This window comes from Nannospalax galili, unplaced genomic scaffold (genome assembly GCF_000622305.1).
Source record: "Nannospalax galili isolate Female #2095 unplaced genomic scaffold, S.galili_v1.0 scaffold245, whole genome shotgun sequence".
Taxonomy (NCBI): domain Eukaryota; kingdom Metazoa; phylum Chordata; class Mammalia; order Rodentia; family Spalacidae; genus Nannospalax; species Nannospalax galili.
The window spans coordinates 1,319,629-1,390,246 of record NW_008353009.1 but is presented as its reverse complement, the minus strand read 5'-3'; the positions used below and the strand labels follow the sequence as shown (position 1 = coordinate 1,390,246).

The following is a 70,618-nucleotide window of genomic DNA, read 5'->3' as shown; positions in this document are numbered from 1 at the left end:
TTTATTTATTTATTTATTTATTTATTTATTTTTGGTCTTTTTGAGACAGGGTCTTCCTGTAGCCCCAGCTGTCCTGGAATTCACTATGTAGACCAGGCTGGCCTTGAACTCACAGAGATCCGCCTGCCTCTGCCTCCCAAGTGCTGGGACTACAGGCATGCGCCACCACGCCTGGCAAGTGTTTTATTTTTAAATATATCTTTGGTCTGCTTTATGTTTAGTGTCTGATTGTTCTTTTTCTTCAGAACTTGTTTGAGAAACATTATTACATTCTTATTTTATTCAATAGAGAAGTATAATTAGTTGATCCTTAACAACTTGATCTCGCTGCTCAACTGCCTGGGCCTACTGAGAGAATTTTCACCTGGGGGAGACTAGGTACTGTCTACCCATTTCCTTCTAAGGTCTCAATGACAAATCGAAGTTGGATTCCACCACAGTTCCTCCTGGCGGTGTTTATTTGGCTGACTTAAAGAGTATGGGTGAGGGGTTACTAACAGGAATGTGGATGACCCCAAGGCAGCTGCACTGGAATGCCTTCACCCAGCATGGATGATGTCTTCCCTACAGCAGCATGGATGGATCCCCTTCCCCTAGTCTTCCCCAGACTATATATGATAGCCTCTCTGTGAGACCCTGAGGCTGTGTGTAATTAGGGAAGAACTGCACACAACTGGCTGGGAGGAGTGATTGGATACTCAGGTGAGGGTCCCATGACCCTCCCTGTCCCTCCTTCTGTGAGGGAATGTCAACAGTCAACAAGCCCAGTTGTGACGATCTTTTGCAAGCAGACACAGTTAAACTTATGAAGATGGTAGACTGTTTGAATCAGAGGACAGTCCTCTACAACACCCTAAATTGCTTGTATGTTTGTGTTTGTGTGAATGTACGCCACAAGCACAGGGCATTGGATCCCCTGGAACTGAAGTTACAGGCGGTTGTGAACCTCCTGTCATGGGAGTCAAATGGGTTCTCTGGAAAAGCAGGAGGTGCTCTTAACCATTAAGCCATCTCTAAGTACCACCCCCACCACCACACCAAAGTCATTTTTAAAAAGGAATCATTGGACCAGATGTGGTGGTACATGCCTTTAGTTCCAGCACTCAGGAGGCTGAGGTAAGTGGATTTCTGGGAGTTCGAGACAAGTCTAGTCTACATAGTGAGCTCCAGGCCAGCCAGGGCTACCTTGGGATACCTTGTCTCAAAAAGACAATCTTTGAACTTTATTCCACTTTATTTTAGATGTGTCTTTTTTTGAGGAGTTGATAACTGACATTGAAACAAGCTAAGAGCCTTTGTCTTTTAAATGGGTGCTTAAGGGGCTGGAGAGATGACTCAGTGGTTAAGAGCATTGACTGCTCTTGTAGAGGACCCAGATTCAATTCCCCATACCCACAGAGCAGCTAACAACCAGTTCCTAGGGATCCAATGCCCTCTTCTGACCTCCTTGGGCTTTGCACGACACGGGTACACTAATGTACATGCAAGCAATACATTCAGACACATAAAAAATACTAATAATTAAATATGTAAAAAATGGGAGCTTGAAATTGTTAATCTTTGTTTTTGAATAATAAACATTTTTAGAAAAATAGTTTTGCTGCTTTGTTTTTGTTTTTGTTTTGTTTTGAGACAGAATCTCTCTGTAGCCCCAGATGACCTGGAACTCTCTATGTAGATCAGACTGGCCTCAATCTGTGATCACAGAGATCTTCCTGCCTCTGCCTCTTGAGTGTTGGGGTTAAAGTTGTGTGTCACCACAATCAGTTATTAGAACTTACAGAAAAATTGTGGGGAGGGTATAGAGCTCACCTGTACTCTGTGTCCAATTCCCCTATTTTTAAAATCTTCCATTGTTTCAGAACATTTGTCACAACCAGTGACCCCATGTGGATATGCTGTTGTTAGCCATAGTCCATATTTTATTCTGATTTCCTCAATTTTTCTCTGTCCCATGATTCTACCAGGCTGCCACATTACAGTTGGTGTGGCCTCTCTGCAGGTACCTCTTCACTGCTACTGTTTCTCAGATTTTCCTTGGTTTTGATGATCTTAATTTTGCGGGCAGGTATTTGGTAGAATTGTCCCTGGTTGGAAAATATCTGATGTTTTTCTCATTATGACACCAGGGTGGGGGTGTTTAGGGTGGAAGACTACAGAGGTTTAAAGACCCTTTTCCATCCAGGCTGGAGAGATGGCTCAGTGGTCAAGAGTACTGCTGCTCTTGCAGAGGAACCATGTTCGATTCCTCGCACCCACATGGTGGCTAACAACCAGCTGTAACTTCAGTTCTAGGGGATCTTACACCCTCTTCTGGTCTCTGCAGGCATTGCATGTGGTGCAATTACATACAGGCAAAACACTCGTACACATAAAATGAAAATAATAATTTAAAAAATTTGTTTAAGCCAGGCGTGGTGGCACATGCCTTTAATCCCAGCACTCAGGAGGCAGAGGCAAGCAGAACTCTGCAAGCAGAGTTCGAGGCCAGCTTGGTCTCCACTAGTGAATCCAGGCCAGCTGTGGCTACAGGGAGACCTTATCTGAAAAAGACCAAAAAAGAAAAAAAAAAAAATTTGTTTAATGATCCTTTCTATCACATTTTATCAAGTGCATACTGTCTACTGTAGGTTGGATCTAGAATGTTCCTGAAAGAAGGCTGTGTGCCCAGGTATGTGCTATTGAGAGGTGCTAGAACCTTTAGGAGGTGGTGCCTAGTGGAGGGAATTTAGGCCATTTGGGGAATGTCTTTGAAGTGGATATTGAGATGCCCCCAACCTTTCCTGTTCTCTGCTTCCCAGCCACCATGCAATAAGAACATGTGAGAACAGGGGTGGGTATATCAGTTAAGACACAACCACAACAATCCAAGAGAGGGGTAAGGAAATCCTAAAATTAGTGCTTCTTTAGTCTAGTTTTGCTTTGCTAGCACAAAAGCAAATTCTCAAATGTAAACTTGAATCATTAACTTTTGAATTGATCACAAGCATAATAATGGTCTATACCCCATCCCAGAAGGATCCTAACACATGCGTGATGTCTTGGAGTGTGTGGCTCATTCCAGTTGTACAACTCAGATTGGCCCTGAGCCCCTGTTGGCTCAGGCTTAGCTGACTGTTGCAGAATCTCACACAGCATACACTCTCAGGCAGGGAGCCAGGCAACTGTATGTAAAATAGAGAGATGATTCTGATGGGCCTGGTATATCCCAGGGGTCCTTGAAGTGGAAGAGGAGGCAGAAGAGGTCTGAGTGATACATATGGGAAACATTAAACATGCTATTGCCAGGCTGGAGTGGTGGCTCAGTCAGTAAGAGCACTTGCTGCTTTTCTAGAGGACCTGAGTTTGGCTCTCAGCATCCACATAAACAAGGGGTCCAACACTCTCTGCTGGCCTCTGTGGGCACCTGCATACACACGCACGCACATACACACACACACACACACACACACACACACACATACATATATACCTAAATAAAAATTTTTAAATGAATACATCCTTAAAAAAAATAACGTGGGGCTGGAGAGATGGATCACTGGTTAAGAACATTGTCTGCTCTTGCAGAGGACCAGGTTCGATTCCCAGAACCCACATGGCAGCTAAAACCATCCATTTGTAACTCCAGTTACACCCTCCTTTGACCTCCACAGCCTGCATGACATGAGTGTACTTGCACACGTGCAGGCAATACAGTCATACACATGAAATAAAAATAATAAATCAAATTTTTTAAAAACATGCTTTTGTAATGCTGGACATGGTAGCACATGCCTTTAGTCCCAGCACTTGGGAAGCAGAGGCAGGTGGATCTCTGCAAGTTCAAGGCCAACCTGGTCTACATAGCAAGTTCTAGGCCAGCTGAGGCTACAGGGAGACCCTGCCTCAAAAAGATCAAACAAACAAACAAAAACCCAACCAAACGAAAGCCCACCATGTTTGTGGTTTGTCCCTGCAGCAATGGAAAACTAACGCAGACTATGTGCTTTGGGTTTCTTCTGCATATTCTGTTCTTTTCTCTGAAATCGAGAAAAGTTTACGTTTTTGTTCTGGAAAATCTATGTAATTTCATACTTTGGCTCAATTCTCTATTCCTTTAAGCATTTCTAGATGCTAATTTTTACTACGAACTATGACAAAGTTCATGTGTTCTTTCTTTCCTTTTCTTTTCTTTTTTTTTTTTTTTTTTTTTTGAGACAGGGTCTCCCTGTAGCCCCAGCTGGCCTGGAACTCACTATGTAGACCAGGCTGGCCTTGAACTCACAGAGATCCACATGCCTCCCAAGTGCTGGGATTAAAGGCATGTGCCACTACACCTAGCCTGAACTTTTCTTTGGATAATATTTATTTAAGTTTTGCTGAGCATCTAAATATTTGGGAATTGTTTTTAAAAGCTTTGGCCATGAGTCTCATCACACTTTCTTTTTTAAGATTTATTTATTTTTATTTTATGTGTGTGTTTTGCTGCGTATGTGTAAGTGTACCATGTGTATGCAATACCATCAGAGGTCAGAAGAGGACATTGAATCCCCTGGAACCGGAGTTAAGGACAGTTGTTAGTGGCCATGTGGGTGCTGGGAACTGAAAGTGGGTCCTCTACGAGAGCAGCCAGTGCTCTTAACTGCTGAGCCATCTCTAACTCCTATTTGGGATTTTAAAAATGTTTTATTTATTTTTATTTGTACAAGTGTTTTAATTCCTCGTATGTTTACTGGTATGCATATAGTACCTGCAAAGGCTGGAACCCCTGAGCTACCTCTCTAGCTCCTATTTTGGAAATTTAAAAAAATTATTTACTTAATTTATGTTACTTTATGTATGCGAGTGCTTTGCCAGCATGCATGTAAGTGCTCCCATGTTGTACAATGTCAGATCTTCCGGAACTGGAGTTACAGACAGTTGTTGGCTGCCAAGTGGGTGCTGGAAACCCAACCCAGCCCAGGTCCTCTGCAAAAACAGCCAGTGTTCTTAGCCCCTAATCCATCTCCACAGCCCATTTTGGGAGATTCTAAGAACAGGCCTTTTTATGTGTATTCCATAGTTTAAATGCCTCATTTTAGTGTGTCTTTTCCTACACATATGTCGGCAAGAAATACTGTTTATGTTTATGGGAAACATCTTTTTTTTGTGTGGGGGGTCTTTTTGAAACAGGATTTCCCTGTAGCCCCAGCTGGCCAGGAGCTCGCTATGTAGACCAGGCTGGCCTTGAACTCACAGAGACCCTCTTGCCTCTGCCTCCTAAATGCTGGGAGTATAGGCATGTGCCACCATGCCTGGCTATTTTTACCTGCATTTTAAAACAAATATATCAACTGAAAATAGAATAGTTGCTCTTTAAAGACATCATTCTATGTGGTGGCAGCACACCTTTAGTCCCAGCACTTGAGAGGCAGAGGCAGGTGGATCTCTGTGAGCTCGAGGCCAGCCTGCTCTACATAGTGAGCTCCAGGGCAGCTGGGACTACAGGGAGACCCTGTCTCAAAAAGACCAAAAACCACATCATTCCAGTATATTCTGAATCCCATCACTCCTATTGAGAAATGAGTTGGTCTTTTAATATTTTCATTATTATTATTATTATTATTTTGTCTTTTTGAGACAAGGTCTCCCTGTAGCTCCAGCTGGCTTGGAACTCACTATGTGGACCAGGCTGGCCTTGAACTCACAAAGATCCGCCTGCCTCTACCTCCCAAGTACTGGGATTAAAGGTGTGTGCCACCACACCTGGCTTTCTTTATTGTTTTTATTTTATGTGTATGAGTGTATTGCCTGCACGTATGTGAGTGCACCCATATCGTGCAATGCCCACGGAGGACAGAAGAGGCTGTCGGATCCCCTGGAAGTGGAGTTACGGGCAGTTGTCAGCTGCCATGTGGGTGCTGGGATTCGAACCCGGGTCTTTTGCAAGAACAACCAGTGTTCTTAACTGCTGAGCCATCTCTCTAGCCCCAAGTTGCCTTTCTTATTGTTGTTTCTTTAATGGCAAATGTCTTTTTGCCTCTCTGGCTGACTTTTTAAAATTTATTTATTTTTATTTTTTGTATATGAGTGTTTCACTTGCATGTATGTAAGTGCACCACATGTATGCAATGCCTAGAGAGATCAGATCCCCTGGAACTGGAGTTGTAGACTGTTAGTTGCCATGTGGGTGCTGGGAATCGAACCTGGGTCCTCTGCAAGAGCAGCTAGTGCTCTTAACTGTTGAGCCATCTCTCCAACCCTTCTCTGACTGATTTTTAAGATTGTGTCCTTTCATTTCCTTCGGTAGTGTAGCCACTGCTAAGGTGCCAATGCTCCTATAAACAACTTTCGTCCGTGCTCCTGTAAACAACCCTACTGAAACTCATTGGTGCACACACACAGACATGAAAGCAGAAGGGCGCCTGGTTGGGAAGAGGATGAGGAGAGGAACAAGAGATGGTAGTGGGCAGTGAATATGCTCGAAATACATTATGTACCTGTATGAAAATATCATAAGGAAATCCATTATTATATATAACTGGCATATGCGAATAAAAGCATTCTTTTAAATAATTTGTATTTATAGCCTTTAGTCCCAGCACTCGGGAGGCAGAGGCAGGTGAATCTCTGCAAGATTGGTCTACACATAGATTAAAAAAAAACTTAAAAAGTGAGGAGTAGCTTTGATCTCAAGAAGGAAAAAATATACACACCAAACCCAAAGAAATTAAAAGGAGATGTACAAAAACAGGAGCAGTTGAGGTGACCCCAGGAGCAGTGCTGAGATACAGAAATCCCTAAAGAAGCATTACTAAATATAACAAGTTCAACGTTGTCTTCGTCTATCTGTTCTGCCATTAGAAAAACAAAAAAACAAAAAACAAAAAAGCACCAGACTGTAATTTATAAAGCACAGAAATTAATTTCTAACGGCTCCGGACGCCCAAGACTAGGGCACTCTTGCTGTGTTTGTTGAGGGCTGACCTGGCTTCCAAGGTGGCACTGTGCTGCCTTATCCTTACCTAAAAAGGAAAAAGGACAGGACAGGTGACTGCTTCTGAAGTCTCCTTTATGTAGGCATCAGTCTATGCAGAAGAGTAGAGCCATCATGATGGAGTCATTGTTCAAAAGGCCCCACATCTCACTTCTGTCACTTTTGGTCATGGTGGCACACTCCTTTAATCCCAGCAGGAGGGAGACAGAAGTGGGTGGATCTCTATAAATTCTAGGCCAGCCAGAACTACATAGTGAGATCCTGCCTCAAAAATCCAAAGGGGAAAAAAATCATCATGAGGGGCTGGAGAGGTAGCTCAGTAGTTAAGAGCCCTGGCTGCTCTTGCAGAGGACTGGAACCTACATGGTGGCTAACAACCATCTGAAACTCCAGTTCCAGGGGATCTAATGCCCTCTTCTGGCCTTGGTTGGCTCCAAACATGCATATGGTGCATTTACATACATGAAGGCAAAACGTTCATACACATCAAATTAAAATAAATAGCTGAGTGTGGTGGCCCATGCCTGTAGTCCCAGCACTTGGGAGGCAGAGGCAGGAGGATCTCTGGGACTTCAAGGCGAGCCTGGTCTACATAGTGAGATCCAGGACCTTGTTTCAAAAGACCAAAAAAAAAAAAAAAAATTAACCATAATAAATAAAATCTTTAAATATATACAATTAAAATTAAAACTCTGAAAGGCATGTTACTATCACAGGTTACTGACCCAGCCTTGGATTTTTGAGACAGGGTCTCACTATGTAACCCAAGTTGGCCTTGAACTCAGGATCCTCCCAGGATCTTAGCTTCCCAGGTGCTAGGATTAGAGGTATGACTCACCATGTCTACCTAAGTTCTCTCTCTCTCTCTCTCTCTCTCTCTCCACATACACATATATATAGATATATAGATATAGCTATCTGAAGCAAGATGAAATCCCATGTCTTTTTTTTTTGGTCTTTTTGAGACAGGGTCTCCCTATAGCTCTAGCTGAACCGGAACTCTCTATGTAGACCAGGTTGGCCTTGAACTAACAGAAAACTGCCTGCCTCTGCCTCCCGAGTGTTGGTATTAAAGACATGCATCACCACACCCAGGGAAATTGTGTCTTTAAGGAAAAAGACAAATAGTGAAATTTCTTGTCATTTATACCTATGTATAAAATGAAAGTTACATATGACAGATAACTGATAAATGTGAGAAGTTTGCTGGAAAGAAAGCAGTTATCTTTCTCCATCCATCCATCCATCCATCCATCCACCCACCTATCCAGCCAGCCAGCCACCCACCTACTTATCCTTCCATCCATCCATCCATCCATCCATCCATCCATCCATCCATCCATGTATCATCTATCTCTCCATAATTTCATCTAGATTGAGCTTTATCAAGATGTTAAAGTGTTGGATGTGTTGGGTGCTTACTGGCTGTAAAACCAGCACTGTTTTAAACCAAAGAAGGCACTTTTCTACACACCCTCTATGAAATCAGACGGTTGCAGCCTTGTTTCAGCTGCTCAAGGGTGCCCTCAAAGGCTCAGGCTTTTTCTGCTCTGCCAGCTCTGGTGTCATCAGGCTAACATCTTCACTGTTACAAGGTGGCTGCCACACCTCCATACACTGTAGTTTTGTACATGACTCATTGGATGAAACAGTGTCATATGGTGTGACTAAAGGAAAAGGAAGCTAGGAGACAACTGAGCTGGGGAAAGATGTGTGTCAAATACAACAGTGCTCTGGTGTGAAGGAAAAGATGAACAGATACTTAATAGGTAAAAAATGGTCTGCCCCATTCTGCCAGCCATGCTTATGCAGACAGCCCAGTGCAGGACTGGATTCATAGCAGATAAACAACAGCATTTGAGGACAGTGACCTTTGAGGGAGATCAGGACTCAAAAGTCACCACCTCAAAGGAAGGTTCCTCACTTCTTACCCTAGAATGGAATGGGCAACATCCTCTGCCCAACAGTACAGGCTTTTGTAAGTCCGTGGCAGGCATTAAGGCCATTTCTAATATGCATTTTTTTTTTTTACTTTGGGGGAGAGGTTAGGGGTACAATAGGGGTTGACACAAGGTCACCCTATGCAGCCCAGGCAGCTTCAAACTCCCAATCCAGTTGCATCAGCCTCCTGAGTGCTGGGATCAGAAGCCTGTGCCACCATGCCTGAACTCCTAGAATGTGAACCTCTGTGGCTGGGAACTAAGATTTGTTTATCTTTGAGTTTGTATCACTTAACAAAGGCTGGGGAAGTGAATGCGATGTTGACTTACAGCTTTGGGGAAGTTCTGGATAGTATGTTTGCTACATAAGAAAAAGGAAGGCTGGGCATGGTGTGGCATGCTTTTAATCCCAGCCCTCGGTAGGCAGAGATAGGCAGATCTCTGTGAGTTCAAGGCCAGCCTGGTCTACATCGTGAGTTCCAGGCCAGCTGAGGCTACAGGGAGACACTGTCTCAAAAAAACCAAGAAAAAAAAAAGTGAAGGAGAGACAGGAGAGGTAGCCCAGCGGTTAAGAGCACTTGCTGCTTGCTCTTCCAGGGGACCTGAGTTTGGTCCCCAGCATCCATACCCGATAGTTCATAACTACCTGTAACTCCAGTTCCAGGAATCTGATGTCCTCTTCTGACCTCTGAGGGTACCTGCACACAGATGCACAAATCTACACAGAGATACACATAAATTAAAAATAAAATCGTAAGCCAGGGATGGTGGTACACACCTTTAATCTCAGCAACTTGGGAGTCAGAGGCAGGAGGAACTCTGTGAGATCCAGGCCAGGCTGATCTACACAGTGAGTTCTAGGCCAGCTGGGGCTGCAGGGAGATCCTGTCTCAAACAAACAATGAAATCTTAGAAAGAAAAGTGAAGGAGACCCAATAATGCAGAAGACCTTCAGGGCTGGTCAGGCAATAAGAGTCAATAACTTGCAAGCACTACTAACTAGTAATAACTAGCAATAACTAGCAGCACTACTTTTACAGATTTTGTAAGAATTAGGGAAAAATATGTTACATGATTATAGAGAAAAGAAAGAGGAGGAAACACAAAAAGAGAGAAACGGGGGGGGGGGGGGGGAGGAGCCAGGGTGCTGGGCACATTGATTTCCTATGGCTGCTATCACTGTCCCAACCTTGGTGGCTTAAAACAACAGAAAACTCAGGACTGGAGAGATGGCTTAGCAGTTAAGAGTGCCTGCTGTGCAAGCATGAGGCCTGGAGTTCAGATCCCAGCACCTACATGAAATGTGGTTGTGGGCCTGTGAATGCTGATAACCGAGCACCGAGACTGGAAGATGGCTGGGGCTTGTTGTAGATCGGCCTAGCTGAGAAAGGTAAGCTCCAGGTTGAGTGAGAGACCCTCCAAGGAACAAAGCAAAGCAAAGAGAAACAGAAGTGGGCACCTGAAGCCTCCTCTGGCCTTTGTGAAGCCACAAGTGCATGTACCACCCCCCCATCATATACACATAAATATATACATATATCTCATGCACACATACACATAATAAATAAAATACCTAGAAATTCCCTCTCACACAGTTCTGGAGGCTAGAAGTTGAAATCAAGGTGTTCATGAGGGCACACTCTACTCCTACCTCTCGCAGTTCCCATGGCCACTAGCATTCCTTGGTTTGTGGCCCCATCCCTGCAATTCTACCTCCAGGGTCACATGGCATCCTCCTCATCTGTCTCTCCCTTATAAGGACATTTATAATAGCATTTAGTGGCATTTAGGATACTATCTCAAATAAATCCTTAATTACACTTCTAAGGAACTTTGTTTCAAAGAAGGTCACATCCACAGCTCCCAGGAATTAAGTCATGGATACCCTTTTTGTGGGGACTGGGTGCATATTTTAGCCTACCACTGTGTAAGAAAGCAAGGAGGTCCTCAGAGAAGACACCGAAACATCAGGCTTTATACTCAAAGGACTACCTACTTTCAGAAGTGTTGTGCATTACTTACTCCTAAGGATCTTAGCTCTAGAGATGCTCCAATGGCCACAACTGACACTGCAGAAATGCTGATGGACCTGGGGCCTCAAACACTGTCCTCTGGAGTCCACTGTGCCATCCCAGCACTGGGGGTAAGGCCATACTTTCCCTGGCTACTCCAGCTGGTGTTGGGGCTTAGAATGTCCTAGTCAGCGTCCCCTCACTGTGACACAACCCCTTGGCAATTACCTTCAGGGGTGGTTTGAATGAAGATGTTCCACATAGGCTCCAAGTATTTGAACACTTGGCCCCAGTTGCTGTTTTTGGAGGTTTAGGAGGTACAGCTTTGCTGGAGGAAGCACATTACAGGGCACAGGCTTTGAGAGTTCATAGTCTGGTCCCACTTCAGTTTGCCCTCTCTGCTTCCTGTGCCTGTTCAAAGATGTGAGGCTCAGCTATCAGCTTAGGTGCCCCGCCCCCGAAACCTCCCATACTTAATTAACTCTTTGGCCTCTGGAACCATAATTCTAAATAAACTCTTCCTTCTGTAACTGGCTTTAGTCATAGTGTTTTATCACAGCAACAGAAAAGTAACTAATACATCTTATGAGGAGGAAAGTTTTATTTTGGCTGATAGTTTCTGAGCTTTCTGCCCATGGTTGTTTGGACCTGGTGCTTTGAGCCCGTGGCAGCACAAGTGTATATGGTACAGGAGCTGCTCACCTCATGGAAACCAGAAAACTGAGACAGAAAGGGGAGGAGTCCCAACAGCCCCTTCAAAAGTATGCCTCCAATGACCTAACTTCTTTCCATAAGCTCCACCTCTTACCTGCCAGTAATGCCACAGGGCCGGGGCCAAGCCTTCAACACACAGACTTCTGGGAGGCACTCAACACCCAAACTATAGCAGAAGATTCATCATGGCACTGTGATGGGCAGCTGGTTGTTGGAGGTCCTGCAGTGAGGTCCATCCCCTTATCTCCATCTCTCTCTTCCACTCTCTTCTGGCCACTGGGGGTGGCCCTCAGTCCCAGGTAGACAGTTCTCCAAACTTTACAAGCTGCCCTTCAAGTTCTCTCACATCTCCCTTAATAAATTTCTGTCATTTCTTTTACATTTTTTAATTGATTTATTTTTTTTATGTGTATGAGTAAACATATGCTTACATGTACTAAAGTGCATCGGTGTGTGTAATGCCCAAGGAGGCCAGTAGAGGGTGTTGGATTCCCCTGAAACCAGAATTATGGACAGTTGTTAACAACCATGTGGGTGCTGGGAACTGAATGTGAGTACTTTGTTAGAGCAGCCAGGTCTCTTAACTGCTGAGTCATCTCTTCAGCCCAATTTCTATCATCTCTAATCTGTTCTTGACATCTGCGTCTCAGCAACCATCACCGCCATAAAAGCTGCTTGAACGTCAGCTCATCATTAAATAAATTTAAGAAGGATATGTCTCATTGCTACTGGAAATGGCAAGCCAATATCACATCCTATAAACAAAGAAGGCTGAAAATATGTCTGTCCTTAGGGACCATCAAAGTGTCATTAAATGCTTGCCTGCTGGAGGACCACAGCCTGAGGTTTGTTCCTGAACAGGAATTCAGCTTGTGACAAAAAGGTGTTAAAGACAGATTAGCACCAAAGGGGTGGGGGTAGGGTGTTCTGAATCTAATCCGAAGAATCAGAGCAGCTTTCTTATCTAGAACTTCCAAGTTAACATTGACCTTGGTCTAGTCAACAGACCTTACACAGGCCAGTGCCACGAGCAGTGACATGAACAGAGCTGAAAGGCAGTAACAGTGAGTTAACACTGTGGTAGGGATGCTTTTGTTTTTTGGTTGTGACTTTTTGGTAGCCCAGGCTAGCCTCAAACTTGGACTTCTCCCATTGTTACCTCCCAGGTGCTGGGATTACAGGGTGTGCAACCATGCTCAGAGGTAAGACTATAATTGAAATATCACTGTCTTTTTTAGCAGCAATTCTTTCTCATCAGGACCAACCTGGAAGCTTCTCAATTTTGTTTTGCATAGAGGCAGGTCTTCTGGAGTCTCCCCTCTTCCAGTTAATTAATTTGTTTTCATTTGTTTATTTTTGTTTTTATGTGTATAAGCATTTTGCCTGAATGTAGGTGTACCTGGGTAGTATAATGCCTGCAGAGGCCAGAAGAAGGTATCAAATTCCCTAGAACTGGAGCTACAGAGAGTTGTTAGCTGCCATGTGGGTGCTGGGAAAGGGTCCTTTGCAAGAGATCCAGCCCCAAATTTGTTGGGTTTTTAAAAAATGGTTTTGATTGATTTTAAAAATTCATTTTTATTTATGTTTAGGAGTGTTTTGCGAGCATGTAGGTGCATGCAGTTGTGTCACACAATGCTTTTGGAGGCCAGAAGAGGGTGTCAGATTCCCTGAAATTGGAGTAACAGAAGTTGTTAACCATCATGTAAGTGGTGGGAACCAAACCCAAGTCCTCTGAAAGAGCAGCCAGTGCTCTTAACCACTGAGCCATCTTTCCAGCCCATGTTGGTTTATTTATTTATTTATTTATTTATTTTTGAAGCACTGTCTTCCTATGTAGCCCAGGCTGGCCTTGAATTCATGACCTTCTTAAGGCCTCTGCTTCCAAGTGCTAGGATTGCACTATGCGCGAGCATGCCTGCTTCTTGCAGTCTTTAAAGAAAGACAAATCTGTAAGTGGAGAAGAAAAAGGGTAGACAGTAGACACAGCCCAGAGGGTTGAGGGATGTAAGTGGGGACAACACAGAGGCTAGAGAGCCAGAGAGTGGTGAGGGCCCTGGCACTCATCTCCGGCGGTTTTAACTGGGATGGGACTCTGGAGTCAAGTTAAAGACAAAAAGACTCTGGAGTCAAGCTAAAGACAAAAAAAAATCACATCACATTATAGAAACAGTTTTGTTTACACATCCGAATTCCTGACCCCCCTATCTGCTTTCTAAGCACATCCCGTGATTCTTGGAATGATAAAGCATTTCCTAAGCCACCAATTTACATTATTTTCATAGCGGCAGCCGTGCATTCTGCTAACCCCTGTTTTTTTTTTGTCTTTTTGAAGCAGGGTCTCCCTGTAGCCCACGCTGTCCTGGAACTCACTGTGTAGAACAGGCTGGCCTTGAACTCATAGAGATCTGCCTGCCTCTGCCTCCCGAGTGCTGGGATTAAGGGTGTGCGCCACCACGTCCGGCGTACTCCTTTGTATTTTTTAAATAGGATCTCACTACATAACTCAAGCTGGTCTCAAACTTGTGATCCTCCTGCCTCTGCCTCCTGAATGATGGGATCACAGGAGTAAGCTGCCATGCCTGGCCACTTGTAGAGTCTTAATTTACAGAACCCTCTGTCTCCTGAGAGTAAGTTGAAAAGCTATTGTGCCCAGGCACCATTTGGAGAATCAGCCTATAGCTCATTGAAAACAGACGTGGTCTTTTCCATGGGTCACTGGGAGAACAGAGAAGAGATTGAGTGTGGATTCTAAGTTTAAGGTCTACCTGAGTTACATGGCTATGCCCTGTCACACACACACACACACACACACACACAAACACACACACACACACACACCAGTATTTTAATAGGTATTTAGTTAAAGCTCTTGATAGCATATAAGGATGTATAGCTCTAACTGGGGGAGGAGAGAAGGGGAAGAGAAGGGAGGCAGGGAAGGAGAAAACGGGAGGAGAGAGACTAGGATGGGGAGGGCAGAGGATTTATTTGACATTTCAGGGGCAAATTGTACTTCAGGCAAGGCTGGATTCAGTTCTGCCTTGGGGACTGTGTCTTACTCCTCTTCCCTTCTAACTTCCCTTTCCCTTCTTGGCCTTCTCAGGTGGCTGCCTACCCCACAGTTGACCAGGACCTCTCCTCACTCTGGTGGAAGGGGCCCTCACCCATCACTCTTTAGAGTGTGTTGCATTTGGGTTGCTTGTCTGCCACTGAAGCAGTCACTGTGGCCATTAACAGAAGGCTCTAATTAGCTAGGTGAGATGCCCACCTCCCTCAGGAGGGTTGGAGCCAGTCTGTCTAGAACCAAGAGGGCTAAGTGTCCTGGAAAAATGAGACTGCAGTTACTGCAGATGAGGGAAGGGATGTCCTTGGCAGGATGTCTTTGGCAGGTAGACTTTCCTTTCCAGTCTCCCCAGATGCCCAAGTTCCTCCTTAGGTGGAGGAGACACTGAGACCTTCTGGGAAAATTCCCAGTATATTTGTACATGGAGTAGACTATAGCCAGGGTCCCTGGGCTCATCCCAGGCTGGGCTTGGGGCAGGGCTGCTGGTTCCTGCAGCATGTAGGACTTTGGCACTTTGCACACTGTCGCACCCCTAATGAGAGGCTGGACTGTCACCGACACACCCTTTTAAATTTATATTGGTATCTGATCTATCAGGTCCATATACCTATTCCTTCAGGAATATTTTGACCTCTTCTTTCATATCAATTTTATATTCAGACAGTTTCATTATGTAGCCCTGGCTGATCTGAAATTCACTGGTAGCCCAGGCTGACCCCGAACTTGGGGCCATCCTTGTGCCTCTCTTCCTGAGTATTGAGATTACAGGCATGCATCACCACTCCTATATTTCAGAGAAAAACCTTTTGTTCCAAGTGCTTTGAAGAATTATATTAAATCCACAAGAAAGGGCTGGGATGTAGCTGATGAGCAGGACATTTATCTGGCATGTATGAGGACTGGGGTGTGAGGACTGGGGATGGATCTCAGTCCTCCAAAGTAAATAAGCAAATGAAAATGTAAATCTACAGATGAACTTGGGCTTCCTTTCTGGTTCTGAATCTCCCAATATGGTAAGTCCGTTGATTAGTATCTCTTGGGTTTCTCATACAAATAACCATACTATTACAATTAATAATAGTGTTGTCTTTTTCCTTTATAATTCTATTCCTTGATTTCTGTTTTTAATCTTTGGGCACCTGCAAGGAAATGAAACTGATATGATGAGTTGACAGCATACTTTGTCCTTGGGTGCTGCTTGCATAGGTTAAGTTCAGTTGTGAACACGCACTTGTCTCTCCACACCCCCCAACACACATCAAACTGCATACTTCTGACTTGTCCGTTTTTCTGATTTTATACTGTTTCAGTAAAAATTAAAAAGAAGGACTATTTCTTCAACATCTTAATTCTTACAACTGTGGGCACTAAGGGTGCCACCGAGCAGGTCTGTGCCTATTTTCAACCCAACTGTACGTTACTGAGAAAAGAAACCCTAACTAAAAATATGCCTATCTGCTGCCATGAACTATGGAGAGGAGGCCTGGGGAGGGGGTTCAGAGATGTGTCAGCCACCACCAGGACAGAATGAGAGGTGAGGTAGAAGCACAAGAAGTGATGTCCACAAAGCAGAAGGAAGAATTTTCAGTCATTGTTATTGTCTAACCAGGGACTAGGTTGCACGTACAGGGATCAGACACCCAGCAAAGTGTAAGGTGTGGACCCAATCAAGTCTGAGGTTTTTAAAGAATTGGGTTTATTTTGCATACTGCTTTTGAGGTTGTGACAAAGACAAAGGCTGGTCTTTTATATGTTAATGATATCCTTAAACACCTGTTAAGCTTGATTCTTTTTAAAAGGAGAGAATGAAAACATTAGAAATCTTTGCCTCCAAAGAAAATTCTAGCAAATATCATAGGTGTGTATCCGACTATCAGAATAAAAGTATAGTTATTTGTCTTCATTCCCAGTCCCTTAAGTTTGCTGAGCCTTGTGAGGTTTCTAGGCATATATCCCACAAGCCTATATAATCTTTTCAAATTACAGAAATAGTGGCCCTGGCACTTATTGATTTGACATCCAGTGGAAGAAAGGAAGTTTTATGAATAGGATTGGTTGGTTCCTGAATAAAATAACAAATTTTGAATGAAGTTTTAAAGATTCTTAAAGATGGAGGATCATTCGTTGGCTTCATAGTTTTACTTTATTTTTACTCTTTCATTCAACCACGCTCCTTCTTTCTAGCAAGTCTCCAGTTTGTTGGCAGATAAAAATACATCTGCAGGCTTGCCCAGAGCTGCACCATCAGCTCCGTAGCCAAGAAGCCTTGTTTTCTTGCACCGCTATAGACAGTCTTCCTCCTCTATTTCACCAGGATCAAAGTCCTATTCGTTGTAGAGGAGTTTTCTCTGAGGAAATCTGGAATTCAGAGTGGAGTCCCCACAGAGTGAATCCTTGAGGGCTGATCCGTAGCCATGGTCCGTGCACCTCGTCCCCTCCACATCCTCGGCAGAGCTGCGCCCCCTCTCCGTGCGTCTTGAAAATACGCCAGCCTAGCCCAGAAATCCGTTACCAGGCTGCTCTGTCCCCAAAGGCCATTCGAAGGCGGAAGAAGACCGGGAAAACCGCTGTGTTGTTGATTCCCCGGCCCAGTGGTCAGCACGCAGCGGGTCAGGTTACAGGCAGGTGAGGCTGGCGGTTTGGAGAGCCTCAGACGCCAGGGCACCCCTGGTCAGACACACCCAGGCAGCCCCCAGTAGTTGCACCACCGGGTTGATAGTCCCCTGGAGCTGGGCGCCCTGCACGATGGCTGTGCGGGTTGTTCTGGGCGAACCTCAACGGTCGTGGGAGAGACAGCGCGACTCCCAAAGTGAGCACGGCCCCTCTTCTAAACTTAGCATCTTTTACTAGACCTCCCCCCTCCCCCCAGGAATGAAGGTAGACAGGAAACAACAAAAAATAAAAATAAAAATAAAAATCCTCAAAGCTTCCCTCCCCGCCAGCATCCCCCTAACCCTCAGCCCCCAACACACACTCCAGTGGAGGCGAGAGGTTGTATAGCTCTTCTACTGGCTTCCTGGAGAAGTCCTTTTCAGACTCCGAATTTGAGAGTGGTGGGGGAAGGCTATGATGGGAAGGGGACGAGGACTGGAGACCGGCCTTGAAGCTGCGTTTGCGTAACATGCACTTAGCTTTCGTCTCCACTGTGCGTTCATCTGGGATGAAGGGGCTCCTGGGGTGCGAGGTCTCGGGGTGGAAGCTTCTTTGGTAGATAGAACAAGCCGTATTTTCTTAGCTTGAGTGGCCCGGATCAGTAAAACGACGTGATCCAAATATGCGGAATTTTTCTATTCTTAGAGGGGGTTCCAGATGTCAGGAAACTTGAGTCTTCTAACCCCCACCCTGATAAGAGTCTGTCGGACCACCCGCCCACATCTGACCACCAAGATTTCACCAAGCCCGGAGAAGAATTCACAAGGTCCAGAGCCAGTTTCAGGCTTGGTTGTCGGAGACAAATCCACTTCGGAGTTGGGGTCCTACTTGTGGGAGGCCCCAACTCATAGGAGGGGTGTCCGGGGACGCGGACCTAGGTTTTGCTCAAGAGTTCATCCTCAAGTGCACGTGATGGGGGCATAAAGACGAGGGTTGATTTAAAAAAAAAAATGTTCTTCCTTTTTTAAAAAGAGGAGGGGGGGGAGAATCAGACGTTAAATTCTTTTGCAAACATTCATGCCTAAGGAAGGGCTGGAACAGGCAGCCCCGGCCGCCGGAACCGGTCGGACAGGTAGAGAGCTTGTTGACACCGTTATGTTGCAGGGCGCATGCTCACTCCCAAGTTTCCTGGTGCCTTTTCTATTCCACCTTATGAAACTTTTTCCGCGGCGTGGTCTCACCCAGGATTTAAGGCATAGGTGCCGCAGAGCCTAGAAGCTGCGAGTCGCCGGGAGTAGAGGGAAGAGGCCAGGGCAGCACGGTGGGGGGGCGCGGGAAGAGGGAGGGAAGGTGGGTTCTGGACACTAGGAGCCGGGGGACCCAGCCGCCACCGCCGCCCCTAGCGGGGAGCATCCGGGAGAGGGGACCCCACCATGCCCAAAGTCTTCCTGGTGAAGAGGAGGAGCCCGGGAGCCTCGGTCCGCAGTTGGGATGAGCTCCCGGATGACAAAAGGGCAGACACCTACATCCCAGGTGAGGCGCGGGCCGGGCCTGGGCGCGGGGCCCCTGGGTGGGGGCAGGGTGGCCGCGGCCCTTATGCACGGGTCAAGGATTGGGGTCCCCATCTCTCCCCGAGTCCGGCCGGGGTCCCCGGGATCTTGCTGGCGGGGAGATCGGGGATCGAGGACGGGAGACCTGGGACGGCCGGCGCTCCCTCCCCCTAGCCAGAGCCTCTAATTGCCCGGCGGCGGGACCGTTGGTTGCAGCGCGGGCCGCGGTGGCCCTGGAAGGAGTTGTGAGCCTCTGGGGGCTCCCCTGCCCTCAAGTCCTGTAGACTGCACGCGAAGGTCCGCTAACCCTTCTGCAGCGAGGTGGGGCGAGGGCACCGCCGCCTCCGCGGGAGCCAGGGAAACTTGGCGCGCGGGCTCCTCCGCTGCGCGGGCTCCCCGGGGCTTCGTGGGCGCCGGGGTTGGGGCTGAGGATCGGTCCCCACAACACCTTGAGTTAGTTCGAGGGGCCGATCGCCGGGCTGACTCGCCAACCCCCGGGGGCGGCGTCGCCCACTTGGCGAGATGCCCGGGTCCGGGGCGGGGCGGCGGCACCGCCCGCAGGTCAAATTGCCGTGGGCGCCCGGGCGTGACGCCGCGTGGGGCTGAGTGTCGGGGCGCGGTCCCCTCCCTCCGCAGTGGGCCTGGGCTGTCTGCTCCACGACCCCAACGAGGACTGCCGCAGCGACGGCGGCAGTAGCAGCGGCGGCTGCAGCAGCAGCACCGGGGAGCCTGGAGGCGCCGAAAGCAGCTCGTCTCCGCCAGCCCCCGACCGTGAAACCCCGGAGCTCCGCGACGCCGAGGGCCCCGATGGACACCTGGCGGCGACGCAACGCCCGGTTGCCAGGTCAAAAATCAAGGTAAGGTGTCGACTCTGCCCCCGCCGCCACCTGCACCACTCCCTGGCGTCGAGCTCCCAGACCGGCGCCCCTCCCAGCTGCGCCCGCCCGCGCACCGGGGCCCCGCCGGCCAGCGCTCCTGCACCTGCCCCTGGGCGGCGGCCAGACTCCGCGCGCCCTGTCTCCCGTGCAGCTGAGCCTGGGCCGGCTTCCCAAGCGGACGCAGTCCTCCGGTCGTGGCCCTGCCTGACGCCGGGAGTGGTTTCTAGAGAGGCTGAGGACCAGGCCCAACTACTTCGGTTCCCCTGCCCAGTCTGTGCGCAAGGCCAGAGTCTTAACCAGCGGGCAGAAAGGTGGGGGACCTGGCATCTTCGAAGTGACTCTCTCTGGGATGCAGTCCCTGGCACCTTGCGGTCCTGAGAGTTTTGCGTCCTTCCTTGAGTTCAGGGACAGTGGTGACAGCTTGGCACATAGTGGACCTGTCTGTCGCAGCCACCCCTGTTCCTAGTGCCCATGTGCAGCGAGTTAGTGGCGAGGTTTACGCAGGGCACTTGAGTTTGCCTTTTCTTTCAAATCTTTAAGAATTAAATTAGTGGATAAAAGATAAAAGTGTTCACTCCCAGGTTTCTTGAATGTATGTGCCCTTCAAGAATTACAGACTTAGCCGAGTGTGGTGGCGCAGGCCTCTAATCCCAGCAGAGGCTGGTGGATCTTTGTATGATGGAGGCTAGCCTGGTCTACATAGCGAGTTCCAGACCAGCTGGGGCTACAGGGAGACCCTGTCTCTAAAAACAAACAAACAGGCCGGGTGTGGTGGCAGCACACCTTTAATCCCAGCACTTGGGAGGCAGAGGCAGGCGGATCTTTGTGAGTTCCAGGCCAGCCTGTTCTACATAGTGAGTTCCAGGACAGCTGGGGCTACAAGGAGACCCTCTCTCAAAAAGACAAAACAAACAAACAAACAAAAATTACAGACTTGTAGGTAACGTGGTATCTGGATGACACCTGTGCTTTGTTGGATAGGACTGTCTTGGTGGTCACCTGTTCAAAGCTGTCCCCTACCCCCCGGGATTAAGGAATCCTGTCCTGATGACTCATAACCAGCCAAAGAGAAGTAGGGGGTGGTGTTTTGTGCATATATTCTTGGTCCCAGCCTGGAAAGCTATCTGTGCCATTTTGTGTAAAGTAGGTGGTAATTCAAAGGTGCTCCAAGGTGCACGCCACTTTAGGGACCCAGGCTCAAGTGAGGTGGGAAAGGGAGGGAGAGCCCAGATGCTATGAGGGGTAGAAAAAGCAGCCTTTACTTTCCCAAGGGCTTGGCCGAAGAGTGAGCTGGACTGCATTTGGTTATGAATTAGGATTTGTGGCTAGAGCTGGAATCCACAGGAAAGACTTCTTTAAAGGATATTGCCAACTGCATCTGCTCTTAGCAGAGTTCTGCTGAGGTTCAAAGTCAGTTAGTCTGAGACTTCTGGGCCAGGTGGGGTTAAGTGGGAGGGAAGGGTTTGCCTGAGGCTGGTAGCGCTTGCCCTTTGGGACTTTCGACATAGTGTCCCACTTGCATATTTAACTTCAGGTTTGAAAGACACTGTAAGGTTGTTTTGGAAGGAGAGTAACTAGTTTGCTCCCACTCCAACCCCCAAGTTGGCATGGAGAGAGATCCAGTCCCTTAACTCTACATTTTGGAAGTTTCCTTGCCCCCAGGCAAAGAGTGCCATTGGAATTTTGGATTAAGGAAGTGAATAAAGCAATCATTTCCACGATAAGGTGGGGCTGTGATGGGGGAAGGGCTTTCAGACCGTTAACCAGCTCTCCACACTTTCCCAGGGAGATTTTATTCACCAAAGGCATTCAAGTTCCTTCTCTTCCCCTCTGCATCAAAATGGAGGCATCTTGATATTAGCATGCTCAAAGCCTCTAGAAATGCTCCAGCTGTGATATTGACAGTTTTCAAATGACTGAGCAAATTGCCTACCTTTTAGCATATTGTATGACTTTTTTATAATGCGTACAGAATGAAGAATTTCCTCTAAGAATTAGTTTCTTGACTGGAAGAGGAAGAAAGCCACTCAAGGATGAGGTCCATTCATGGCATGGCATATTGCTCCCCAAAATAGAACCCAGCCCTCCTTCCTCTGTGTGCTAGACAAGCACTCTGTAACTGAGCTGCATTCCTAGTCTTAAATATCCCTAAATATTGTTTTATTGACTTAGTTTTCATAACTTGAAGACACACTGGGCAGTGGGCTTGTAGGTCCAGAGAAAGGGCAGGTTTGAGCCTGTGCCTTGCACAGAAGAAACAATCTTGCAATCCTACATTAAATGCAAGGCAGTCGAGACATAAAAATGCTCCTATAGACCAGGTATGGTGGTACCTGCCTTTAATCCCATCACTTAGGCAGAGGCAGGTGGACCTCTGTCACTCTGAGGCCAGCCTGGTCTCCATATCGAGTTCTAGGTCAGCCAGGGCTATATAGTGAGATTTTGACTCAACAAACAAAAAGGAAACAAACAAATACTACTCTGGTGTTCCAGAACCTTCTAGCTGTGTGGTTAAGAATCTAAGTACTGGCTTTTGGCAATTCTTAGAACTGTGTGTCCTTGAACAGTGGTTCAGTCCTCTGGGCCTCAGTTTCCTTATCTGTAAAATGCAGATGTTAATGATATCCTCCTAATACAGTGTGAGGATAAATAAGTGAAGGGGCTGACACTGTATGTGCTCCATAATTGTGGCTATTTGGGCTGGAGGGAGACCCACGCTAACTCCGCTATGGGAGAATGAGTGCCACACCAAAGGTACCAGCAAAGATGTAATTGCTGTAAGTGGGAAGGGTTCTTCATACGGACTTGAAGGGTGTGGAAACGGGGGTGACTGGCAGACCTTAGTGGGCTGAGCCTGTGCCTAAGGAAAGGACTCAAAGCTCTGGTGAGTAAAGGGTAAAAAACACACTTGTTAGAGTCGGGGACAGAGTTGGCAGCATGGAGCTGAAAAGGAACCCTAAGGCAGGATGGGGGGAGGTCAAAGGGCCAAGCCAAGAGGAGTGGGGACTCTTATGTGGGCCGAGGAACAGCTTTGGAAGGCTTGTGAGGAGGAAAGCTTCCGTTGGGTAGTCACCAGCTGTGGTCATAGATATGTGTGCTCCTCAAAGCTTCATGAGTTCACAGAACTCATGAAATAAAAGAACCAGCCTTTCAGAGCATTGTGTCCTCTGGGTGTTGTGAGGTGAAAGCATGGATGCATAGTGTTGAGCACTTCTGCACATGTAGAAACTGCCCAATAGGAAGTCAGCGGACAGTCCTAGCAGGTTTTGTTGTGCTGTCTGCAGTAGGGACCTGGGATTCGACAACCTGGTTGTGTTGATGTGGTAAGTGTGTCTGGAAAGAGTTTGGAGGCAGGTTGGGAAAATAAAGTCCATTCTTGCCCATCTGATCTTGATCTGCAGACCTCGGGTGGTTTGTGAAATGATCTCTTTCACACTGAAAATTCTGTAATTTACAAAACAGGTTGTATCAGGGAGATACATCCATCTGGGTCCCTTGGGGGACCCTTTGCAGATCTCCAACTGCAACTGTAGGGTAGAGAAACCCTGAAAATACATATCATCTTTGTACCTTGGAGTCTCCCCCCAAAAAAGAAAATCTTTTTTTTTTTTTTTTTGTCTTTTTGAGACACAGTCTCCCTGTAGCCCTAGCTGGCCAGGAACTCACTATGTAGACTAGGCTGGTCTTGAACTCACAGAGATTCTTCTGCCTCTGCCTCCCAAGTGCTGAGATTAAAGGCGTGTGCTACCACCCCCAGCTCCAAACAAAAATCTTGAGTGAACTCTTGAGTTGACTGTGGTTTATTCCCTACTCACTGCAGCTGGCAGGACCCAGGGACTAGTTGGTGAATGTCCTTTCTAACCCTGTCTTTTTCTTTGTCCTCTCCCGTGAGTTCTTCAAAAGTATTCCACCTTTCACCTGACTCTCTAGGGGGTGGTGACAGTGTGTGGCAGATGTGTGCACTTTTTCCCCTCCCACTTTTAATTATGAAAAGTTTCAAAGGCAGAATAGTACGTATCTGTCACCTAGTCCTGGCAGCCATCAGCCATGCCAGTCCTGCCCATCCACACCCACTTCTATCCCCCACCTTCCCTCATGTGACTTTGAAGCAGTATCAAACCATACCACATAACCACAGGCCGCACATAGAACTGTGGTTCCGTAAGCTTTTAATTCCAGGTGACGTCGACTTGTGTAAATACACTCAATGGTGAAGTTGCCTAACAGGGCCTTTCTCAGAATGGAGCCATCATTAAGCAATGCCTGACTATACATCAATTATAAGTGGTTCAGAATGTGCCCCAATCACACCCACTTGGATTATGTGTTCACATTGTTAAATGTCTCGTAAATTCCTACATTTCCTCTCCAGTTTGTTTAATCAGGTCCTCATAATGTCCACACATTGTGGTTGACATTTGGCATAGCCCTCAGTTGCCTTTTATTTATATATTTTTTTTCCTCCACTTCTTTTTTATGTGCTCACAAGTTAATTGTTGGAGCAGTGGGTCATTTGTTTTGTAGAGGTCCCAATGGTCTGGGTTTTGCTGAATGAGTCACCTTAACATTTTAGTCTCTGTTTATTCCAAATGGATATTAGAGCTAAGGATACACAGCTCAGTGGGGTAACCCTTGCCATGGGCAGCTTTTTAAACCATGTGGGATTAAAAGTGAAGCTCCTCAGTCACTGCTGAATCGGCCAGTTCAGTGTAGAGATTTCCAGTGGTAGAAAGATGTACAGGCCTGTGTGGCTCTGTATGCTCTATCAGTTACTTTATTTTGGTTTGAATGTGTCACGATGTGTGTGTGCGGGGGAGGGTGTCCATCAAGAAGCAGAGCATGTTTGTTATCTTTCTGTGACTGTGGGAGCTGTTGATGCCCATAATTATTTTGAATTATTAGGTGCTGCAAATAGTGGTATTCCAGTTCTGTTCGTTTATTAGCTGAATTTTTCTTTTTCTTTTCTCCCCCTTCCTCCCTCCCTCCCTTCCTTTTTCTTTCCTCCCTTTCTGCCTCTCCCTCTGCCTGCTTCCTTTCCCCCTCCTCCCCCTGGCTCCTACCTGCCTCTGCAGGATCCAATCCAGGCCTTCTGATAGAAGTTCTGTATTTGACAAAGTCCAGCTCAAGGTTAAGGGATTTTGGGAAATGCAGTTTGTAGCTCTCTACCCTCTACAGTAAAGAAAGGCCAGCAAAAGGAGTTGGAGAGTACACCGAGTGCACATTCATAGGATACGCCATGGGAACCTTACAGGGCCCAGTGTTCTCACTTTCAGGGTAAGAAATAAAGAACTCAGAGAGTACACAGACAACCTGATGGGCGGTGTCCAACCCAAGCACCTTTATTTCAGCATTACAGTAGTGCATTGTGGGATTATCTAATAGGCACAATCAATATGTAGCTTTGATATTTGATCCACTGTTGAGTCTTAAATTAAGGAAACTGAAGCTATTCCTCACCACAATATGAGGCAGGCTGTGAGGTTTCATGGCAGGACCCAGTTCCCTGTCTTGAGGACAGTGTAGGCACAGATTTACAGACAACAGGCCACATTCAGAATCTCAGTGTGAGCACCTGTAAGCCATGTGTCCGCAGGTAGGTTGTGTCCTTGAGCCTCAATTACTTTTGGCTTATGTATTTATTATTATTTTTATTTATGTGATATGTGTGTGTTTGTGTGAGTTTAGATGTACCATGTTCATGCAGGTACCTAATGAGGCCAAAAGAGAGCATTGAATCACCTGGAACTAGAATTTTAGGTGGTTGTTGGTGCTGGGACCAGAACTGGGTTCTTTGCAAGAACAGTAAGCACTCTTGACCACTGAGACATCACCACAGCCCCTCTTCTAGCGTATAAGGATACGTTCCTTTCATAGTCTCTATGTGTGAAGAGGTTGTTCATCCTGCCATGTGCAGGAGTTGAGCCTTAGGAACATAGGTCCAGAAGGGGAATTTGGATTTCAAAGGAATTGGAAGAATGTACTTAATATGCTTTGAGCATTCAGGCATAGCTGACACACATAATGGTGGAAATCTTCTCCAGAAGATTGGGACCAGAAAGTAGCTTTGAACTCAGAGTATCCTCCCACAGAAATAGGATCATGAATTTAATGTCTTGGTCTAGTGGAACTATCATCAGAACATAAAGGACTGTTCCCTTTTGGGTTGGTTTTTAGAAATTTGATGGGCAAGGGATCTTAGCAACTTAGAAGTTGTTCTCAGAGCCAGTTCAGTGCCCCCTGCCTCTCTGGATGTTGCTGATGTTTACAGTAACCCTGATACAATGATAGAGTTTTGTTGTTATTGTTGGTGTTGTTTGCCCCAGGGGCCTACTTTTTAGAACTTGAGGGGAATTCAGCTTGGTTTTTAAAATGAAAGCGGGGCTCCTTCAGAGAACAGGACAGAGAGCTAATTTCTAGGCTGATGTCATTTCCCAATCTCTGGAGTAGTTTCTCTGCTTCATTCATAAGGCTTTTGCAAAGTGTTAATTTTGAATTAAGGGTGAGACTTACGAGACATTTCCAGAAGGTAACATGGTGCAAATCGCCCTCCAGGCAGATCCCGAACAGCACCTTACCTGGTGATTAAATGCATTGATCCCTGTATCAAAACACATGAATACTGACCCTATGAGGAATAGAGTCTGCACTTGTTTCCATATTGATTGGGTGATTTTACTCCCTGGGGAGACATAAGAGAGGATGTTGGTGGCTATGGCTTCTGGGATTGTGGAGTTGCAGATGGAGGACTGGGGCTTGTGGCTCACATTGATGGTGAATTCTCTTTTTCTTCTACCAGAGAGAGCAAAATTCAAAAGCAAATTGAGAAACATGGGATTTTTGACCGATTGTGCATGCACACATCAGTATGTGTGGGTGCATGTGTCTGTGTGGCTGTGGGTGCTCTTGCACATGTATACAGGTACATGTGGTACTCAGAGGACAGTCCCAGGTGTCATCCTCAGGAGCACCACTCACCTCCTTGATACAGGCTCTTTCATTGCTCTGGGGCTCACTGATGAGGCTAGACTGACTGAACAGGGGTCCCCTTCTCTGTCTCCCCAGCTCTAGGATTACAAGCATGCACCACTGCACCCAGCATTTTTACAGGCATTCTAGGGATCAAAGTTGGATCCTCAGGCTTGTGAGATGAACACTTAGTGAACTATCTTCCCAAACCTCCAAAATCATTTTATAATTAACATGATTAAGATGTAACTTTGGTCTAAGTTTTGGTTTATGATATACCTTTGGTATTGTAGAACCAAATAACCAAGTCATATTGGGTAATTTTGTTTTGAACAATAAGGAGAGAGAATGTTAAGTGCATACCTGTGTAAACATATTGTAGTGGCCCAGGCAGCAGACAAATGATCTGCAGGAGGGAGACCTGGTCCAGGCATCAATTGTGTCTTCTGTGTCATACAGGCCACCCTGGGAGAGGAGGTCTGGGAATGTGGTAGATCTGGGCTGAGCATGCAGCTCCATGGTAAGAATGTATATTTAATGTGCGCAGGACCTGGGTTTCATCCCCAGTACCAGAATTATCAAATGAAAACACAAGCAATATGACAAAGTTGATATTCTGGAGAGAATTTAATGTATTTATTGGGTTTTTTTTTTTTGTCTTTTTTGAGACCGGATCTCCCAGTAGCCCCAGCTGGCCTCGAACTCACAGAGATCTGCCTGCCTCTGCCTCCAGACTGCTGGGATTAAAGGTGTGTGCCACCACACCTGGCTCTTGTTTACTGTTTTAGTTCATTCATTTCTACTGCCTATTGCACAAGTGACCCAAAATATAGTGGCTGAAATAATGGATATCATAACTTCTATTTCTTGGGATGACTGGGCTCTCTCTCTCTTTTGGCTAGGGTTTTTCTTCTGGAAGTTGTAGCCACATGGATTCTGGGATAGGGGTCTTTTGGGACCAAGAGCAGAGCAGGTTTGTGCCACTCTAGTCCTAGGAGTAAGCAGCTGATGCAGACCTGCGCCATCTCTTTCCTCTGCCAGCTGCTGGACTGATGGTACCCTGTTATTTTTTTTTAGTATTTTATTATTTTTATTTTTATGTGTATGAATGTATTTCTTGCATGTATGTAAGTTCACCCATGTCATACAATGTCTACGGCAGTCAGAAGAGGACATCAAATTCCCCTGAACTGGAGTTATGGATAGTTGTTAGCCACCATGTGGGTGGTGGAAATTGAACCTGGGTCTTCTGCAAGAGCAGTCAGTACTCTTAACCTCTGAACCATCTCTCCAGAACCCCCACCCCCATTATTTTTCAACAAGCCCCTACTAATGGACATAATGATAACATTCAGTTTAAGGCAGCACACATATGAAGTAAGCCTTTGGGGATAAATGTCATGTTGACAGATTTATCCTACAAGTATCCCTTCCCTTCTGAGAAGTGAGAAGCCAGTTATGGGCTGTCATCCTTTGCCTATTGTCTCTGTCCTTAATTCATTAGCTCTTCCCAGTCTCTAGGGTAGACTTGGCCTTCAGAAGCTCAGGACACTTAGTGGGTCTCCTTTGCCTCCCGGGGCTCTTTCTTGCCCTCTGAATATATTCTAGCTCCATTAGGGACCCCCAAGATCCTTAAAGGGACACTGCCCTTCTCCATACTCCATTAGCTGCTTTTCCAAGCTCTGGCTCCTCACACCGAACCAGACACAGATCCCTGTTTCCCAGCACCCTTTCAGAATATTCTTTGCCATTCTCTTCTTCCCCCTTCATCGCTGCTTGACTGTGGAGTTCAGTTCTCTATAACCCTCTTCCTTGGTGTTCTGCATCCTGGGCACATGTCTCTATAGGTACCTGTCACATTCTGGGCTGGCCAGATTGACTTGTCTCCTCCCCCAAAAGTATAGCAGCTTTTGGGGGAAATGTCATGTTAGTGTACTGAGCAGACACTTCAAAGTTAATTCAGACAAAGTAAGCTCTGAGCCAGTGTGGAATGAACTAGAGGAGGAAGCAATCTGGAGACCCCTGTCCTGTCTCCCTGCATCCTGCCACCTGCCCCCAGCTGCCCAGCATCTGACTGTGTTCTGGCCCTGGGCCATGCTTTGGGCACAGGGATGAGAGGCAGACGTGTGAGTGAACTTGTGTTAACTGTCCTCAAGCCCTTGTGTGGAGGAATCCACGTGAACTCTGAGGAGACGTGTTTAATAAGCGCTCTGGAATGAGGCTGAGTGAAGTGTAGTCAACCTTGCATATCCATGAGCTCCACATTTACGAATTCAACCCGTTGCAGATTGAAAATATCTGAAAAGAACATTGCGTCCGTACTGAACATGTACAGATCTTTTTCTTGTCCCTTGTCCTTATTCCCTAAATAGTCTAACAACTTGTCACAGAGGATTTATGTTGGTGCTGGGTATTATAGACATCTGTTTAGATCATCTGTATGTGACTGAGAGTAAATGGGAGGACATGCATAGGTGCAAACTGCAGTGTTTTCTGTCAGAGGCCTGAACATCTGCAGAGTTTAGTATCTAAAGAGGACTCTGGCACTCATCCCTCATGAATGCCACAAGGTAACTGCACTGAACTCAGGACTAGTGCCTAGCCTCACTTCTTTCATCTCCTTTTCCTTCTTTTCCTTCCCCTCCTCTAATCTTCCACACCCCCCCCCTTTTTTTCTTTACTTTATAGTACTACAGATAGTGCCCAGGGCTTTGCTCATGCTAGACAAGCAAGTGATCTGTGGATGAGCTGCATTCCCAGCCCTCAGGCTTCTTCTTATTTATTTTTATTTTATGTGCATGAATGTTTAGCTTGAATGTAAGTCTACCTGTGAATACAATGCCTCACAGACCAGAAGACGGTGTCGGGTCCTTTGGAACTGAAGTTATGGACAGTTAGCTGCCATGTGGCTGCTGGGAACTGAACCCTGGTTCTCTGCAAGAGCAGCCAGAGCTCTTAACCACTGAGCCATCTCTCTAGCCTCTTCAGCCTTCTTTACAAACAATCCTGGCAGAGCAGTTGAACCATCTTCTACAGGGTCTGATGTGGTGGCCTTTGAACACATCAGATCTGGTATCTCACACCACACAGACACAGGTTCAGAGTTTGTCCATGGGGACAACTAATGTGGCTGAGAGAAACCTGGGTGGAGGAATTCAGTTGTGGTCTCACTGATAATAAAGCTGTGGGATCCTGGCCAAGCCACTTTCCTAAATGATGATTTGTTCATGATTTGGGGGTGAGGACCTGGAACATGGCCCAGCCGGGCAGTTTTCATCTGGATGGCATTGGTTAGGGCCCACTCAGGTGGTGGTAAACCCTGAGTTAGGCTGGAAGGTCCAATGATAGCATGGCTAGAACCTTGGTGCCTCTCCAGGGTGCTCTGGCTCTCCCCACCTGGCTAGCTTGAGCTTCCTTGACATGGCAGCTGGCTTTGAGAGAGGCAGTGAACTGCCAGGTTTGCCAAGACCCAGAAATGGCCTTCATTGCTGCTCTTTGTTAGTCCAGGTGGTCATGGGCCCTGCCTAGATTCATGGGGAGAGGAAATCATTTCCATTCCCCGCTGTTGCCTTTTTCAAACTTAAATTCCATTTATTTATTGTGTGGGGGTGTGCTGTATAGTACACAGGTGGAAGTCAGAGGAGAACTTGATGGAATCAGTTCTCTTCTTGAACCACGTTGATCCTGGGGGTTGAACTTTGTTGTCAGGTTTGGCAGCAAGAACCTTGACCCTAATGAACCATCTCATCAATCCCTCATCTCCATCTCTTGATGGATCGATCAGCACACAGGGGCAGGGAGGAAGGTCCTGACTGTGGCTGTCTTTGAGGATCATCAACAGCAGGACACAGACCCTCTTCCTTCTGTTCCTTCATCCTCAGGACTTGGTTGCTCCTCATGGTCCAAGATGGCTGCTGGAGCTCTAGCCAGTGGGAACCTCTCCTCTCCTTTAAGGAACCTTCTTTTTTAGCAGTCAGGTGGTCACGTGGCCATGTCTTGTTAAAGGCTGCTGTAAGACAGTGTGCACAGGTAGGAATCAGGTCTGTTGAAAGGAGAAGGGGAGAATGGCTGGCAGAAGCACTTGATGGTGACTTTTTACACCTTTCCCAAAGCCAAGCCCACTTGCAACTTAGGGGGAGCAGAAGCCACAGTTAGACCCAACCTAGTGAGCAAGGGTGACCAGGTTCCCCAGTGAGCCCCCTTGGACCTCACAGCCTCTCTCTGCTCCCAGTTCACCACAGGCACCTGCAGCGACTCTGTGATTCACAGCTGTGACTTATGTGGCAAGGGCTTCCGCCTGCAGCGCATGCTCAACCGCCACCTCAAGTGCCACAACCAGGTGAAGAGGCACCTGTGCACCTTCTGCGGCAAGGGCTTCAATGACACCTTTGACCTGAAGAGGCATGTCCGCACGCACACAGGTGAGGCTGTACTCTTGCTTTGCTCACTTCCTGTTCCTTTGACACCACCCCCACCCCCCGCCCCCCGGAGATCTACACTGTGAGTGTGGAACAGGATGGTATTTCTGGGAAGGACACAGGATGAGCATTTGGGTCCAGCCCATCTGGGTTCACCTCCTGACTGCAACCTGTCGGCCATGTCACCCTAGGCAGACATGCTACCTCTCATAGCCTGTTTTTGTCCCAGTAAGATATGATGTGCAGGTTCAAGTAAGGCTCAAAGCAGATCACTAGGGGGTAGTATTCAGAGTCTCCACCATAATGCAGACCCTGTAGTCTGGCTGTAGAATGGGTTTCCGAGGGCCCGCTACAAATAGTTTATGCCTCTTTTAGTTTTTTTTATTGTTTGTTTGGTTCTGGTTTTTGCTTTTTTGAGATAAGGTCTTGCCTTATAATCCAGACTAGCCTTGAACTTCCTATCTTCCTCTGTCTCCCAAGTGCTGGGAGTGTATACCACCAAGCCTGGCTCTGTCCTCTTTCTTGGGAGGTAAGCCTGACTTCTAGACATCATGGTCCTACTGAGACATTGGAAAAGCAGAGTTGTCCTGAGCCTCCTGCCGGGGCATGCTTCTGCCTTTGGGCTTCTTCCTCAGTTTCTTGACCTTTTCTTTTCTTTTTCTTTTTCTTTTCTTTTCTTTTTTCTTTTCTTTTCTTTTCCTTTCCTTTCTTTTCCTTTCCTTTCTTTTCTTTTCTTTTCTTTTCTCTTTTCTTTTCTTTTCTTCTTTTCTTTTTTTTTTCTCTCTGTTGCCCCAGCTGTCCTAGAACTGTGTAGACAAGGCTGGCCTTGAACTCACAGAGATCTGCCTGCTTCTGCCTCCCGAGTGCTAGGATTAAAGATCTGCACCACCATGCCTGGCTTTTTTCCTGATTCTTAAAAAAAATTTCTTTTAAATTTTTATACTGGGAATAGAACCTATGGCCTTGTCCATGCGAGACAAGCACCCTGCCTATCTCTGAGCTCTCAGCCCATTTCCTGACTTAGGCATTGTGGATCCGAGACCTCTCTTTCTCCCTGTTCCAGAGAGTCTGGGGGCTGACCTTTTGCCTCACTCCCAACCCTGCTGATTGGTCACAAGCTTCATTAATTTTATCTTAGGCACATCTGGCTTCTAGCCTTCTCCACTTGCGGCCCACAGTCCATACCTTTGGCCCAGTAAGCCCTGGAGGAAAATTGTAAGGATGCCACTTCTCTGCTAAACATTCTCTAACGCTGGCAGAATGGATTAATGCAATCCAGGCTACTCCTCGAGGCCCCTGACTATACGGGTCTTTTTTATTTTTTATTTTTCTTGAGACAGGATCTTGTTGTAGCCCCAGCTGGCCTGGAGCTTACTATGTAGACCAGGCTGGACTTGAACTCACAGAGACCCTCCTGCCTCTACCTCCCCAGTGCTGGGAATAAAGGCATGTGTGCCACCACGCCCAGCTTCCATTTTCTTTTCTAGTCCTTATCGTGTTATTTTTCTTAGGGTACTGGCATTAAGCTGTGTCTCTGGTCTGGCAGGAATCATCCCCACATTAGAAAGTGGATTGACATACAGAGAATACCTGTATTTTTTTAGTATTTTAAGATCTTTTTCTAAAATGAACTTTTCATTGAGGTACATATCAAAAAATATGCACAAATCTCAAGTACAAATCTCAAGTACCTAGACCTAGATCCATGTAACTAGCACCCAGGACAAAAATCATATTTTGGTTCCTAGTGGTCACTACCCTTTCCCCATCACTACCTCCTTCCCTCTAAGGGGAATCACTATCATGACTTCCAATTAATATATTGTTTCTTTTAAAAAAATTTTAACGATTGTGTGTGTGTGTGTGTGTGTGTGTGTGTGTGTGTGTGTGTGTGTGATCAAACTGGTCCTCTGTGAGAGCAGTACATGCTCTTACCCACGGGGCAATCTCTCCAGCCCCTATTGTTTCTTTTTTAATTTATAGAATCTGTACCCCCTTTGAGTGTGGCTATAGGCTTCTTTTTTAACTCAGCCTCCCAGGTTTGGCATTGCCACACCCACCTGCTTACAAGTCTTATTTATTTATTTATTTATTTATTTATTTATTTATTTATTTATTTAAGCTGGACATTGAATCCAGGACCTCAATGCATTCTGGGCAAGTGCTCTATTATTGAGCTATAAACCCAGCCTTGTTTTTAGTTCTTATTTTGAGAAGGCTCTCAGTTGCTCAGGCTGGCTTCAAACTCCCTGGGTAGCCTTGGCCAGCCTTAAACTAGCAATTCTTTTTCTTTAGCTAAGATTATAGACCTGCATTGCCAGGCCCACTGCCCTTCCTCCTCCTCTTCCTCCCCCCCTCCCCTCCTCCTCCTCCTCCTCCTCCTCTTCTTCTTTTTGTCTTAGCCCGAGCTGGCCTGGAACTCACTATGTAGACCAGGCTGGCCTCAAACTCATGAAGATCTGCCTGCCAAGTACTGGGACTAAAGGTGTGCGTCAGCATGGCTGGCTGCCCTTCTCTTTTGTAAATCACAGTGAATCAATAAAAGCCTGACCTCTGCAGTAAGCCAAGAGGAGGGGAGACCACCTAGGAGTGGCAAGGGAGCCTGTATGATGGGAGGATCAGTTAGAGGTAGTGAGGTGGCGTGTCTTGCAGAGGATGGAGGGCTGCTGAGCGACTGCAAAGCTGGGCCTGAGGGACATCAGTTGTTTGTCAGTGAAAGCCAGCAGCATTTCTCAGACTTTTCCTTCTCTCTGAGGAAGTCACTGGAGACATGGCCTGGTTATTTTGCTCCTTTCATGGTATACTCTGCCAGGCCTTTAGGACAAAGTGAAGGGGTTTGGGATGCATGGCAGACTATGGATATCTTCATCTGTTGTGAGCATTGAGCTGATGGAATTTCTTGTCTGTGATACCATTTCTATCAGGGACTGACTGCTCCTCAGAGAAGAGTTTGTAAGTTGAGTTTAGTCACTAATAGTTAAGAACCCACACCTAGGGTTTAGGATGTAGTTCAGATAGAACACTTCCCTAGCATTAATGAGGCCATGAGTTCAATTTCTAGGACTGCCAAAACAAAACCCATGTCCAAGTTAGTGGTCAGACCATTTGAATTAGCTTATCTTCTCATCTTAGTTTTTCTTTTTCTTTTTCTTGTCTTTTTGAGACAGGGACTCCCTGTAGCCCCAGCTGGCCTGGAACTCGATATGTAGACCAGGCTGGTCTTGAACTCACAGAGATAAGCCAGCCTTTGCCTCCAGAGTGCTAGGATTAAAGGCGTGCACCACCATGCCTGGCTTTTTCCTCAGTTTTTCATCTCTAAAATGGGATGATGCCGGGAGGCTAATGAAATAGTTCAACAGGTAAAACACCTGCCACGGAGCCTGACAACCTGGGTTTGCATCCCTGGGACCCACATGGTAAAAGGAGAAAATTGACTCCACACAAGTACAATGTGTGGCACACATGTGCCACCCACCCCCACACAAATAAATAAATAAAGTGAAAGAAACAAAAGAAAATGAGGATGATGCCTTTTAACACCTGTTACCTAAAAGTGATGTTTGTGGGCAAAAATTGCAGTGAAAGTCTTCATACTCAGGATTTAGTAGATAGTGAATTTCAACTGGTAGTAAAAGTTGTAGTAATTGCAGGTATTTCTAGACAGGCAGGCCTTCTGTGAGTGCAGGTAGTTCTAGCTGACAGGGAGAGATGATGAGAGCAGCTGCTCGGATGACAAGGGAGACAGCTGACAGCTAGATGGGAATGCAAGATGTGCCAGTGGGGTGCTCTGGATGGTAGCTTTTCGGCTGGCCTTAAAGAGTAAGCAAGATTCCCATGGCTGGATGGGAGAGAGGGCACTGAGGTTTGGGGAATATCTTTGTTTGGGTTGCCCCTGAGGCAGACCTTGCCTTGAGGATATGGGTGTGGACATTTATTTGGGAGGTTACTCCTGAAGGCATGGGAAGGGAGTCAGGGGGAAGACAACTAGTAAGGACGCGTTCACATGACCAAGTCTCATGGTGGGCACCTGACGATAGTGTCTGCCCAGGAGGTAGACATTAGCAAGTGAGGAGGAAGGCAGCTCCTCAGACAGTGAGGGACCTTTTAGAACCCCCAGATGGTAGCCAGCTACACTGCTGCAAGTCCTCAGCATTGATGCTGTCTTCTCAGACAGCCCCAAGTAGCTGCTGCTGTTAGTACCCCATTCCATAGATGAAGAACATCAGACAGCTCACAAGGGTAGAGTTGAGAATCATGATAGGTTGAAGTTCAAGGTCATTCATCTATAGGATCCCCAGTCCTGCCCCCAGCACATAGGGCCTTCTGGCATTCTCCCTAAGGCAGGGACCTACTAGCCTACCTCATAGCACTTTCTAGAATCCTGCTCACTTCTGGAGAAAGATAAAAGGAAATTCAAACCTGGTACAACCCACACCCTCCAGTGTGAGTTTTGATAGATTGCAGAGGTTGCAGAGGAGCCTGTATGTATGCTCAATGGTGCTGTGATGTGCCATGACGTCCTCTGATCACCCCCCCCACCTCCCTACCACCTGCTCACTAACCCCTACCCCACTCCTCTCACCTCCAATCCCCCGGCAGGCAGAGGTGCTCAGGCCTTCTCCATTTCTTGTTCCTTAAAGGTGACAGTCCTAGCGGCTTGTTATGAGGATGCTGAAAGTGATTTTAGCTGATGAGCTTTTGCAGGTGGCATCACTCTATCGATTTGAGGGAGAGGTGCCACTAGAGGTAGGAAACCTGGGACCACACAAGCCTGAACCACAGACTGGTTGTGTGTGACTATTGAATCCTTGCTATGAAACTGGTTGCAGATAGATATGGCTCAACACACTGGATTTCTGCACTTAATAGAAAAATAATCTCAAATTTTAATGTAGATCTCACATTAAAGTGGTAATATTTTAGATATATTGAGTTAAAATATAGCATTAAAAATAATTTCTTTGAGGCTGGAGAGATGGCTCAGTGATTAAGAACACTGTTCTTCCAGAGGACCCGGATTTGATTCTCAGTACCCTTCCCTTTCCCTCCCCTCCCTCCCTTCCTTTGTATTTTGAGTCAGCTTTGAACTCCTGATCTTCCTGCCTTTTCCTTCCTAGTGCTGGGATAGGTATGTACCACCAGGGCCAGATCTTTTCTACTTTTTTGTTGCTATTGATGTTTAGATAGACTCTTACAATGTATCTCAGGCTACCCTCAAACTCTCCATCCTCCTGTCTCACTCTTCTGAGTACTAGGTGTTTGCTATCTTTCCTAGTTGCTTCTAGAAATTTTTAAATTATAAATTGTTTTCCATCTAAATTTCTATTGGACAGCATTTTGATAAATGAAATCTACAGGTGACTATTTAATGAATTTTAGTCATAACTTTTGCTTCCAATGTTGTCAACAAATAGCCTTGTGGAAATGATTTGGACCTATTTTCCCTGCCCAGACTTGTTTTCTGATGGAGGGATGCCTCTAAGAACTACTGGATCAGAAAGAGGAGCTGAGGGCTCACATAAGCCTTATCTGGTGATAAACATGAGTTGTCCCCTGCTCTGGGCAGGCTGTGGTGCTGGATGCTGGAGGTGGAGGCCAGCCTTGCCATTATCTCCTGGGTTCTGTACAGTAGGGAAATTAGTACAAAGAGCAAATGTTTGAGAGTGCTCAGATGTTTTAGTTCATGTGGTCCAACCTCACTGGCTCCAACAGACCTTTCTTGAATTCAGTGGGAGCTTGGTTTTTGCCTTTAGTTGATTGTGAATATTAGGGTTTTGATATTGACTGTTCTAAATGTTGTGTTTAGGCCAGAAACAAAGAAATAGATACTCAACACAAATACAGCAGACAGTTGAGTGAGGAATATGTTTGCATATAGTCCAAACAGACCAGGCCATAACATTTTAAAGACCCAGGAGCCTCCATTAGAGCATGTAGCCAAAGTATTGATGAGGTGAGTAAAGAGAAGGGGTAGGCAATCCGGGCGAATCTTCCTGCCTTCCCACCCACCACTTATCTCTTCCCATCCCTGCAGCTGCCAAGGGAACAGGGCATCTAAGGAAAGACTCAAAATACAAAGGAAACTTGTTGAAAAAGATTCAAGGAAACCAGAGCCTGAACATGTCTTATATTAATATCCAAACAGATGAAAGAAAAGATTAGGAATCCTTTTTTGGATATGACTTCACCAAGAAAAGAGTAAACCATGAGTTCTCTCATGTCCCTCCGTACCTCAGAGATAGGGGATGGGTGTGAGTCAAATGACTGCTCATTGAAGATAGAAGAAAAACCCAGTGGTGTGGGGAAAGTTCCATAGCATTTTATGGAATATATTAGTAGTTGAGCATGGTGGTACATGCCTGTAATTCCAGCACCAGGGATGTGAAGATAGGATTGTGAGTTCAAGTCTAGCCCGAGCAACTTAGTAAGTTTTAGGCAAGCCTGGGCTACATGTAATACCATGTCTCAAATGTACAAGCAATGATGCGATGACAACAACAAAACTCAAAAATCAACAACAACAACAAAATCAGTGACCAAGTGGCTATTTTTTATCTAAATAGTCAGGTCCAGTTCCCTCGAAGCAGCTCCTTAGCCAATGATTTATGGAGGAAAGACTCTTAAGAGGGACTTGTCAAGAAGTGAGAGGAATTGGGGGAAGAGGAAAGGGCTAGCCTTAGTCCCATCCCAGGGGGCTCTGGGTTGTAGTCGGTGGTGTACTGACCACAGGCTTGTGGGATACCTTTTCCCACTCACTTTAGTCAAACATAGAAGGTTGTATTTCCCCAGGCATTGGGGAGGTCAGTTGACAGTGCCCATTCCTTGGAGAGATACCCAGGAGCTGTAAGCTACAGCACATGTGGCAGCTGGGGCTATGCACTACCCAGGAAGGGGGTCTGGCTGTGGAGCCAGCAATATCTGCTGTGTACCTGGCAGAGGTGATTGCTCTAGTCCGGTGGTGTGGACAGGATCACAGAGGCCAGATATGATGGCCCTTTGACCTGAGATCAAAATATCGGGGGCCAGGTGGAGCTGAGTGCCAGAGGAACAAAGAAATGTATATTCAGTTTACGGCATGGGCCTGGTTCAGAGAATAATCTTTTGGATTTAAGTGTTTTTAGTTGAGCCGACTGAGGGACATTCTAAGAATGGTTGGCTGTGGACAGAAGGATTTGCTTTGGGGAGAGAGATCTGTGTGTTGGAGTGTAAAAGAATGACCAACACTTGCTGGACTCCACACTGCCCACACCCACACTGCACAGTGCTTTCTGGGACCAGCAGCACCGCAGAGGCTGTTGAACGTGCACAATCACACGTTCTGATGCCTCAGTATACCACCTTCATTGTTCAGATACTGAACTTTACTGTCTTTTTCTGCTTTGTAAAATGAATGCCTATTCTGTAGAAGGCTTCAGATGGCATGAAGAGTTGTAATGAAGAAAGTGTAAGCCACCATAAATGGCTGAAGAGGCAAACATGTCAGCAGGGTTTGGCACAGTCTTGGAGAGAGGGTTGGCCCTAGAAGATGATAACCCCAAAGTGTGGTGGTTCATACCTGTAATCCCAGCACTCAGAGGCTGAGGCAGGAGGATTGCTGCAAATTCAAGGTCAGCCCGGGCAACACTGTCTCAAAAAACCACAAACAGGCTGGGGAGATAGCTCAGTTGGTAAGTGCTTCTGGTGCAAGCCTGAGGACCTGACTTCCATCTCCAGAACCCATGTGAAAAACCAGGTGTAGTACAGTCCCGTACACAGGTGCACCAGCACATACAGGTACACACAAACCAACCTGCAGGCACTGGGAATATAGCTCAGTTGATAGAGTGCTTGCCTAGTGTGTTCAAAGCCTGGTTTAATCGCCAGCACTACATACAGTGGGTGTGGTGGCACACTCCTGTAGTTCCAGCACTCAGGAGGTAAAGTCAGGAGGATCAGAAGTTCAAGGTCATCCTTGGCTACATAGGGAGTTCAAGGCCACCAGGGTTACCAGGAAAATAAAAAATAAAAATCCTCACACTTCCATTTGGAGCAAAGGAGGTGCTTGCCCTTCCTGCAGAGTTGTGTTCCACTGAGAGACGCTGAGGAATTCCAACTTGAGGTCAGGGGATTGGGAGGGGCTGCCCACAGGACAGTATGCCCTCTTGCCTTATCTTCCATCAGGGGCTACATTGAGAGGGACCTGGAGGCAAACAAATCCCAGCCTGATTAAAGAAGAGAGGACAATGGAGCCTTTGTTTGGAGCCTAAAGCAAAGGATTGACTGGAGTGGGAAAAATGCAGGTCAGGAGCTGTTTGGAATTGGGCAGCTGGCTGAAGAGACATGCAGTGGGCTCCTAAGCAGCCCCAACTTGCCTGTTTTTATTTTAACTTAGTTTTTAGCTATAAAAAGATAAAATATTCATATTGGGAAAACTGAAAATAAAAATTTAAAAGCAAACCTCTCTTACCTGCTGAGCCCTCGTTCACTTCTGCAAGCTCAACGCCATTTGTTTCTTCTTCCAGAGGTTTCTAAGGCTTCTTGTGTGTGAAGTAGCTCTTGGGGCTTGCTCCATTGCACAGTGGACACACCTTATTTCTCTTTAGTAGCTGCCCGTTTAATAGGAATCATGACAAAGATTTCCATCATGGAGGCACAGCCTTTTTCTGATTCCTTTATAGATACTTCCATTTTCAGGGTTTTTGTTTTTTGTTTTTGTTTTTACAGGGTCGTACTATGTAGTTCTGGCTAGCTTAGAGCTCTCTATGTAGACCAGGCTGGCCTCAAACTCACAAAGCTCTCCCTACTTCTGGGATTAAAGGCATGTACCACCAAGTCCATCCCCCTTTCTGTTTTTTTAAAATTCCAGAAAGTACTACTATGAAATATTTTTTTATTATTATTATCCTTATTTTATGAGTATTTTGCCTGCATGTATGTAAGTGTACCACATATGTGCAATGCCTGAAAAGGCCAGAAGAGGGTGTTGGATAGTTACCGCTGGTTGTTAGCTGCCATGTTGGTGTTAGGAATTGAACCTGGGTGCTCTGGAAGAATAGCAAGTGCTCTTAATTACTGATCCATCTCTCCAGCCTCTATTAGGAATTTTCTTGTGTCCATTGCCTACCTGTGCAAGTCTTTCTGTAGTGTAACTTCCCACAAGTGGGCATTCCTAATTGCCTTCCCGGGAAGATGCCCTCCGTGTCCACTCCCACAAGGAGACCCATATAAAAGCTTCTTGCTGGAGTTCACGATTGGATCAAATTCAGGGAGCACTTGAGCTAGATAGAGCAAGGAAAGCAAGCAGAAAGTTCCCTCCAGCTACAAAGAATTACCCTGGAGATGTGTGATATGCGACTAGACAGTAAAGGCCTAGGATGAAGAACTCCAAGGGCTGACAGTGAGACAAGTCTCTCCCAGTCACCTAGGGGTCACATTTAACAACGAAAAAATTATTTTGTTGTGAAATAAATAATGCATACAAAAGTATACACAAAGTTTAAAAAGTGTATAATTTAAAGACAAATACTGAATACTAAGGGACTCACTCGCTGATTTATGCATGGCTTGTTTCCATTGTGTTGAGCTCAACTGTAAGCACTGAAGTCATATCCCATTGAGTACTTAGTATTTACCAGGTCCTGTGATGGAGATACCTCAGTTAATCCTCAGATTAGCACTAAGCAAGGGTATAAATACTTTCTGCATGTTTTGGGTGAGGACACTGAGCTGTGGAGGGGTTAACAGACTGACCATGTACTCCGTTAATGAGTGGCAGATGTATGATGCCTGCCTTTTTAGTGGTCTTGGACTTTGGAACTCATGTAGGTGTCAGTAGGTTAATGATGTCTGGCAACAGATGGTGCTTTCCGGTTCCCAAGCTCTGCTCTCAGTATGGACAAGGTTGGCATTTGCTGGAGAGCTCCATGATGGGTGAGGTTTCAGTGTTGGGTCTTGGCATTGATCTCCCTTATCCAAGTCTACCTTCGTTCCCTTGAACGTGTGGAGGGTAGGAGTGCTCCAAGCGGGGGTGGGGTGGGGGGTGGGGAGTGGTTATTCCCATTCCCAGGAAGGGACATGGAGGAGCTTTGACCGGAGGAGCTTTGACATGTCTGCCTGCACCAATGAGTTTCCAGAGTCAGGAGGGGAAGCAGGAACACTAGGGTAGGGAGCAGGTTTATAAGGTAGAAATGCCATAGCTAGTGCTTTTGAGGCCTACCTCCTTCCATGTCTGTGTCATGAGTCACCCAGACTCAAAACCAGACTCAGCTCCCATCCCACCTCCTTGGAAAAAAACCTAAAGTCAGCTCCATTCCCCACTGTGGAAGCCATGCAGGGCTCTGAAATCTCTCAGCCCCAGCTCTTCATGCCCTGCTGGGTGCTCTGCCCATAGAAGACAGGTGTCCAGACTGTCTTGAACACAGAGGGGTAGGGGATATGACTCTGTGCACATTGTGCCCAGTGTGGTTCAGCCAGTCTCCAGGTCACCCTTAAAGTAGGAGGCTCCATGAGTGGAACCAGAAATACTCATTTCTTGGGGGATATATGCATTGAAGTATCATTCTGTCATAAGGAACAAAATCATGTCATTTTCAGGAAAATGGAGCTGAAGAGCTTCGTGTTAAGTGACATAAGTGACTCAGAAAGGCAAATATTTGGTGGAATTAATACTTGCCAATTTAAAGCTGGGCATGGATGGAATCACACACCTGTAACCTAAGCACTTGGAAAGTAGATGTAGGAGGATCAGGAGTTTAAGACCAGCTCTGTCTTAAAGCCCCTATCCCACACAGATATTTTAATTTAAAAAGTAAGTAAAATTAGCTGGGTGTGGTGGTGCATGCCTCTAATCTCAACACTTAGGAGGCAGAGGCAGGCAGAGCTCTGAGACTGAGGCCAGCCTGGTCTACACAGTGAGTTCTAGGCCAGCTGGGGCTACAGGGAGATCCTGCCTCAAAAATCAAATGAACAAAAGTAAATTTTAAAGAAAAGAAGCATCCATTTCTGGGAATGCAGGCGGAAGCCTGATGCCAGTGTGCCAGTCCCCGTGTTTCTGTTTAATGTGGGTCATTTCTAGTGATGTTGTCAGGGGGCACCTGGCCTCTACTAAATTCATTTTGCTGAGCTGAAGCTAGCTTCGCAGTTTGTCTTGCCAGGGGTCCTGGGAGCCATCTTCCAGCTGCCATGCCTGCCTAGAAAGCCTGGTAAAGGAGGGTTTACCTTGGGGGAGTTGAAGTAGAATCATTTAGATGTCTGTTGCCCATAATTTTGTAGGGAACTGGTCCCGCAGATGAGACCTCTTTTCTCAGGTCCAGTAGGGTTCAAGAAAGCATTCATTTAAAAACTAAACTGCACTACGTTGTGATGACTCTCACCTGTAACCCCAGCCATCAGGAAGCTGAGGCAGGAAGATAGGGTATTTTGAGGCCAGCCTGGGTTACACAGCAAGACCTTGTCTCCAAACAACAACCACCTATTTATTATAAGATTACTTACGGCTGAGCACTGAGGAGTATGCAGGAGTTTCTTAACTTCTGGCAGTTTTTCTAACATGTAGACCATAATGTAGGCTGTCACTCTGCTTGCCCAGGTTGGGGTAACATCGTGCCAGGACAGTGCTGCAGCACAGAATTTCTAATGTGAATGTTGTAGGAAATGGTGTGTGTTTCTGGATAATGGCTAGAAGAAAAGAGGACTTGCTTTGTTGAGGTGGTGGGCTGGGACAGGGGAAAGTATTCCTTACTACATTTTAAAAATAGATTTTTATTGATATTTTTGCAAAATTCATACATCTTGATCATATTTAGACTCCCCCTCCCCTATCTACACCTCCCCATAGTCCCCCCTCCCACTGTTTTTCATGCATTCTGTCACATATGTTAAGGTATCAAGCCAAGTTTCTGTTTCCCAGTGTCCCTTGGTGTGAGTCTAGCCACTGGAGCTTGGTCAACCTATCTAGCATCATTCCCTTAAAGAAAACCAACTCTCAGCCAGGCGTGGTGTCTGTCACAGGCCTTTAGTCCCCGCACTTGGGAGGCAGAGGCAGGTGGATCTTTATGAATTTGAGGCCAGCCTGGTCTACATAGCAAGTTCCAGGACAGCTGGGGCTACAGGGAGACCCTGTGAACAACAACAACAACAAAAAAACAACTCTCCCTCCCCAAGTGGTCATCAGTGGGCAATAGTTTCTCAGCTAAGGTTGGGCTTCTTCCCTATTCCCTCCCTTCTGTGCTGGTTTTTTGTCTAGTTTGAACTTGCATGGGTCTTGTACATCCTGTGACTGTCTGTAAATTCATATGGGTAACTTCCCAGCTGTCTGGAAAACTCTGTTTCCTTGTGGTCTTCCTTCTTACATTTTGACTTCCTTTATCATCTGGGTAAGCAAAACATTAGTGAAGAGGCTGAGAAGCTCTTTGGTCTGCCTCTATGAGCTGTCACTAAGGAACTAAGGACCACGAGAAGAGCCAGGAGGCTTGGCTGCCTTCAGATGTCTGGGGGCTATACTGAGGCCCAATTTTGCATTGCTTGGGCCTGTGATTTTCCTTTTTGGGGGGGAGGTGGTCTTTCTTTTTTCCAAAAGAGAAGCTTCAGCTTCTCTTTATTGAAAGACCTGGCTACAAAGGCAAGCTGGGACAGCAGGTATGAGAGGGTGAGCCCTTCCTCAGAGTGTCAGGGAGGAGGGAATGGAAACTCATAATGATGGTTCTAGCCAGTTCCAGACACAGGAGTCTATTTTTTTGGTGTTTTTGAAACAGTATTTCCTTGTAGCCCCAGCTGGCCTGGAACTCACTGTGTAGACCAGGCTGCCTCCCAAGTGCTGGGACTACAGGCGTGCACCGCCACGCCAGGCTCCTTTGTTGTTTTGAAACAAGGTTTTACTGCATAACCTAGTTTGGGCTCAAACTTGAGTTTCTTGGGGCTGGTGAGATGGCTCAGTGGGTAAAGGAGCTTGCTGCCAAGTAATCCCTGGGACCCACATGGTAAAAGCAGAGTACAAACTCATCGAAGTTGACCTATTACCTCCATACAAATACTATGACATGTACACACACAAAATAAATATTTTAAACAAACTAACAAAAAAACAACCTTGAGTTTCTCCTGATTCAGATTCCTGGCTGCTAGGATTATAGAAATGTGCTGTGCCACCATGCCCACTTTATTTTTGAATGGGCATGGTGGTGCAGGACTATAATCCCAGTACTTGAGAGTGGAGGCAGAAGGATCAGGAATTCAAGTTTATAAGCTCACTCTGTAGTGAGCTTGAGGGCCAGATGAGACCCTGTCTTTAAAAAAAAAAAAAGAAAAAATTGACAATTGATTGCTGTTAGATGAGGAACAGCTGACCTTCCTAAAACAAAGACCTCTAGATAGGCTGACTAGATTCACCAGATGGACAAGTAGTGGAGAATGGCTGGGGGTGACGACAACACAGCAGACAGTAGCAAGGATGACAGAGTATAAGGGTTCTAGTAGGGGGAGGGAGGCTATGCCATCTGGGAAGTGGGTGTATAGTCAAATTATGATGGTTTGAGATGTTCTGTGTGATATACACACACAAAAAAATCAACAAATTTCTTAAAATGTATTATAGTTGAGGAGGAAGTATCAAAATGGTTTTATATCCATACACAAGTGCCAAGAATCCGATTGCAACTGACTATGACTAGTAATAATCAGATACATACAGATTAGGGACACATGTGCCAACATCTCAGTGTTAGTAGCAAAAACAATGAGTCTTTCTGTAACAAACAGTATATTTTAAAATGAAATGGAGCTCTTTTTTATTTTTATTTATTTATTTTCTCTTTTTGAGGCAGGGTCTCCCTGTAGTCCCAGCTGACCTGAACTCACTATGTAGACCAGGCTGGCCTTGAACTCACAAAGATCCGCCTGCCTCTTGCTCCCAAGTGCTGGGACTAAAAGTGTGCGCCACCACGCCTGGCTGGAGAGCTTTTTTAAAGGTTAAAAACTCATTCAATTTTATGTCTTACCGGGCTTATACTGAGTTCAATGTTGCATAACTGTATTAATTCAACAGCAAACCTAAAAATTTTATACCCACTTTTGAAAGAGATGTATCTTTGCTCTGGAAACTGTTATTGAGTATATTAAAGCTGTAATTATATGCTTCTTCTAAAAAAATTAAAAAGAATATTTAAAAAATTTAATAATAAAAAAAGAAAAAAATTATTACTTTTATTTATTTTGTGGTACTGGAAATTGAGCCCAGGACCATATGTATGCTAGGCAAGTCTTCTATGACTGAGCCACATTCCAACCTGGGCCTGTGAGATTCAAAGGGTGGTCCTGGCCAAAGCCAGGGATTCTCAGTTCCGAGCCAGGTATAGTGGTGCTACACTGTGGAGTCAGAGGCAAGCAGATCTCTGTGAGTTTGAGGCCAGCCGGGAGGGTGAGTTTTAGGCCAGCCTCGGCTACACAGTGAGAGCCTCTCTCAGAAAAAAAAGTTAGATCACTCCAGAAAGAGAAATTCCAGGGCCAGATCCTAGGAATTTGCTTTTTGTTTGTTTGGTTTGGTTTTTGAGGGTTCAGACTCATGGCAATCCTAATTCAGCCTCCCAAGCGCTGGGATGACAGACCCGTGTTAAAATGTTCTTAATCCTGATTGGTGAGGGTTTTTGGTTTTGTAGCTGGTGAGGGTTTTTGGTTTTGTAGTGTTCTACCTCTTGTACCTTAGTTTAATCCCAGCCCTTAGATAGGTCTAAAGAGAAAAGGTAGGAATTCATAAACCTGCTTGTTCAGTTGTGGCTAGAGTACAGCCTCCTAAGGAAACTGAGAAGTCCTCTGTTCAGGTCACATTCAGAGCAATTAAATACATTTTAAAACCCAAGTATACATACCAGAGGCAGGTGGATCTCTGTGAGATTGAGGCCACCCTGGTTCACACTGTGACTTCCAGGTGGGCTGTGACTAGAGAGACCCTGTCAAAAAACAATCAACAAAAGACAAAACAAAACAAACAAACAAAAAAACACCTAAGTACATTATTTTGTAGAAAGCATGAACAATCCCAAAAAACTCTGAACAGGACTAAGGGAAGAGATGTGTAATAGGTGTGGGGGGGCACTTTAGATTTTTAAATTATTTATTTTGGCTTTATTTTTACTTTGTATGCATAGAAGTGTTTTGCCTGCATATAAGTGTACCTGTGCCTGCAATGCCCATCCAGGTCAGAAAAGAGGACATTAGATTCCCTGGAACTGGAGTTACAGATGGTTGTTAGCTGCCCTATGGGTGCTGGGAACCGAACCCAGGTCCTCAGCAAGAGCAGCTAGTGCTCTTAACCACTGAGCCACGAGCCATCTCCCCAGCCCGTTGGGTCATTTTGTTTGTTTGTTTTAGTTTTTTCCTTTTTTTGAAACAGAGTCTCCAGCTGGCCTAGAACTTATTATGTAGACCAGACTGGCTTCAAACTCACAGAGATTTGCCTGCTTCTGACTCCTGAGTGCTGGGATCAGAGGTGTGTGTCACCATGCCTGGTTGTTTTGGTTCTTGAGACAGGGTCTCTCTGCTGGCTTGGAACTATGTACACCAGGCTGACTTTGATCTCACAGAAATCCACCTGCCTCTACCTTCTGAGTGCTGGTTGTGTGCCACCACATCTGGCTTTTTTTTTTTTTTTTTTTGGTGATACATCTTATGTAGTCATGGGGCCCAGGCTGGTCTTGAACTTTTTTTTTTAAGACAAGGTCTCACTATGTAGCCGTGGCTGGCCTCAAACTCTAAGATTAAAGGGCACTGCCACACACAGCATTACAGCATAAAACAAACAAACAAACAAATATGCTGAATCATCTTCGTGGGTGCAGCACACATGTGAGTGAGCACATGGGTGTGGAGGCTAGAGGTAGGTTCAAGATGTCAAGTGTCTTCCTCGATTGCTCTCCAACTTACCTTTTTTTTTTCACTTATTGTGTGTGTGTGTATGTGTGTGTGTTTCTGTGAGTGAGCACACACGTGTAGAGGCCAGAGGTAGATTTGAGATGTCAAGTGTCTTCCTCCATTGCTCTCCAACTTACCTTATTTTTTTTCATTTATTTAGTGTGTGTGTGTGTCCGTGTGTCCATGTGTCAGTGCTGATGTCTGTCCTTGCCACAGTGTGCCTAAGGGGGATCAAAAGACAACTTGTGAGAGTCATCTCCTTTCACCATGTGGTTTCCATGGTTCAAACTCAGGTTTTCAGGCCTCAGCGTCTTTATCCACCAAGCCATGTCACTGCTCTGACACACAGTTTTTTGTTTGTTTGCTTTGGTTTCTTTGAATCAGGGTCTCTCACTTGACCTGAAACTTGCCAATTATGCTACGCTGGACCAACAGTAAGTGTCAGAGATCTGCCTGTCTTTGCCTCTTAGAAATGGGATTACAAGTGCACACCACCATTTCTTTTTTAATGTGTATGAATGTTTTGCCTACATGTATATAAGTGCACATGTGCGTGCAATGCCTGAATAGGCCAGAAGAGGACATCGGATCCCCTGGGACTGGAGTTACAGAGGGTTGTTAGCCACCATGTGGTTGCTGGGACCAGAATCCAGGTCCTCTGCAAGAACAGCCTGTGCTCTTGACCGCTAAGCCATCTCTCCAGCCCTTCATACCTCGTTTTTTTTTGATGTTAGGTTCTAGGAATTGAGCTCAGGTCCTTGTGCTTGCTTGCAAACCAAGTGCTTTACCAAATAAGCTATTGTCCCAGCCACCACCTGCCTAGTTCTTTTGGTTTTTTTAAGACAGGCTCTCCCTATAGCCATAGCTGGTCTGGAATTCTACATAGACCAGGCTGGCCTCTGCCTCCCAAGTGCTGGCCTTCTGCCGTAGCTCTTAATTTCATCTATTCCCTACAATCCTTGGCACAGTATAAGTGTGTGCTCTATGCTGCCTCCCATGTTGCCCAGCAGAGCTGGACCCTGGGTGCTCAGCACAGAGACTTGTGGTGACTCACCCTGTCCTAGCTCCCTCATTTCCCTATCTGATTTCTTCATCGCCAGGCCGTGCTTCCTGGGATGGCCTTTTCAATAATAAATTTCTTGATGTAGGATCTTTGTCTCAGGGTCTGTTTCCAGGAAAACCCACAGAACATAAAATGAAAACAAAGTTTACCTTGCCCACTAGAAGATGAAACTATTAAGGCAGAAGAGTGGGAAGATTATGACTATTTCTCCTAGAGGTGGGTGGTGGATTCTGCCTCCTATCCCTGTGTTAGGTTTGCTCATGTGGACGTCAGAGCCCTTTGTAGATGTTTCTGGCCCTGCTTTCATAGTTTTCCTCACATTGCCCTGTTCTCAGTCATAGGAAACTGTAACTGCTTCATAGTGAGAGGCTGGGGCTTGGCCAATGACCAGCTGATGACTTGTCTGCCCCTCATCCTTGCAGGAATTCGCCCCTACAAATGTGAGGTGTGTAACAAAGCCTTCACCCAGCGCTGCTCCTTGGAGTCCCATCTGAAGAAGATCCACGGGGTGCAGCAGCAGTATGCCTACAAGCAGCGTCGGGACAAACTCTACGTGTGTGAGGATTGCGGCTACACAGGCCCCACCCAGGAGGACCTGTATCTGCATGTGAACAGTGCCCATCCAAGCAGCACGTTTCTCAAAAAGACTTCCAAAAAGTTGGCGGCCCTTCTGCAGAGCAAGCTGACGTCCACACTTCGGGAGACTCCCAGCCTAAGTGAAGAGGAGGAAAAAAAGTGAGGAGGAGGAGGAGGAAGGGGAGGAGAGATACCGATGCCACGTTTACACGTACTTCAGGTTTTCAGGTGTCTCCCCCCATACTCATTCCACTGTCTGCTTTTAGTGACAAGCATTCAGTTCACCTCTGTCCTTTTGGGACATCAGCAGTAGGATGCATCCCCAGGTTGTCAAGCATTCTGCCACATCAGACCCTGTACCATGTGTCCTATTGAACTCAGTTGCATTCACAGGTCTGTTTTCCATACTCTTGGTGGCCCACGTCACCGTGCAGGGTTTTTGTGTATGTGTACCTGTATTTTTTTTTTTTAAATGGAATTTTCACACACGAACAGAGGGATGTTCTTAAAGAGACCATCATCTTGTGGTGCCTTGAAATGCTACTGAAGCAAGGAAAATGCATATTCTTCGGAAAGCGTTTACAATTATTTTAATAAATGAAGTGTTCGTGTGAAACGTCTTTTAAAAACAAAATAGTGTTAAGCTTCAGCTCTTTTGTTGAGGGCTTGTGTGATGCTGGGCTCCATTATCTGGAGGGAAGTTGATGGTTCTGTCTTGGTAGAATGGGTTTGAGGAAGCAAATCTTTCAGTTGAGTAGAACAAATGGTTGGTTGGTGGAACGAAACCAGCACCGAGAGGCAGGCTCATGGGCAGATAGGACTTAGAGGGTAGCATGTGAGAACTCACTGTTCTCCTCTTTCCATGCCCCTGGGGTTCCTGCAGAGGTCTTCGCTTTTTGGGTTTTTTTTTTTTTTTTTGTCTTTTTGAGACAAGGTCTCACTGTAGCCCCATCTGACTTGAACTGCTATGTAGACCAGGCTGGCTTTGAACTCCCAGAGATCTTCCTGCCTCTGCTGGGATCAAAGGCCTGAGCCACCATGCCCAGCTCTTGCAGAGGTCTTTGGCTTTCCAAGCTAGGACTTGCTGGATGAAGGCTCAGCTTCCTCCCTGGAGGCTGGCCGTGGGTGAAGCATGAGACAAACCCTGGAACATGAGAAACGAGCCCAGACACGAAGAGCACCTGCTGAGGTGCACCTGCCAGAGGCCAGTCAACAGTAGGCTTTCCTTTCAGGGTGCAGGACTGAGCATGCAGCCACCTTGGGCAACCTCCCTCTTTCTCCTCATTTTGGAGTCCCATTTCCAAAGGTAGGGGAGGTTAATAATCTTATCCACCTTGAGATTCAACAGAGGGAAAAGGAAAGCAGCAGGCCAAGCAGGTGAGGAGTTGGTTTCTATGACTGATGGGCAGTGAGAAGCCCTGTAGTTAAGGCCTTGACACAGTGCCTGTGCTGCTGTCTGAATTGAGTACAACGTGATGATCAGCCACGTCTCATCCTTTTTCTGCCTGTCCTTGTCTGCAGGCATTACCTGGGCCGCTCCTTGGGAAACTTTTGGATGATGTGGTCTTTTTCTTATTTCCTCCCTCTGTATCAGCATCTCTCCCCTTCCTTCCCTGTTCCTTCTCTCAACTTCTCGTTCTCCCCTTCTCTCCTGCACTCTGAGCCAGGCAGTCTGCCAAGAGCTGGACAGTTGAAATACTCCATTTCTCTTCCAAAAGGAAGAAAGGAAGCAAAGCCTTCTGTAGAGCACTGGTGAGGTGCCAGGCAGTGAAATGGGCACCCTCACTGTACAGATATTCTCTAGAACATCTGTAGAACCTCCCTAGAGGTCAGCAGCCCCATCTTCTGTGAGTTAGCCCTGAGGCCTTTAAGTCTAGTTAAAGCACCTCTTTTCCTCATTCCTCACCCTTCCTTCAAAACAGAAAAGACTTCAGGTTCAGCTGGGACCATGCAGAAATAGGTACAAGAGTCAAGGTGGCTGTGGCAATCATTGCCCCTCCTACTTAGCCTGAGGAGGCTAAGACCATCAGCCATCTGTAGAACCCACAGGTGTGTGTCTGGCCTCGCCTGAAGCTCCAGGTGGGTGGGGTGAGGCCTCAGAGCCACAGTCTAAAAGGCTACAGTGTGACCACAGTGGCAGGGTTGAACTTGGGTCTCCACGTGGTGCAGCCTCCCAAGACAGCTGGGACTGAAGGATCCACCCTGATGCCAGAGGACAGACTGTTGACATGTCTCCTGGCTCTTGCCACTGAGAGGCTTGAAATAGGCTGACTTGCTTTCTTCTCAGTTATGCAGGTGGTAATGACAAAATGAGCCATTGGCCAGAAGTGTGTGACTGGCAGCGGCCTGTTTCACACAGGTTCTGTGAAGCAGCTAATGTTCTCACAAGGGCCAGGTTTTTATTAAACTTGTTTGGTTGTGAGTGACAGAAACTGGCTTAAAATGGCTTTAACAGTGCTTTCCATGGTTCTTCCATGACCTGCAGCCAACAGGAAGGAATCGGAGCCTCCCTAAGGAAGACCTGATGGAACTGGGGCTAAAAATTCTTGTTCCAAGCCTGACAACCTAAGTTTGACAACAACAGCCCCCTCCCAAGGACCCACATAATGGAAAGAGAGAATGGACTTTCACATATGACCTCTATTCATATGTTGTGGCATCCACATACTCCCTCCCACATACACACACTTTTTTAAAGTTCCAGTTTAGGGATGGTCAGATCTAAGGCTTAGGTAGAGGCATTGTCTCTTGTCTTTCAACCTTTTCTGCATTTTAATAAATTGAGATGGGATCTTGCTACATAGTCCAGGCCGGTCTTGAACTTGTGATCCTTCTGCCTAAGTCTCCCAAGCACTTGAGTTCACAGTCTTGCACTACCATGCCCTGCTATCTGTCTTTAGGCTCTTTTTCTTCCTATAGTGACTTCTTAGGTAGGCTCAGGTAGATGATGTCCATCCACAACTCTGAACTTGTATCCCACCAGTACAGTAGGGTAGAGGGCAGTTTCCCTTTTCACTGGAGATCTTGGGTAGATTTGGCTCTAGGGCCCACTTTGAGCTATCATTGTGCCCTGGGACATATGGTACCCTACTGATGTCCCTGAATCTAGTGTAGTGATCAGATCAGCTATATCCCTGAGAAAGTGGCTCTCCAGCAGAAAACCAAGGAGTGAGCTGAAGCCAAGGTTCTCTGGTTAGAACCATGGGTAGCCATCTTGGATTTGGTTCCATGATAAGCTGACTCTGAGGTAAACATTCAAGTTCTAGTAGATTAGGAGCTAATCCCAGGAAGAGTCCGTAGGGACATGGGCAAGAATGACAGGATGGAAAGGCAGTTGCAAAGGAATAGAACTAAGAAAGTTAACTGCTGTGGGCAACGGGAGCTCTGGGAGGCAAGAAGATGTATGCTTGAGTGCCCACTGGAAAGGCAGAAGAAACTCCATAAACTCCCCCATCCAGGTGTTTTGTTCCTGGACCCTTGCAACTTGTCCATGCTTGCCCTGGCCAAGTATACTCTCTGTGTCAGGAAAAACCCCCAGGCAGAGTTGCAAGGGTCAGTCAGAGCAACCTTCAGGGCATAGACCTAGAAGCTGATGAACGACAGCCGGGTCTGTATGCGTCTGGAAAGTTCCCACTCGCTGTGTGAAGGCATGTACCACTACATCCAGCTTGGATGTCCACTCTACTTTCTGACCCCCTCCTTATCCCAACCTTGCTAGCTAGGCCTGGTTTGCTTAGCCCACGTTTCCAGACTTGATTTAGGGACTGGTTCTGAGGCTGGTGGCCCTGAAGCCGTGGGTCTGTCAGTGTTAGGGGTCAGACCTGCCCCAAGTCTGCTCAGCAGCACTTGCCTTGGGTTGGTGTTAGGTCAGCACACTGTGCTGATGTTGGTGTTAGGCAGAAGTGCTTCCTGGATATTCATTTTGGAAAAAGGGATCTATTATCCATTGGTGGAATTCATTTTATAGGAGTCTTAGGTTGACTCCTAGAAGCTTCCGAGATGTGTGATTTACTGAAAGAGGCTGTGGGGAGAAACCAGTAAAGGAAGTGAGGGAAGCAAGGCCTTGAAGAGGCAGAAATGAGATGAAGATCTGGGCTCCTCTGACATGTAGCCACTACGCCTTTTCTGTAACAGTAGCAGTGAGCAGCCAATATTCAAAGGAGGTGGGTACTCATTTACTTAGAGGTCTCCAAGGTGGACAAATGAGAGCAGACAGAGGTCTACAGGCTCTGATCCTCCTTGGAATGCTTGCATTTTGATAAAGGACCTGATTTTGGAACTAATACATGTAGAGAATATGATCTTTCCAGAAATATAAGAGAATATGATCTTTCCAAGCCTGAGTTAGTGTTAACGTTTTTTTTTTTTTTTTCCTCCCGCAAAACAGAGAATTTTATTTCACAAGATAGAAGGACCCCCAATAGGATGCAAATGTCATCAACTTTTGGTATAACTTTCCTAAGATTTTTTGCAAATATTTAATGTGTATATTCTTGCTTTGCACTGTTTCTTAAAATTTTAACAGATCATATACTGTGCATACTGTTTGGTGCTCTAAACCTTTTTTCTTTAAAAAAATGATTATTTATTTATTTACTTATTTATTTATAAGACAGGGTCTCCTAGTAGCCCCAGCTGCCCTGGAATTTGCCATGTAGGCCAGGCTGGCCTCAATCTCATGGAGATCTGCCTGCCTTTGCCTCCCAAGTGCTAGAATTAAAGGTGTATGTCACCACGCCTGACTGATTTTATTTATTTATTTATTTATTATTATTATTATTATTATTATTATTATTATTAGGTCTTTTTGAGACAGCCTCTGCCTTCCAAGTGCTGGGATTAAAGGCATGTACCACCATGCCCAGCTGATTTTATTTTTTAATTATATGTCTGTGTGTGTGTGTGTGTGTGTGTGTGTGTGTGTGTATGAATGAGCCTGTGCATGTATGAGTGCAAGTACAAGTGCCTTTAGAGACCAGAAGGGAACATTGTATCCCCTGGAGCTGGAGTTATAGGTAGTTGTGAGGTGCTTGATGTGGGTGCTGGGAACCCAATTCAGGTCCTCTACAAGAGCAATACACCATTTTTTTCTTTTAAAAATTTATTTTATGTGTATGAGTGTTTTGCCTGCATGTATCTAAAGCACCCATGTTGTATGATGCCTGCAGAAGCCAGAAGAGGGCACTGGATCCCCAGAACTGAAATTATGGATGTTTTCTAGCCACCATGTGAGTGCTGGGAATTGAACCCTGGTCTTCTGCCAAAGCAGCCAATGCTTTTAACTGCTGAGCCATCTCCAGCCCCACAGTATGCCTTCTTAACTGCTGAACTGTCTTTCTACCCTGCTGAATTTTCTCCTTTATTTTATTTTATTTTATATTTTATTTATTAACTTATTTATTTAAGGACAGGGTCTCCCTATAGCCCCAGCTAACCTGGAACACTCTATGTCCAAATGTTTTTATGCTAAAGAAATATTTTTTTGAGGGGAGAGGAGGTTTGAGCAGGATCTCCCTGTAGCTCCAGCTAGCCTGGAACTGTGTAGACCAGCCTGGCTTTGAACTCACAGAGATCCTCCTGCCTCTGCCTCCCAAGTTCTGGAATTAAAGGCATGCGCCATCATGCCTGGCTTATTAATTAATTAATTAATTAATTTATTTATTTATTTAAGATAGCATCTCCCTGTAGCTCCAGCTGGCCTGGAATGCCCTATGGAGACCAGGCTGGCCTAAATCCTGCTTCTCGCTTTTGAAATTTTCTTTTAAAAATACATTTGAGGGCTGTCAAGATGGCTCAGAGAGTAAAAGTCTGAAGATATGAGTTCATTTCCCAGGATCCACATGGTGGAAGTTGTCCTCTGACATGTGTGGCATTTATGTGAGTGCACATACATGTGCGCCCCCCATCCAAAGAAATAAATTTAAATGTAGTAATTTTTTTAAAAATTTAGTGTTATGTTGTATGGAGGCACCATAATTTAGGTTATCAGCCTTCTATTGATAGACATTTGTGTCTGACAGTGTTTTACAACTATAGAAAATGCTACAATGAGTAACTTTATATGTGTGATTTCACATAAATGCAATCCTATCTGTGGGATAAATTCCCAGAAATGCAATTGTCGGTGCTAACAATTTCATATGATTAAGGGCCATTTGTAGTTCCTTTTTCTGTGAACTGCCTGAATGCCCATTTTTCTACTGGGCTGTTGGTTTGTTTTTCTGCCTAATTTTTCTTCCTCTTCCTCTTCCCAACCATCCCCTCCTCCTCTTCCTCCTCCTCCTCCTCTTCTCTCCCCCTCCCACTTCTATCTCCAGTGCAGGAAATGGAACCCAAGGCCTTTCAAATGTTAGGCAAACACTATCTCTGTGCTACACCCTTAGCCCCTCTGCTTAACTTCTAGGAATTGGGTGGAGCTTATAAAAAAATCTATCAAGAAGGCTGGCCCTTGGTGATGTAAGTTGCTGGTTTTTGTAACATTGGTGGATAGGGTTCATTTACCTTACAAGGAGATCGTGCCAGTTGCAGTATGTGAGTGTACCCATGTCCTTGCAACTGTGCCAACATTGTATTACTGTGGTTTTGGACTTCTGCCCATCTGATAGGAAAGAAATAGTTTTTCAGTGTCGTTTTATTTTACATTTGTCTTACTATGTGTAAGAGAAAGGCTGAATGTCTTCTCTTGTCAAGGGCTATTTGTAGTCCCATTTCACTGAGCAGCCTAATGTCCCGCTTCTCACTGAGTTCTGCCTAACTGCTTGGTCTTTTTTTTCTGCCCAAATTTCTCAGTGTTTTGTTTATTCATTTACTTGACTACATGAGGAAGTTCAGCCCTTTGTGATTTAAGTTGCTGCCTTTCAAAACTCTTAGACTGTCATTTAGCTTTTGATTTTTACTCAGGCTGAGGTGTGGGTTTTTTTTTTAATATTTTATTTTTTTATTTTATGTATGTGTGTATTGCCTACATGTAGGTAAATGCACCCATGTCACGCAATGCCCGCAGAGGACAGAAGAGGCTGTCAGATCCCCTGGAACTGGAGTTAGGGACAGTTGTCAGCTTCCATGTGGGTGCTGGGATTCGAACCTGGCTCTTCTGCAAGAACAGTGTTTTTAACTGCTGAACCATCTCTCCAGTCCTGTTTTTTTGTTTTTAACCAAGCAGAAGTTCTATGTGGTTTGAATTGACCTGTCTTTTTATTTTATGGCTGCTGCTAGAGATTGGGCCATGGTTAGAAAGGCCTTTCCACTAGAAGGTTGTATCGGAATTCTGCCATGCTTTTTTTCTAAGACTGTAATGGTTTCATTTTATCACGTATAAATCTTTGATCCGTTTGGACTGTTTCCTGGTGTATAGTGGGAGGTATGGATCCAACTATATCATTTTCCAGATGGCTGACAAGAGATATTTTTTTTAGCAGGGAGCTAGTCCAAAACATACCCGAGAACACTTTCTTCAGGAAAAGGTCACATGCCTCAGCAGAAGGTGTGCAAATTATAGTAAGGAGCAGTTCTCTTTAATTAGCAGAGATTCATTTGTTCAACAAATATTTCTCACGTGCCCATGGTATGCCAGGTACTCTTCTAGATACTAAAGCTAGAAAAAAAAAAACCAGACCATAGTTCCTGCCATTATTTTATCTTCTTTGCTTGCTTGGAGGTAGTCTCAGTTTTTCACTCAGGTTGGCCTGGAACTCACTATGTAGCTAAGGCTGGCCTTGCACTTGTGGCAAAATTTGGCCCCCCTAGTACTGGGATTATAGACATGAGCCACCAGGTCTGACTAGTCCCCCTGCCTTTAAGAAGCTCTCATTCTTTGGAGTGGAAACAGACAACAGACACGTAAATTAAATGGCCTCACATTAAATACTGTAGAGGAAAACTATAAGGTGTTCTAGTTACTATGGCTCTGTGGCTAACTGGTCCAAAACTTACAAATTCTGTGGGACAGGGGTTTGGACAAGGCACAGCATAGGTACACAGGGGATGGCTTTTCTCTGCCCTGTGAATACCTGGGGCCTCAGCTGGAAGACTCCAAGGCCCTGGAGTTATTTTAAGCCTCCATCATTTGTGTGCCTGGTAGTTAATGCTGGCTGCTGGATGGAGGCATCCATTTCTTTTCTCACACACTGCCCTATGGTCTGGGCACCAGTGACCTGGTAGTCTTTTTTGTTTTTTTTTTTTTGAGGTCTCACTATGCAGCCGCGGCTGGCCTCGGGCTCACAGTCCTACCTTAACCTCCCTAGTGCTGGGATTACAGATGTGTACCACCATCCAGCTTGACATGGTAAGTTCTGAGGAGAACCTGAGTTGGGTGGAGGCTGCATTACAGATTGATATCTAGCTCTGCAGTCCCAAAGTGCTGCTGCTGCTGCAACTCTGTAAGAAGTGTGTTACCAAGGCTGGTCCCATAGCCTAGGGGAGGAAAGTGAGATTCCCTTTTGTATATTGCAATTTTTAGAAAATATAGTTTGCCACCTTAAAGCATAGAGGGTTGGCATGGTAGTAGGGATTGGTGGCATTTTATATAGGGATCAGGAACATCTGACTTGACAGAAGGGAGGGAGGAAGCCCATGGCTACCTGAAGAAGAGTTCCGGACAGAGGGAATGGCAAGGACAGGCCAGGAGGAAGTGAGTATGTACCTGACTTATTTGAAGAGCACGAGTGAAGAGCATGAGAAAGAAACGGGGAGACATTTAGACAGACAGGATCAGGGAGACTTGCGGAGCAGATTACTACTGCAGGCTATCACAAAGACTAGCTTTCCTTCTGAATGAATCAGGGGACTATTAGCTTCATATTACCATAAAGAAATACTTGGGATATATAACTTACAAAGCAAAATGGGACTGGGCATGGTGGTACACCCTTTTAATTCCAGCATTCAGGAGGAAGAGGCAGGCAGGTCTCTGTGAGCTCAAGGCCATACATAGTGAGACCCTGCCTCAAATAAATAAATAAGAAAGGAAGGAAGGAAGAGAAAGAAAGAGAGGAAGGAAGGAAGAAAGAAAAAGGAAAAAAAGAAAAGAGTTTGCCAGGAAGTCGGTTTATACCTGTAATCCCAGCACTTGGGAGCTGAGGCAGTAGGACTACCTTAAATTCAAGGCTTGTCTGGGCTGCATAGTGAGTTTCAGGACAACCTGGGCAGACAGGGAGAGGGAAAGGGAGAGAGTGCTTGATTTAGGGCATAGTTTTAGAGGTGCCAGTCCAAGATTAGGTAGATTCATTTCAGGGGGCTTTGGATGGGATGCTGATTGGCAGTTACGGAGACCACACACCAGGGCAACAGCTCGTGAGCCTCACGACCAGGAAGCAAGAAGAAAAGACCAGCAGGCCTGCAAGTCCCCTTGATGGCACAGCCTCAGTCTCCTAAGGGCCTTCCATAGTGCCTCACTTCATGCCACCCTGGTGACCACATTTTTAACATATGGACCTTCAGGGTAAACTCATCCAAGCTAGGGCAGAAGCCATGGAGAGCTTTGAGCAGAGAAATAACATGCTCTCGTTTATGTCTAATAGACTGGCTCTGGGTGCTGGCAGAACAGATTTGGGGGTGGGAGGCAAGGGTGGAAGTGGGGAGAACAATTAAGGAGCCTTTGCAAAAATAAAGCAGGACACAGCGAATGCTTGGACCAGGAGGATAGAGGAGGAGGTGGTGAGAAATGGCCGGATGCTGGGTATGCTTTTAAAAATAGAACTAACGGGTTTGCGGATAGGTTGGATATGGGTTAATGGCTAGACCATACATCCTTGTTTGTCTGGGGCAGTTCTGGTTTATGTAATGAACTATATGGTTAGCCTTGTTATGACAAAAAGAGGAGTCTAGAATGACTCAGGTTTGGTCTTTGACTGAAATCTACCATAGGAATCAAGGCAACAGTAACTGAGATAGAAAAGGCCATGAGGGGGCTAGGTTAACTGAGGGCATGGGTCAGCCCAGGTTTGGATCTTTTCAAGGTGCTGATGCACAAGCCACAGGCTGGAGAGATGGCTCGGTGATTGGGAGCACTGCTGCTCTGGCAGAAGACCTGGGTTCGTTCCCAGCACCCACATAGTGGCTAACAACGGTCCTTGGCTACAGTTCCAGGGGATCTAATGCCCTCTTCTGACCTCTGTGGGCATTGCACGACATGGGAGAACTTGCACACATGCAGGCGATACACTCATACACATAAAATATTAAAGAAAAAAGCATAAGTCCCATTGAGTATGTGGTAGAAGTTCAAGGCAGAGGTCTGAGAGGGAGATAGGAATTTGAGTGCTGCTGGAACATAGGGGGCATGAAGTCATGAAGGTGGGTGCTCTCCAGTGAGAAGAGCACAGAGCACATTAGTGCAGAATTGGAGAGTTAAGGACTCAGTGAAGGACGGTATCAGCCTTTTGTTACTATAGGAAAATATCTGACAAGATTGGATGTTAGGCAGGGTTCTTGAGGGGAACAGAACCAATAGAATGTAAATAAAAGGGGATTCGCTCGGATGGTTTACATGAGAAGGGTTGGGTAGTCTAGTGATGGATGTTTGCACACTGGGGAGGCTGCAAACCCAGGAGCTGCTTGGTCCTTAAAGCTAGATGCCTCAACAGTCCCAATCTAACAGTCCCAGCTAAAGGGCTGGAAGATACCTGGAGAGTCGCTGGTCTTCAGTCCATGGCGGAAGGGCAAGGCTGGAGTTTGATATCAGCAAAGGATGACAACAACAGGGATTAACTCACTCAAGAAAAAGCAGGCAAGCAGGCAGTACTACCTTTTCATCAGGTTGGTTTATATCTGGGCTACCTATCACAAGGTGCTGCCCACCCTGAGGGAGGGTCTTTCTCTGAGTTAATCCTTTCTGGAAATGCCCTCACAGACTTGCCCAGAGGCACTGATTCCAGACAATTGTGATTAACCTAATAGGCTACTCAGGCAAAAGCAGTTTACTTAGCTCACAGTATGAGAGGCTCAGGGTCATGGTGCTGGCATCTGTTCCCATCTGGTGAGGGCCCTCTCTATCTCCCACTGTGTCATATCATGGCAGGAGCAAGCGTGTATATGAGCCATGTCACTAAAAAGGAAGTATGTGTGTGTGGAGGAGGGGATGCTGGGGTCCCACAATCCCTTCCTAGGGCATGTCTCCACGACTCGAAGACCACTTACCTAAGCCCCATCTCGTAAATGTTCTACTTCCCTCAACAACTGCCTTGGAGACCGTCCTCCAATCATAGTAGACCCTTTTGGTACACAGTTTTGGTATAGCTAAACCACAGCAGAGACCAAGCTGGAACTACTGTAGGAAAGGGGGAAGGGTGGTAGAAGTTGTTGGGGGACCGATTTGTCCAGCTATGTTCTCTACAGCAGACTAAGTTCATGGTGCTACTATTTTTGTTTTGAATAAAATATATGCATATTGTCATCTTAAACAGAGAACAATGGACATAATTTGCTCTTTTATAAGTGATGTAATGGGTGCTGGAAAGATGGCTCAGTGGTGAAGAGCAATTGCTGCTCTTGCAGAGGATGCAGGTTCGGTTCCCAGCATCCACAATAGATAGCTCCAACTGCTTGTGACTCCAGTTCCAGGAGATCCAACACCCTCTTCTGGCCTCTATGTGCACCTAAATACATATAAAATAATAAATTTTAAAAATGTATTAAAAGTGATGCAATGATAGTGAGTTCAAGGCCAGCCTGAACTGAAATGTAAGACCCTGTTTCCAAAACATATCCCCTGACTATAGGATTCTAAGTAATTTTTATTTTCTTCTTTATACTTTTTCTGAATCATACAGATTTTTCTCAATAAAGAATAATAGCTTATAATCAGAAAAAAGGTGATGTAATAAATTCAGGTGTGGTGATGTGCACTATAATTCTAGCTCTCTCTGGACATTCTAGAAACTGAGACTGGAAGATTGTGAGTTTGAGGTCAGCCTGGGCTACCTAATGTGATCCTGTCTCAAAAAACTGTCTGTCTGACTGTCTAAGTAAGTAAATAAGTAAATAAATAAATAAAGTGATGCAATGATCATTATAGACGTGATCTATTGTCCTTTGTTTTCAGGCACAGCCTCAGGAGCCACTGAAATCCCCAGGCCTGCTTGTCCTGCTTGGAAACAGCGCCTCCTGTTTTGTTTTCTGCTCATTGCTCACCTCTGTTCTTTTTGTCCTGGCCCTCCTCCTCTAACCAGGGCTCCCCAGGCTACATCTGTTCAATATACCAGCTTATCAACTGTCTATGAATCAAGTGAGGATTGTCCTGTGACTAAAGTCACTGTTGGGACTGCTTTCAAAGCCTCTTTTTCTCTTGTCCTGCATAATTGCTTACAGGAAGGTGGCTTCTGTACCAGCCTAGAAGAACTGTACAGGTCACCTTCCTGCTGAATTAACTCAGTCTTTCAGTATTAGCTAGGACCTTGCACACACCCACCAAATACTGTAATAGACTCAGCTGGGGCTACAAAGATTGATGAGTTCATCAACAAATATTTCTTGTTTTACTAGTGCTGAAGTGGACAATGACTTGTGTCTATTTTGAGCTTACATTCTAGAGGGAAAGGCAAACAGTTAACAAGCTAGAGCTAGCTGCACAGTATGGAGCTCTACTCCATGTGCCGTGAACTCTTAAAGCAGAGGAGTGTGGAGAAGGCCAAGAGGCTGTGGGATGCTCCTGAGAGGTCTTCATAAGAAGACCATGGAGGTGTTCTCATTTGTTTTCTATTGCTGTGACAAAACACTATGAGCAGAACCAACTTGAAAGTGTTTATTTGGCTTACACTTCCACATCACAGTCTGTCTTTGAAGGAAGCCAAGGCAGGAACTCAAGGCAGGAACCTGAAAGCAGGAGCTGAAGCAGAATCCATGCAGGAGCACATCTTACTGGCTTTCTCCTCTGGCCTGTGCTCAGCCTGGTTTCTTACACAGCCTAGGACCACATGTACAAGGGTGGTACCATCCACAGTGGGTTGGGCCTCCCTACATCATTCAAAAATCAAGAAAATGCCTCACATAAATGCTTAAAGGCCAGTCCAATAGAGGAAATTCCTCCATTGAGGTTCCCCCTTCTCAAGTATGCCAAGTTGACAGCTAAAGTCATCCAGTACAGGGCTCCAACCCAAACTCATTACAGCAGCATGGTGAGGTGATTGGTGGGTTAAGGTACCTCCACTGCCTACCACACGAACAATAACTCCAACATCCTTTTCCGTGGCCTGAAGGACCACAGTGGACAGCCCCCGGCTGCCTGTTGACCTCATCACCAGCTTCTCTAGCCTTTGCTCACTCAGCTCCTACTCAATGACCTCTTCTCTTTCCTCACACATCCCAAGCACATCCTGGTCTCAGGTCCTTTTCATACTCTCTTACTGTCCCTTCTCTTTTGTCTGGTCTCTGTACACACAGTGAGGTCTTCTGGGTGGCTCATCTCCAGTGAGCTATGCCTCCTAATGTTCCCTGCCTCGTGTGGCCCTCTCCTATACAGACTCTAAACTGGCCCTGAAGTTGATTTTACCAACAGAACATTACAGAAGGGATGTGGCAATTTTAGGCTAAGTCTCAAGATGCCTCAGGAGTTTTGATTTTTGAATGTGGAGAGCTCTGAGCTACGATATAAGAAGCCTGGCCATTGCCAGATGTGATTCATGCCTATAATCCCAGCCCTCAGAAAGCTAAAGCAGGAGGATTGTGAGTTTGAGGCTAGACTGGGCTATGTAGTGAGATTCTGTCTCAACACACACACACACACACACACACACACACACACACACACACGAAGTCTGCCTACTTTGACAGACTTCAAAATTCATGTGGACTGATCTGAAGAGTTCCCAGGCCAAGACTACATGGAAAGACAGCTCAGGGTTCCCAACACCTAGCTGAGCCTCCTTCCAGTCATATCTGTCAAGGCCTCAGAGGTGAATGACCTACTTTGGACCTAGGTGTGTTGGGCATGGTGGCACATGCCTTTAATCCCAGCACTTGGGAGGCAGAGGCAGGAGGATCTCTGTGAGTTCAAGGCCAGCCTAGTCTATGAAGGGAGTTCTAGGACAGCTGGGGCTACAGAGAGACCCTGTCTCAAAAACAAACAAACAAAAAGACCCAGGTGAGTGTAGCCCTCAAGTAGCCAAAGAACCACCTGACTGAAGCCAGCTAGTCCATGGAATCCTGAGATAGTAAATGATTGTTTTTCTCTCATTGTTTTGAGTGGTTTGTCATGCGGCAAATATTGGCCCTCCCTGACTGCCCTAGCTCAAACTGTAGCCTCGTCTCCACTTCTTTCTTTTTAAACTTTTTTTGTTTTGCTCTTTCTCTTTTCTATTGCAGCCTTTACTTTTGCTTTTCCTTCCCCTGTGAGTGAAAGCTATGCACAATGCCTTTCTTTCTCTTTCTTTCCCTCTCTTTCTCCCTCCCTCCCTCCCTCCCTCCCTCCCTTTCTTCCTTCTGACACAGGGTCTCATGTAGCTCAGGCTGGCCTTGAGTTTCCTGTGTAGCCGAGGATACTTGGTTTTATGTGGTGCCGGGGGTTGAACCCGGGGCTTTGTGCATGCTAGGCATGCGCTCTATCAACTGAGCTAAGCCTTTGCTTTTCCTCCTGTTTTCATGTTCTTCTAGCAATAGCTGTGCTTGTTAACTGTCCATCTCCCTACTGGACTGAAAACTCCCTGAGGGTGAGAGTTTTGTGTAGCGTGCTCACTGCTCTATTCTTGGGGCTTAGAACAATGTCTAGGTCAAAACAGACTCCAGTAAATATTTGTTAGATGAAATGAATGTATAACTAACTATTTAATCTAAAATTCAAGCAGCTTTGTATTTAGAATGACCCTTTCCCTTGGAGTTAAAATCACTATATTCCCTGCTCTAAGGGTGAGCATATAGTGATCTCGGCGGGAGGGGAGAGCTCTCATGCAACTGACCTTGGGCATGAGAATTCACACATTTTTGTTCAACTACTACATGGGAGGCTGACTGGAAAACTAACAGGTAAGCATTTAAAAACCAACAGCAGCTATTTATGTTAATTTTGGGGAGACAAAACTTCACTACATAATCCAATCTGGCTTTGAACTCACTGTTCTCCTGCTTCTGCCTCCTGGGTGCTGAATTATGGGCACGTCAACATCAACCTTAAAGAAACTAGTTCTGAGGCCTTAGCAGACTGCCTGAGAGTGCCTGGATCCAGGCTCTGCGTGGTGCTAAGAGATGGAAGCAATCTAAGTGTCCCTCAACTGACAAGTGGTTAATGAAAATATGGTACATTCACACAATGGAGTTCTATTCAGCAGTAAAGAAAGATGAAACAATGAAGTTTGCAGGTAAATGGATGGAACTAGAAACTGTTAATACTAAGTGAAGTAACACAGACTCACAAAAACAAAAGATGTATTGTTCTCCCTCATGGTGGATCTTAGCACCAAATCCTTATATGTGAGTATATATCCTGATGTAACTGCAGGAACCAGGAAAATGGAAAGTAACCAGGAAGGTAAAGGGAAAAAAGAAACCCGAGAGGGAATAGTAGGAGACAGGTGTTACTAAGAGAGAAATTCGTAAAATAGGGGTAGTTAAATGGGAGGGGGAGAAGGAGGGCTCCATGGGGACAAAAGGGAAGAAGGAGCTCAAGAGAGTGGGACCACAGCAGACAGGAATTATCAAGGGAGAATTGGGGAAAATGGGGATACTTTAAATGAGGAGGGCATGGAGGGAGGACTACACAGGGAGATAGAAGAGAGATAAATAATGCCTAGCTAGTATAAAAAATCAGAGGGAGGACTGGAGATATGGCTCAGTGGTTAAGAGCAGTGACTGCTCTTGCAGAGGACCCGAGTTCAATTCCCAGCACCCACATGGTGGCTATGAACTGTCCTTAACTCCAGTTCCAGGGGAATCTGAAGCCCTCTTCTGACCTCTGCAGCATTGCACGGCATGGGTGCATTCACACACATGCAGGCAATACACTCATACACATGAAATAAAAATAATAAACATAATACTAACAAAAATCAGAGGGGATCATATTAGTCCAAAAACCTACTGAAAAATTACACATACATTATCGTTATTTGAGTCCATGTGTATAGCTGGTGGCTATATAACAAGAAACAGAGCCAGACAGGAGAAACGTTCCTTTGAGTTGTTGGCCAGGGTAGTCCAAGAGACTCCTAAAATTACATAGGCTATTGCCACAGCCCTTGATTGCCTCCCAGTAAGACCCTGTTGCTAAAGACAGGACATACTTCGGACACAGGATTTGGAGCAATGAACTGGAAGTTACCTGGAAGCCACGTCCCCTGAAGGCAGCTCTCATAGCTTTGGAGAGCACTATGAAAGCTGCTAAGGGAGAACATCAGTCGATGGTCCAACCCCAGCTTCAAGGCCTAAAAACCACATCAATGACCAACACAGCAAACAACATTGGCACAGTAGTGGCACTTTTATCTTGGGTAATCAACAGCTACCTAATTGGACTTAAAGCCCACTCAATGGGAGGAAACTCATGTCTAGTCAAATACACATAGCTGGAGAGGTCACAGATCTTAGAGAAAACCCTAAGGCTGTCCCATCCCTAGACAAATATAATTTCTTACTATGTGCTAAATATAAATCCTTAAATTTACAGACAAGTATCCCAGTTACCACCATTCAAAGAAGTTTCTTTTTCTTTCTTTCTTTCTTTTTTTTTTTTTCTTTTTGAGATAGGGTCTCCTTGTAGCCCCAGCTGGCCTGGAACTTGCTATGTAGACCAGCTGGCCTCAAACTCAGAGAGATCCACCTGCCTCTGCCTCCCAAGTGCTGGGACTAAAGACATGTACCACCACACCTGGCTAGAAGCTTCTTTTTCAACAGATAGGGATTATTACAGAGTTCTACAACTGGTCACACACAGAGCTTGTCTGAATTTCCCAAGCCTAAATGGCACATCTAAGATGCAACCTCTACACCTAAGGCTCACAGAACACAGAACAAAGGATGAAGAGAACACTAATGCATCTTTCAGTTCTCATCAATGAAGCTCCTTGATGCAACAGAGGGCCAGGAACACAAAAGGTCACAAACGGCCAAAAAGTAGAGAATAAGAGTCTACAGAGCGTGGGTCCTTGGACAGGACTCCTATCCACCATCAGGACTCAGGGACTATTTTGAAAGAGGGGGCAGAAAGATTGCAAGAGCCAGGGAGGAGGTGCATGACCATATGCAAATAGAGTCCTATAGGCTCCTGGACCCTTCTCATATGAACCTATAGCAATGGTGTCAGCATGCACAAGACTCATGCAACCTCAAGCAGACAAAAACCCAGCACGGAACTATGGAAATGGACAGCAGGCCCCAATCTTAGTCAAAGAATTATTGGCAGCTGATTGCTGTTGGGTAAGGAAGAGCTGATCTTCTTAAAGGGAGTGACTATATAGGCTGACTAGACCTCAGTGGATAAACTTTCACTGGGGGACATCTGGGAACAATAACTTGACATGGTAGGCCTTAACACAAATGACAGAATGGAATTCTAGTGGGGGTCTATGGGAAGGGGTCAATGGAGGTGGTATAAAAATGTTCTGTATGAAATACACAAAAATTCAATAAAAATTTGAAAAAAGAAAGAAAAGAAACCTAGTTCTGCCAGGTGTGGTGGCACATGCCTTTAATCCCTGTATTTGGGAGGCACAGACAGGTGGATCTCTGTGGGTTTGAGGCCAGCCTGGTCTACAGAGTGAGTTCTAGGCCAACTGTCTCAAAAGACAAAAAAAAGAAAAAGAAAACTAGTTCTATGTCCTTGCAGGAAGCAGTAACTGATGCAAAGGGCTGGTTCCAGGAAAAGGCTAAGAGTGACCAGGTGTAGCCAGGAGGATACTGGAGGGCTAACCCAGTGGCTAGATTCTGAGGACCCCTGAACCCCCTCCACATAGCCACAGGAGGCCTCCTGTGCAGAAGGGCAGATCTGTGTTGCTACCACTGTCCACACAGTTGCTATTTCTGTTCTCTGTGTTCTACCGGCCTGACATTTCCTCAGCCCATTCCAAGCCCAGTGTACCATTTTAGCTGACGTGGGTGAGTGTTTCTTGGGGACAGCAGATGGATGGAATGACAAATAGCAGGATGGTGGGGACAGCTGAGAAGTGCTTTTTCCTGTGCTAGAACTGTTGGCTGTGCACGTGCTCCTCCGAAGTAGTCTAGACACGCTGTGGAAGCAGCCATGTGTGGTAGGGGACAACCAGGAGTCTGGCTTACTTCTTTACTGCAAAGCACCCTCATCTATACCCCCAGGCAAAAACAAGCTGACTGTCTTGATTAGGGGTCTCCCATGCTGACCTGAGATAGTCATCTGTTTGGTCCCAGGCAGTGTCATAAGGTAGCGGGGCAGTGAAGCAGGGGAAGACAAGGCCAGGACAGGTGGCCAGCAAGCAGGTCATAGCTATGGGCCCCTCCATGTGACCGTGCAGAAAATAGCCCAGGGGTGGTCTGGGCTGGGTCATTTATCCACTAGCTCTCATTTTTCACTGGTTAAGATTTGTCCAGGTGTGTTAACTCCATGGAACTTTGGCCTCAACTACATTCAGAAAAAAAACAAACAAACTGTGAGGCAGAAAAATCTCAGGTTCTTGGTAAGAGGTTGCCATTGGAATGGTGAGTAATAGTTAAGCATTATCAGTGAGGTAAGCATTTGAATCAGCGGACTAAAGATGACCCACCTCTATCCAGTGTGTGTGTGTGTGTGTGCGTGTTTGTGCAGAGGATAAGTAGATGTGTATATGGGTCTGTGGGTATATGTGTGTCTAGTAGGGATGTAGGTAGATGAGTGTGTGAGAGCTGTGTGGATGTGGGGGGAGTAGATGTGGGAGAGCACTGTCTAGTTGCATGGAGCCAAAAGCAGAGGGAAGGCAGGAGAAAGGCAATTCACTGTCTATCCTGAGTAGGAGGCCAGTTTCTGCCCTACCTCAGCACTCTGGCCTTGGGATTGGTACCTTTGGCCCCTGAGTCTTCAGACCTTTAGCCTCACACTGGTTGTGAGGCCTCTGGACTTGGATAACCAACACTGCCACTTCCCTGGTTCTCTAGATTTGCAGGTGGCACATGGAGATTTCTCAACCTCCAAAGTCATAAGTCAGTTCCCCTAATAAATCCTCTCTCATATCTGACAGATTCTCTCTGGCGAATCCTGACTAACTGCTGAGATAAACCACAGGCCTGTGGCTTTTTCAGCATCTTGTCCTCCGTAGTGCCTTACAAGCCCTGTTCACTGTCTGATGCCTCTAGTGCTACACATACCTTCCAATCACTGAGTTCACAAGTGAACTCTCTCATAGCCTTTTAGCCAAGCACTAATCACTGTATCTCTGTTGAGCCATTCTGCCCCACAGATCTTCTTCTGCCCTCCTGGGGCAGGGTGGATTGTCCTGCTGCTTGTCTTTAAAACACTGTACTACAGATCTTTTTATTAAGACAAGGTCTTCCTGTAGCCCCAGCTGAGACCAGGCTAGCCTCAATCTCACAGAGATTTGCTAGCCTCTGCCTCCTGAGTGCTGGGATTAAAGATGTATGATGCCATGCCGAGCTCTGTGGCTTTTGAATACTCTCATTTCTTTGACTTTAAATTAAAAATGTACTCAAATCTTTATGACCAATATATCTTATGACATATTTTGTAGTTATTCAAATTTTATTTTTTACATTTATTTGTTATTTATTAATTTAACATGGGGGTTGGGACCTGTGAAGGTCTAAGGACAACTTTGTGGAGTTGGTTCTCTCCTTCCATTATGTGGGTTTGAGGGGCGAACTCAGGTCGTCAGTTGGTAGTAAATGCCTTCTTCACCCACTTACCACTTGCCCCAACTCACTGGCCATATTCCAGTTTTAGATAAAAAAACCACCACTACTGCAGTATTTGGGAGGCAGAGGTGGGTGGGTCTCTGTGAGATCAAGGCCAGCCTGGTCTCTATAAGTTCCAGGTTGGCTGTGACTATAGGGAGACCGTCTCAAAAAGACAAAAACTACACACACACACACACACACACACACACACACCACTCCTCTGTTGATTACAGTAATGGAAAATGAAGCATTCATATTGGATGGTTCATATAGCAAACAGTATAAAGGCACTAACTCTGTGCATTTATATAGCCCTATGGGCATTTCCCATGCACTGGGAGATAAACACACACCTGCAGTGGTGAAGGGACAGAGAGTAGAATGCAGAAACACTGTAAAACTGACAGCACTGGAGTTCAGTGAAGGATGGAGCCAGTTCCAAGGAGGAAGGAGCAAATATTTTCCCAGTTAAATATCTTCCCATGTTAAATTTCTAACAACACTGAGGTCAGTATCCGCCCCAAATTACCAATGAGGAAACAGGCACTGTGAGGTGAAGTTACTATTCCAGGCTGGGATTTGGGCCCATGCCTGCCTGTTTCTGCAGCTCCCACTTCCTGTTCTCCACCACCAGTGGAACAGGTAAGGTTTGGGCTGGACATAATATGGACTGGGGTTTAGGTTCACTTACATAGTACTTACATGGTTAGGATATGGCTGAGCACCTTTAATCCCAGCACTTTGGAGGCAGAGGCAGATGGATCTCTGAGTTTGAGGCCAGCCAGGGCTACACAGTGAAACCTTGTCTTTAAAAAAAAAAAAAAAGATATGGTGAATAAAAGGAAGTTATTTTAGGTAAAGGCACTAGTACAAACAAAAGCTTAGAGTAGTGCCAGAGCCTAGATGTGGGATGGTTCTGACTGGCCTGAAGATGTTTTTAATTTCCAGTGACCCTTAATTGCTCTGTAGTCTGTTTTCTTTTTCTCAGCCTTTAATATGCCCATTAATTTAGTGACAGTACTTAAAGTCATGTTATATGAATTTTGGAACATTGCTTTTGACATCTTACTTTTCATGAACATTCTTGTGCAAATCTTTTAAAATGTATCTATGGGGCAGAGAGATGGCTAAGTGGGTACAGGCCCCTGTTAGCAAGTCTGAAAGACTCAGTTTGATCCCTGGGACCCACATAGTAGGAGAGAAATGACTCCCAAAAGTCGTCCTCTGACCACCAGAAATGTGCCTTGGCATGCATGTGCACATATACACTAACAAATAAATTTAGTGTATCTATACTTCTAATTGATATTGAACACTCTCTCCTATTTGAAGAGTAGGTAGTGCTCAGGGAAAGCCATCCTGGATGGGGCTGTGGTCTCCTGCCAATTTGGCAAACAACCTCATTCTTAATTTATCTCCTTATTGAGCAGCAATCCAGATGCATTCGCTTGTGACAGAGAGCTTTTTTACTGGGCTTTGCAGACAGGACTTCCCCTATCTGGGACTTAAGGGAAAAGCTCCCTGTCACCATGGTAGAAAAATTAAAAGTACAGCTACCTAAAAAGTAGGATGTAGATAATGGAAAACTCATTTAGTTGATCTTATTCTAACCAAAGAGCTGATCCCTGTGACAGAGGAAGCTGAGGCAGGAGGATCAGTAGTTTGAGGCTAGTCTGACCTACTCTAAGAAACAAAAGACAAAAAAAAAAAAACCACAAAAGGAAGTGAAATCAAACCAGACATGTATCATCCAATTAAATGCACATGTTACTTCCAAGATTCATGAGGTGGCATCTGCCTTATAACTGCAGTGCACTTTCCCACCACTAGATGGCAATCCCATTCTGAAGCAGCTTCATGCAAGCAATAATGACTAGATTCCAAATAGACTGTTTTCAACCTATTAGGTTGGGGAAAAGTCTCATAACTTTTCTGTTAATGAATATGTGAGAAATCAGAAAATATTAGACACGGTCAGATGTGGGTGCAAGCCTTTAATCCCAGCACTCGGGAGGCAGAGGCAGGTGGATTTCTGTGAGTTCAAGGTCAGCCTGGTCTACATTCCGAGTTCCAGGCCACCTGGGGCTACAGAGAGACCCTGTCTCAAACATACCACCCCTCCCCCCCAAAAGAGAAAATCTTAGACACTACAGGTGGGAATTTAAGTCGATAACATCATTGTCCTCATTTGGTCTGGCTGGCATACACTATTCTAAGTGCTTATCT

At 45.8% G+C, this 70,618-nt stretch overlaps 1 protein-coding gene across 1 annotated transcript; it reads left to right on the top strand.

The window, feature by feature from the left end:
* Positions 1 to 18,422: 18,422 nt before the first annotated feature.
* Ovol2 (ovo like zinc finger 2) lies at positions 18,423 to 49,514 on the top strand. The gene is made up of 4 exons (XM_008850277.2): positions 18,423 to 18,810; positions 19,464 to 19,684; positions 30,903 to 31,092; positions 48,457 to 49,514. The coding sequence occupies exons 1-4, from the start codon at positions 18,711 to 18,713 to the stop codon at positions 48,771 to 48,773; spliced, it is 828 nt and encodes a 275-aa protein (XP_008848499.1). The 5' UTR covers positions 18,423 to 18,710; the 3' UTR covers positions 48,774 to 49,514.
* Positions 49,515 to 70,618: the final 21,104 nt, after the last annotated feature.

What these genes read in the sequence shown, in the direction of transcription:
- Ovol2 (XM_008850277.2), top strand. Translation starts at nt 18,711, where the DNA reads ATGCCCAAAGTCTTCCTGGTGAAGAGGAGGAGCCCGGGAGCCTCGGTC. An exon ending in GGCAGACACCTACATCCCAG is followed by an intron (nt 18,811 to 19,463) that starts GTGAGGCGCGGG and finishes CTCCCTCCGCAG; the next exon opens with TGGGCCTGGGCTGTCTGCTC. An exon ending in GCATGTCCGCACGCACACAG is followed by an intron (nt 31,093 to 48,456) that starts GTGAGGCTGTAC and finishes TCATCCTTGCAG; the next exon opens with GAATTCGCCCCTACAAATGT.